Consider the following 72089-nt stretch of genomic DNA (forward strand, 5'->3'; position numbering starts at 1 on the left):
TGATTTTTAAAACGCGCAAGTAGCCATTTGTGCGCAATTACGCACAAATGCATTGAATGGAAGCCCATGTTTTATTTGTCTTTCAAAGCTGTTCTGACACTATAAGTAATGTACCTTTGCGTATCCCCTGCGTTTATGTAATCACCGATGCAATGCCACATGGCGTCGGGCACTCGGAATGCTGGGACCATTCCCATCTTCCTACTCATCAATACTGGTCTAACCCTATTGTAAAAGCTATTTGCGTAATTGGCTACTAAATCATGGACATTAAAACATTTTTAATTTTTACTGTATTTGGCACTTGATCATTATTTATTGAAAGTATCAGTAAAAATTAGGCCACTTTTTTTCTCATCCCCCCCCCCCCCCCCCCCCCTAGTAACCACGACATTGGCACCAGGTCAACTTCTGCATTATTATTAAAAAGCTACTGTTCCCTTGTAGATTTCCCTTCTAATGATCTACTAACATGTTCCCTCCATCAGCGGAGATCCAGCACTGTCTGGTGAATGCTGGGGATGTGGGCTGTGGCATGTTCGAATGCTTCAACAACAACTCGTGTGAAATCCAAGGCCTACATGACATCTGTATGACATTTCTGCACAATGCCGGCAAGTTCGACTCCCAGGTATATCCCACTTCTTCCAAACCTCCCAACTAACTTCATGGATTGTGAGTGACTCAGGAGTGTGCTTCTATCGTAGAGGGTGAAAAAGTGTCCGTATCCCAATGCCCTACTACAGCCTACATACAGTACATGCTTTATGGAACTGTATAAACATGTGTTATGCTTATTAGTTATAGCACAACACAATTTGGAAATTGCCACTTCAGATGTATAGCTGTGACGATTATGGAAATTTGGTTTATGAATATTTGTCATGAAAATTGCCACAGTTATTGTCATAATTGCTGAAAAAGTGTGAACTCATAATGCTTCTTTGAGAACGAGCTACAACATACCTAGCATTGGGCCAGTAACCAAAAGGTTGCTGGTTTGACTTATATTTGACCACTTGGATCTTTCGTAAATTAAGCTTCTCTCGACTGTGCCGTTCTGCTCGAAACTATTACGAACTTTAGCATCGCCATGTAAAATTGAGACTGCTATTGGGTGAACTATATCTACTCGAAAATGAAGTTTAATCTCCCCCGCTAAAATGCATGTAAGAGGATATGGCGATTAAAACTTTAGTTCACGGTTATTGTCAGCTATACTATTGTGCAAGCCCTAAGGTGATGTCAACTGTTATGTTGAACTCTGAAGGGGAAGTCCTTCATCAAGGATGCCCTGAAGTGCATGGCCCACGGCCTGAGGCACCGGTTCAGCTGCGTGAGCAGGAAGTGCCTGGCGGTTAACGAGATGGTGTTCCAGCTGCAGCGAGAGTGCTACGTCAAACACAACCTTTGTTCTGCTGTCAGGGAGAACGTCAACGTCATGGTGGAGATGATCCACTTCCAGGACCTCTTCCCCAAAGGGTGGGCATGAGGCCTTTTCATACTAAACCCATTTGGTGTAGTATGTTTTTAATGGTCCAGAGTCCACATGCTCTGAATTAAATTACTGTAATCTGCATTCAGAAATATAATTGTTCGTCTTTCTATGTCAGGCCTCATGTGGAGCTGGTGAACATCCTGCTGGGCTGTGGCGAGGAGGTGAGGACGGCCATAGCACGGCGAGTGAGGATGCAGTGTGAGCAGAACTGGGGGGCCCTGTGTGGCAGCCTGAGCCTGTGCTCCCTGGGCCGCTCAGATGACCCCCAACACATCACCATCCCTTCCGCCACTCTGCAGGGAGGGAGCACACTGCCCCCTGCTGGCCAGTTCTCCCTCCCCAACACCGAACAGGACCAACCAAGAACAGACCAGCAAGGAGACGAGGGGAGCCTTCACCCCTCTGAGAGTCTCGGTCATAATCCCCTGGATGACGCCACAGACCCTGGGCTCGCTGTGCCCAGTCAAGCACCCAGTACCGCCGTCCAGGGGTGAAACTGAGTGCAAGGTCCCTAGCCTGAACACAACAGATTAGCCCTTAACCTCTGACCCACATTTCCCCTCAAGCAACCCTACTACAGACTACCTCTGACCCCCTTTCCCCTCACACAACCCACTACAGATGACCTCTGTTGTAAACAAGGGAGAGTAATGACCCTGTACCATGCTTCTCCATTCCTACTCTCCTAAATGGTGCAGGTGACAGGGTATGTTTGGTAAGATGTAGATTTGAGGCCTTGTTTTTCAGTAGTTCCTTAATTGTTTTAATTATAAGTGATATTTGAAACTTATTTTAAAATAACATTGATTTCATTTGATTCCTTTTAAAAGTAAATCATGGGCATATCAAACTTACAGTATAAACAACTTATACAGATCCAGGTATCTATGAGTTCAGTAAAGATTTAAGAGTTTGTCACAGCAAGGACTCTATTGGAACTGGTGTGAAGTTGTCTTACACTTCTTCCCAAAATTGTGACTGCAATATTCTAGGTTTAGCTAGACTAACTTGTTATGACTTATAGTTTGATAAAATAGGTTTTAAAGAGACAATAGCCTTAATTAAACTCACATCTTGGTTGGCTGACTTGCTCCAGGTCCTATTTTTCTAGGTATCCAGAAGTTGAGGTAAATTATAAGTAAACGGTCTATTGTGCTTTACATTCTGTCAACTAGTTTCAATACTGCATTTGTTTGAACCAAATGCTATCGCTACCGTAAATAAACTTGTGTAGAGCAGTGTGCTTACGCAAGCTGTCAATGTTTCTGCGGAAACTATTTTATTTGCAGTACAACAGTGAACCGTACAACTCAATGTCACATCAACTCTGCAGAGAAGTCCTTTACTGGCCCATATGATGCACTGTGTGCAATTACTCATCACAAGTAACAACTTGGCTGACAAGTGGCCCTTCTACCACAATCAGGAAAGCTCAGTATAAAGAATTCTCACAACCATAAACTCAAACATGGTAATGCGCGTTCACTCAAAGGCAAACATCAGGAAACCTCAGGTCATAACAAAACAATGAGACCCATCAAAATGTATTAGTTAAATGGAATGTTGTGAGTCTTAGCCTGTTCTCACTGAGGCCTTCACTAATATGTATCAGGGTCTACTGCAATGCATTTAAACTTTTTTTCACACAGGATGACCACCATGTCTTGTCAAACATTTTCAAATCTGACACTTTGAATGTTTTTACTAGCTTTTTATCCAGCTAGCTTGTTCTTTAGTAACCTCATCAAAAGTACTCCAAGGAACCTACCTCACCTCTCACCAGTCATGTCAGCTCTAGAGATGTTTAATACTGGACACATTGAGGACATTGAACTGGTATGAACACAACAGACACTCTGCTATCTCACGCATTCATTTTTTTTTTTTACACTTTGTACAGTGTGCTTGTATGATGTGGATTTTTCTTTTGGTATGTCCAGTTGTGCATGTGTAAGATGAGCATCAACTGCCCTCTACACAACTTCTGTCAGTACTATCAGCTACATGTAATCAAGTGGATGACTGCATTCACAGACTGTACTTGAAAACAGCAACTTTATTTCTTACGAAGTTTGTTTGTACTCTGATTCAATGTCTGTATTGAACTTATTTATTTTGACTACTTTTCTTAAGCTATGCATTACCTTTGTTTATGGTTAGGCCTTGATACAAGCAAACTACCATTTTATACATCACTTTTCATTTGAGTTATTTTTGACTTTAAACATTTCGGATACTTTGCCATTTTAAATCTATGACAATGCATTGTAATCGTTGTATAAGCATAATGTTGAATAAACTAACAAATTCTACTAGTTGGCTTGTCTCAACTCAGATTTAACTATTTGTACTAATTTAAATAACTCTGTTCTGCTCACGTTAGTGTCAATCAACAAACGTAAGGATGCGCAAAAGTTGTATCGCGTCAATATTGTAAAATTTGCTCAAATCAGATGTACATAGACACATCTGTCCATAATACTGTTGCTTACTGCCATCTACTGGTAATACACAGAACACATATTGGAGGAATCCAAAATGGACGCTATTCAGATAGCGCAAGATTTACTGAGAGGGACTGATCACCCTCAAGTTGTCGTTCATTTTTTTTATATTTTTAAATGCACCCCCCCTCCCCAAAGTTAAATATTCACATGACCCTCCTATTAATTGTCTTGAACACCCTCTCAGACTTGACTCATGTTTACGACCACAAATAACCGTAGCGACCCGGTTTATGAATATCGACTTCTGTGGCACAAGTCGCTGCTGCTACGGGCCGGAAAGTTGAGGGTTTCCGATCACCACAGATGAGAACTCTCCATCCTGGAGCCTGTTTCATTACACTACGATCAGAGCCGGCTGTAGACAATGATCAGCTAGGGGTTAATCAGATTTAAAGTTAAATAAAATGGATGCAACAATTTCCAAGTTTCTCTGCACCAACCAATAAACAAAGCATACCGACTACGGACACTTCAATATCATGGTTTGCGATTTCAACACCATAATAGACATACGTTAATCTCAAACTAAATGCATCCCTCCATACCTTGTAGGCTTACCCAGTATCGAAAGCTTGGTTGACTTTTCCCAACAACTTTTTGGTGTTTTGTAACATGTCGCTTTCCGTTCAATTGGCCGCTGCAGTTTGGATTTATTTTATTTGTCAGTTAAATACATATACACTATTTTTAAACTGACTCGGATTGCATAAAATTGGTGACTTAATTCTATTGTGGTCCCTTTTGTACATTTATACTGAACATAAACCCAAATGTAACGCAACAATTTCAAAGATTTTGACTAAGTTAATACTGTAAATCAGTCAATTGAAATAAATTAGGCCCTACTATATGGATTAAACGTGACTTGGGCAGGGTTGCAGCCATGGGTGGGCCTTGGAGGGCATAGGCTGACCTACTTGGCACCCACAAAAGGGATTTATTACAAACAGAAATACCCCCCTCATATGATCCCGCTGGTGAAGAAGCATGTGCAGGTCCTGGGCTGGCTTGGTTACATGTGGTCTGCGGTTGAGACAACAGCTTTGGTAGACATTCCTACAGTTAGCATGCCAATTGCACACGCCCTCAAGGGATGTAAACAAATTTGTGCACAAAATTTGAGAGAAATAAGCTTGTGCGTATGGAACATTTCTGGGATCTTTTATTTCAGCTCATGAAACATGGGACCAACATGTTGCTTTATATTTGTGTTCAGCGTAGATAGACACATTACATAGATCATTTTTTGTCTATCAACCTCCAGAGAAGTATAAGGGGAGAGTGTAAGTAGAATTCTTACAAGCTTGTTTGGGTGGTAACATTCTTTAGACGTTTGGGGCTGCTGATGAATCATTATGTGAAGGCATATTCAAAGTGACACTGGACTAGCGAGATGCCGGAGTCTTTAGGGCGTCTATAGCTAGGGTTCCTTCCAATTGGCGACAGATTTATGTGAATATTCAAAAACCTTCATAAAAACAATATGCCATTTCAGAGTTTCCTTTAAGAAAATTTGGCACCGGACAACATGACAGGGAAGATTTTATTTTACTGGACAAATTACAAATTTAAAGGACATCCATATGCATTCAGATCCAACACAGCTAGCACCATCAATAACCAAGGGATGTTTGCCAAATGAGACATTTATATGTCCTTAAAAACAGCCTATGACAAAACCCTATTCCTTGTGTTTCGATGTGTAGCATATGCAAAACTTTATAACCTGGGGCGATTCCTAAAACAATAATTGTCCACCTCAGAGTTCAGGTCTCAGATTTGAGCACTAAATGTATCAGGGTACTGCATGCAAAGACCTACAGGCTTAGTTGTCTATTGTATGATATTCAAATTTTAATAAATATATATAGCCTATATATAAACCAAGAGAAGCTTAGGCCTAACCCCAGAGAGATGGAGATGCATTTCTTAATGTCAGATGGCTACTGCATCTGCTATACAGATAGACATACAGAAGGAGGGTAATTTGTTAATTTCTCTGAATATTTTCTATAAAGATAAGCATTATATTATAGCATTAACTCTGGTAGGTCTGAAACTTCCTCAAGTTCAACTGTTATTTTGGGCGTCAGGGCGCACGGCCTTCATATCGTAGGCCTGAGTAACTAAAGCTTAATAATAGCCACACCAAACCTTCACAAATGTTTCTAAACTTTATTAGGGTAAATATATATCTGTCCCTATGTCATGTGAAAGTGGAGAAAGATCTTTGAGCTAGTTAGCAATAATTAAAGAGACTTAAACATATTTGTTTATTCAAAATGTTGTAAAACGGTTGATTCTTTTATACAATAAGTAGTCTCTCTCACAACAATTTGCTAATTTCATGTGTTTTGGGAACACTATTCCATCAGCAATACTGATCTACAGTAACCATTTCCTTACTGTATATGGACTAAGGCCAGGGTGTACATTCCAGATATACTGTACAGTAAGAATAAGTAGGGCAATGGGATAAAAAAAAAAATGTAAGTGTCCCTGCCAGCTATGAGCCCTTAAACAAGGTCATTCCTCTGTGGTAGAGATAGATAATGCATGTCAGTCTGACACAGTTCTGCAGACAGTCTGACAGTTCTGGGCCAGTAACCGAAAGGTTGCTAGATCGAATCCCCGAGCTGACAAGGTAAAAATCTGTCGTTCTGCCCCTGAACAACGCAGTTAACCCACTGTTCCTAGTCCATCATTGTAAATAAGAATTTGTTCTTAACTTACTTGCCTAGTTAAATAAAAGGTTAAACAAAATAAAAAATAAAACAGTCTGACACAGTTCTGCAGACAGTCTGGGGAAGGTGCATAATGGAAATGCACAAGACTGTATGGCAAGAAAAACCCATTGAAAGGTTAGAAAGGCATGCCTGTAGTTATATTACAGACCTAGTTTTGGACAGAAATATCAAGGGACAAAAAAAATGTAAGAACAGGAAACTGCTCACAATTTTCTCTAAATGAATGGGAACAGCCTTTTTTTCAAAATGTACAAGACAGTTGCTAAAAACAAAGCTACTGCTAGAAAGATGAGTAGTTTGTCAGTTAATTCTCGTCTGTTATATTTTGAGATCAGTTTCCTTCCCAAATGTATGGTTCCTGTCATGGCTTTGAACTCTTCATCCGTTTCCAGGACTGTTCTTGAAGACGTAGCTACATACAGGAGAAAATGTGTACATAATGACTCATTTATCCTAGATTAGTAAGAGCGTTGCTGGCATGAATTACAATACGTGCTGGAAATGCAAAGTGTTCTAGACTAGTGGACAGAGCCTAGCACCAACAGGGACACTAGGGGCAGTATGCCAAAGGGACTAGGCAATGTGAATATTTGTGTGCTCACTTTCCAGCTATTTTAGTATTGTACTATAGTGTATTGACTTTGTGTATTTTGTATGTGAACATTATAACATACATTTTCAGATAAATGGACAATAAAGTTATATCTTATATTTGATTGGTTGTAGGTTCGATTCCCGGGACCACCCATACGTAAAAATGTATGCAAGTATGACTAAGTCGCTTTGGATAAAAACATCTGCAAAATGGCATATATTATTATAGGTCTGCAAGCCCTAAACATTGGCACCCATTTTGTGACCGTTCTCCCTTCCCGAATGAGCAGTCTCTTACCCAGAGTGCCGATGGTCTCCTCGCTCTGCGACACCGACTGAGCCATCATACGACTGATGCTCATCAGGCTCTCTGTGATATCACCGGATGTCTGGACCAAACTCTCCTTAGTTGCTTTTCTGAGAGGACACACACACTGCAATTAGTTCTAATGCAATTCCAACTTTCTGTCCCTGTCACCCTGTCAAAGGGGTATTTTTCCACTTGCACGTTAATAAGTTTCTTGAAAAAGTACAGAAGAATGAGGATTGCAGGAATAAGAAACTGGACATATAAATAGAGGGTTAATAAAGCAGCTGTGCATGAAGAGAAGAGCACCACACACCGTTGTCGCACAGTGGAGTCTCCACCATACAACAGCTCATCTTTCTCAAGGTTGTCAATGGACAGTTTACATGCCAGGTTTGCCTTCCTCCAAGCTGTCTGGTTACTGTAGAGGGAATATTTTGAAAATATTCAGTTAAGGAATTCCAAGAGGAATTGTGAGATCACTGACATTTTAAATATGAATCTGGATTCCAGTCTCATACCTCAGCATCTGTCTACGATTACTCTCTGTCTCACTCAAGATGGCTTGTTTTTCTGTTTCTCTGTCTTGTTCCTTGGCCATTTGCTCCAAATTCTGTGAATTGAATGTATAGTTCAGAAGAGTTTTATCTAGCTGATCACAATGAATGCGATGTAAAGTAAGTTAAACTACTACATTGAATTACATACCTGGATTCTCAGTCGCAGCTGATTGAATCTCTCTTTTACTTCGGAGTTGAAATCCATCAACACACTTTGTGGCCCCGGACATTCTCTAATGTCCTAAGCAAGATAAGATACATACTTTTTTAAATTTAACTGACCATTTAATATAATCCACATTTGTTTAATAGTTTATTGCATCGCTTTCTCTCCACAATTACAGTAGCTAGCTAGCCAACATTAACTAGGCTAGATTAGCTTGCCAAATGTACACTGACAAATTCTCCCCCAATCACAAATTGAAATTACACAAAATGAATAAAGAAAATATGTAAACTGTTATTAAAATATAGGTACCTGAATGAGAGCTTTAATTTCGAGATCATATTTGATTATTTCTTGTCCACAAATTCGGACGTGGACATCCTGGGAAGAGGCCATTTCTGTTGTTGTTGTTGTACGGCAAACCACAAATCCAAAAAGCGCGTGCTATTTGAAGCGCGTTTTTAAATGAAAATATTGTCTGTTCAATATAAATGGGAAATGCATTATATGCAATATCAATATAACTAATGAACACATCGTATTAAAAATATATATAGAATAAGCACCAGTGCATAGTCTATATATGAAAATGTACTTCTTTGAACAATCTTTTTTTTTTCTTGTGCATTTTGCTATTGTGCTATTTGCCTCATGACTCCTGCATGCTTTGTTGACTACAAACTTTCTTTACCCAACCGTGAGACAGACTATATTTGTTCCCACACTCGGGACTAATCCTGATAGATATCAGTCTGGTGTTTTCTGTAATGACCTTAGTGATCACTGTTTTATAGCCTGTGTTCGTAATGGCTTCTCAGTGAAACGACATGTCCTGATTTGTCATAGACACTTGCTAAAAAACTTTCATGAGCAAGCCTTCCTTCGTGAACTGGCCTCTGTAAAATGGTATAGAATCAGCTTGATCCCCTCCTTTTTTGATATTTTCAGTGTTATTGTTAACAAACACACCCCATCAAGAAAATGAGAATTAAAAACAGGTTCAGCCCCTGGTTCGAACGTGATCTTGCAGAGTTACTCCACCTTAAGAATTGCATTTGGCGAAAGGCTCGTCACGCGCATACTCAGGCTGACTGGCTCTCGTTCAGGCAAATGAGAAATAAGTGCACTCAGGCTATCCGGAAGGCCAAAGTTAGTTACTTTAAGGACCTGTTCTCTCTCTGTGGGTCTAACCCCAAGAAGTTATGGAAAACGGTTAGAGACCTGGAGAATAACCCTCCTCCTCACAGCTGCCCTTGTCCCTTAATGTTAATGATGTGGTTTTTACTGACAAGGATCACACGGCTGAGCTCTTTAATCACCACTTCATTAGGTCAGGATTCCTATTTGACTCAGCCATGCCTCCTTGCCTGTCCAACATTTCATTATCTGCCACCCCTTCTAATGCGACTATCCTCGATGCTTCTCCCTCTTTTTCCCCTGCCCCGCTACAAAATTTCTCCCTGCAGGCAGTCACCTAGTCCGAGGTGCTAAAGGAGCTCCTTAAACTTGACCCCCAAAAAACATCTGGGCCAGATGGTTTAGACCCTTTCTTCTTTAAGGTTGCTGCCCCTATCATCGCCAAGCCTATCTCCAACCTTTTTAACCTGTCTCTCCTTTCTGGAGAGGTTCCCATTGCTTGGAAGGCAGCCACAGTTCGTCCTTTATTCAAAGGGGGAGATCAATCTGATCCTAACAGTTATAGGCCTATTTCTATTTTGCTCTGTTTATCATAAGTGTTGGGAAAACTTGTCAATAATCAACTGGCTGGCTTTCTTGATGTCTATAGTATTCTCTAGGGTATGCAATCGGGTTTCTGCTCAGGTCATGGATATGTCACTGCAACCTTAAAGGTCCTAAATGATGTCACCATTGCCCTTGATTCTAAGCAATGTGCTATTTTTATTGACTTGGCCAAAACTTGTGATACGGTAGACCATTCCATTCTTGTGGGCCGGCTAAGGAGTATTGGTGTCTCTGAGGGGTCTTTGGCCTGGTTTGCTAACACCCTCTCTCAAAGAGTGCAGTGTATAAAGTCAGAAAATCTGCTGTCTCAACCACTGCCTGTCACCAAGGGAGTACCCTCAAGGCTCAATCCTAGGCCCCACGCTTTTCTCAATTTACATCAACAACATAGCTCAGGCAGTAGGAACCTGTCTCATCCATTTATATGCAGATGACACAGTCTTATATTCAGCTGGCCCCTCCCCGGATTTTGTGTTAAATGCTCTACAGCAAAGCTTTCTTCTTAAAACAAAGTTCATGTGGTTTGGTAAGAAGAATGCCCCTCTCCCCACAGGTGTGATTACTACCTCTGAGGGTTTAGAGCTTGAGGTGGTCACCTCATACAAGTACTTGGGAGCAGTGGCAGATTTAGGTATAGGCTACATGGGCAGCCGCCCAGGGCGGCGTCTTGCCGGGGTCGGCACGGGGAGCTGTGGGTCAATTAACCTTGTCGGAGTGGGCGCCCTGATTCTATTTCGTGAGCTAGGCAGGCTACTGCCTGGGAAGGTCTCCCACACAGAAGTACGAGATGGGGAGGGGGCGGGGGTAGGTTGACCTCAGGTCTCCCCACTGGAAGCCCGAGGTGGGGGGAGCGGGGGAATCTAGCAAATAGCGCACCTCTAACTTTGTACAGTACTAATGCAATTAGTAAAATCCGTCACACTGTGAAATACTACCAAATAAACCACAATTAATTCATAATACTGTGAATATATAGTTTCACAGACATATTGTTGCATTTTTTTCTGGTTTGTGTGAAATCGTTAAGAATAATATAAAACCAGTCTGCACACCACCAAGGTGAATTGGTTTAGTCTTGACTCTTGGTTGACAGTGTTGGGGGATGGGTAATGTAGTCGTGACTCTTGGTTGACAGTGTTGGGGGATGGGTAATGTAGTCTTGACTCTTGGTTGACAGTTTTGGGGGATGGGTAATGTGGTCTTGACTCTTGGTTGACAGTGTTGGGGGATGGGTAATGTAGTCTTGACTCTTGGTTGACAGTGTTTGGGGGATGGGTAATGTAGTCTTGACTCTTGGTTGACAGTGTTGGGGGATGGGTAATGTAATCTTGACTCTTGGTTGACAGTATTGGGGGAGGGGTAATGTAATCTTGACTCTTGGTTGACAGTGTTGGGGGATGGGTAATGTAATCTTGACTCTTGGTTGACAGTATTGGGGGAGGGGTAATGTAGTCTTGACTCTTGGTTGACAGTATTGGGGGATGGGTAATGTAATCTTGACACTTGGTTGACAGTGTTGGGGGATGGGTAATGTAATCTTGACTCTTGGTTGACTGTATTGGGGGATGGGTAATGTAGTCTTGACTCTTGGTTGACAGTGTTGGGGGATGGGTAATGTAATCTTGACACTTGGTTGACAGTGTTGGGGGATGGGTAATGTAATCTTGACACTTGGTTGACAGTATTGGGGGGATGGGTAATGTAGTCTTGACTCTTGGTTGACAGTGTTGGGGGATGGGTAATGTAGTCTTGACTCTTGGTTGACAGTGTTGGGGGATGGGTAATGTAGTCTTGACTCTTGGTTGACTGTATTGGGGGATGGGTAATGTAGTCTTGACTCTTGGTTGACAGTGTTGGGGGATGAGTAATGTAGTCTTGACTCTTGGTTGACAGTGTTGGGGGATGGGTAATGTAGTCTTGACTCTTGGTTGACAGTGTTGGGGGATGGGTAATGTAGTCTTGACTCTTGGTTGACTGTATTGGGGGATGGGTAATGTATTGATGCTCCAGTACCAAATCAACACAAATGGATAAGAAAAGGTCTAAGCCATCAGGTGCCCAGTTTAGGAAAAAGAGGAAAGAAGAGGAGAAAGTCGCAAAATATGAAGTTATGCAGCTAAGTCCTCTCTTTATGAGTATAATATTATGCATGTAATGAAATAGGCTAGTATAACACTTAGCCTATGTTTCTTTCTATGCTATTACACATAGAGCGACAATATTCAGTTTTCTGTCCAACTAGCTTATATAACATTGGATATAATTTCACAGTTTCATCATGATAGTGTGTGTAGCCTGCAGCAAAACGATTACCACCTAACTAGCACATTATTGATTTGGTTAACGTTCCTTGAGGTGACATAAAGGTATTCTGTGGTTGTATTGACTAGGTCCTGAGTTCAGTCAGGGGAATTTCCAATGCTGTAGGCTGACTTAAAAGACGTCTATATTATGCTGATATATTGTGATATATTGAGTCTTTTGGGGTGTCTTATGCCTAGAATTAGCCAAGGAGGTTGTATGGTTCATTTGGTTCCTATTCTGAAAGTTTGATCAATTGTGCATAATGACATGTATATTTAATTGTGCTACAAATGTATTTCGGGTGTCAGACTCAAATACTGTATTTCAATACAAATTCAGGGGCACTTCTGAAATATTTTGGAGCACCCTCTGGCACTGGCCAGGATGAGGAGCCATCCACCTCCTCAGCCACACAGGTGTCTTCACAAATGTTGTCTGAGCCTGAGGATGAAGACCCATTTGCTTCCACTTCTACCCAGCAGGATTCTTCAGGTGTGTTTGTGCGCACGCGCATGTGTGTGTGGGTACAACGTTTTAAGTTTCCATATTGTAGGTAACAATGCTAATTTTATTATTACTGGGTATGTACAGTATGTGGGATGTTCCACCGCTATAAATGCTGTGAATAACGTGTGTAAACTAATGCCCATGTGCTCTCCATTAGAAATATCTGTAGCAGCATCCCCCCCAAACCCTGCTGCTGAGGATGAACCACTGTCTACAGACCCTGCTGACTGGCCTTCTGTTCTGACTGACAGAATTTGGACACAACTAGTTTGCAGAGGACCAAGTGAGGTATCAACTAACTTTGTTTTCCCAAGGAATGAGAGTGATGGAAGTTGCCACCACCAGTATTTCAGGAAAACCTTGGTGAGTGGTAAAAAAATCTCTAGAAGTTGGTTGGTGTATTTTTTAAAGAAACAACAGCCTCTTCTGCTTCTAAGATGAAAATTAATTTATCAAACTCAGGACTGACAGACTGAAAACATGCACGTTCTTTGCTGACTTCCCACGACAGCAGTCCAGAACACCAAAACATGGAAAGAACTGGCAATGAGGATAAAAAAGGGAAACAATTGATAAGCATGAGATGGCACTTATTGGGACTGAGAGCATAAGAGAGAGGTGTTGACACGTCTGAATGCTATTGTGCAGTCTCTGGCTAATAGAAATCTGGCACTAAGGGGCCACAGAAAGACTGTACTCTCCATCAAATGGTAATTTCCTAAAAGAGGTTGCTCTGATGGCACAATTTGATCCAGTCATGAAAGATCACCTTAACCGTGTCCAAAAAGGGACCTCGAGTCACACCACCAGCTACCTTGGCCACCAAATACAAAATTAACTCATTGATTTGTTGTGATTAACAGTTGTCAATTGTGATTAGAATTGTGTCACTGAAGGAGGAGCCCCGCATAAAGGAACATTTAATGTTTTTTTGGGGGGGGGGGCAGAGGAGTCCACGTACATTTGGCATCCTTGATTCTCAAAAGATTAGAGGAGCTAAAAATTCCTTTTGAGGACTGCAGAGGACAGTCTTATGATAATGGGGCCAACATGAGAGGCAAAAGCCAAGGTGTCCAAGCCAGACTCCAGGAAATGAATCCAAGAGTACAACGGTTTAATTTGTCTAACCTTAGCAATTTCTTCTTAGCTAGCTACTTAGCCGTCTGTGTATAAAAGATAATTGCGTAATTATCGTATTCCGTCGTCTATCGTAGTCCACACTGCTATCTGCCCAGCAGCTAGCAAACGTCCACCGTCTACCGAATAGTAGTATAACTTTTCATTACATTTCATTATAGTACAACGGTCTGATTTTCATTTTCATTACAGTACAACGGTTTGGTTTGTTTGATCTTAGCTAGCTACATAGCCGTCTTTGCATCAAACATAATTGTGTAGTTATTGAGGTTCGCCAGCCAGCTATTTTCGCCCTAACGTAACGCAACGTAGCCAACACTGCTAGCTAGCCAGCTTGCCACCGAATAGCAGCATTGTAGAAACGAGTGCATTACAACGGAACGACTTGATCAGTGTAGTGTTGGCTGACTACACAGTTGTCTTTGCTATCTTTGATTTGTATTTGTTCGATCTTAGCTAGCTACTTAGCTGGCTACATAGCCGTCTTTGTATCGGTGATAATTGTGTAGTTATGAAGGTTCGCTGAGGTTCGCTAGCCAGGTATTCTCGCCCTAACGTAACGTAACGTAGTCAACCCTGCTAGCTAGCCAGCTAGCCACCGATTAGCAGCACTGTAGAAACGATTACATTACAACGGAACGACTTGACTTGTGTAGTGTTAGCTAGCTACATAGTTTTCTTTGCTATCTTTGTATCTAAGATAATTGTGTAGCTTTGAGTAATTATCGGTTAGCTAGCCAGCTATTTTTCGCCTGCCGCGCTGCCCTCCTCCTACCTAGCCAACACTGCTAGCTAACACTGCTAGCTAGCCAACTTCTACCGAATAGCAGCACTGTAGAAACTTACATTACAACGGAACGACTTGATTAGCGTAGTGTTAGCTAGTTGTCTTTGCTGTCCTTGTATCCATGATAATTGTGTAGTTTAGAGAAATTTAGTGAAATTGTCGAGGTTACCTAGCCAGCTTCACTTTCAACAACGTAGCCACTGCTAGCCAGGCTACTTCACCAGCCAGCAGTACTATATCATTTTAGTCAATAAGATCTTGTATTTTATTTTATTTTTGCAACGTAAGCTTAACTTTCTGAACATTCGAGACGTGTAGCCCACTTGTCATTCTAATCTCCTTTGCATTAGCGTAGCCTCTTCTGTAGCCTGTCAGCCTGTGTCTGTCTATCCCTGTTCTCTCCTCTCTGCACAGACCATACAAACGCTTCACACCGCGTGGCCGCGCCCACCCTAACCTGGTGGTCCCAGCCCGCACGACCCACGTGGAGTTCCAGGTCTCCGGTAGCCTCTGGAACTGCCGATCTGCGGCCAACAAGGCAGAGCTCATCTCAGCCTATGCGTCCCTCCAGTCCCTCGACTTCCTGGCACTGACGGAAACATGGCTCACCACAGATAACACTGCTACTCCTACTGCTCTCTCTTCGTCTGCCCACGTGTTCTCGCACACCCCGAGACCTTCTGGTCAGCGGGGTGGTGGCACCGGGATCCTCATCTCTCCCAAGTGGTCATTCTCTCTTTCTCCCCTTACCCATCTGTCTATCGCCTCCTTTGAATTCCATGCTGTCACAGTTACCAGCCCTTTCAAGCTTAACATCCTTATCATTTATCGCCCTCCAGGTTCCCTTGGAGAGTTCATCAATGAGCTTGATGCCTTGATAAGCTCCTTTCCTGAGGACGGCTCACCTCTCACAGTTCTGGGTGACTTTAACCTCCCCATGTCTACCTTCGACTCATTCCTCTCTGCCTCCTTCTTTCCACTCCTCTCCTCTTTTGACCTCACCCTCTCACCTTCCCCCCCTACTCACAAGGCAGGCAATACGCTTGACCTCATCTTTACTAGATGCTGTTCTTCCACTAACCTCATTGCAACTCCCCTCCAAGTCTCCGACCACTACCTTGTATCCTTTTCCCTCTCGCTCTCATCCAACACTTCCCACACTGCCCCTACTCGGATGGTATCGCGCCGTCCCAACCTCCGCTCTCTCTCCCCCGCTACTCTCTCCTCTTCCATCCTATCATCTCTTCCCTCTGCCCAAACCTTCTCCAACCTATCTCCTGATTCTGCCTCCTCAACCCTCCTCTCCTCCCTTTCTGCATCCTTTGACTCTCTATGTCCCCTATCCTCCAGGCCGGCTCGGTCCTCCCCTCCCGCTCCGTGGCTCGACGACTCATTGCGAGCTCACAGAACAGGGCTCCGGGCAGCCGAGCGGAAATGGAGGAAAACTCGCCTCCCCGCGGACCTGGCATCCTTTCACTCCCTCCTCTCTACATTTTCCTCTTCTGTATCTGCTGCTAAAGCCACTTTCTACCACTCTAAATTCCAAGCATCTGCCTCTAACCCTAGGAAGCTCTTTGCCACCTTCTCCTCCCTCCTGAATCCTCCTCCCCCTCCCCCCCCCCTCCTCCCTCTCTGCAGACGACTTCGTCAACCATTTTGAAAAGAAGGTCGACGACATCCGATCCTCGTTTGCTAAGTCAAACGACACCGCTGGTTCTGCTCACACTGCCCAACCCTGTGCTTTGACCTCTTTCTCCCCTCTCTCTCCAGATGAAATCTCGCTTCTTGTGACGGCCGGCCGCCCAACAACCTGCCCGCTTGACCCTATCCCCTCCTCTCTTCTCCAGACCATTTCCGGAGACCTTCTACCTTACCTCACCTCGCTCATCAACTCATCCTTGACCGCTGGCTACGTCCCTTCCGTCTTCAAGAGAGCGAGAGTTGCACCCCTTCTGAAAAAACCTACACTCGATCCCTCCGATGTCAACAACTACAGACCAGTATCCCTTCTTTCTTTTCTCTCCAAAACTCTTGAACGTGCCGTCCTTGGCCAGCTCTCCTGCTATCTCTCTCAGAATGACCTTCTTGATCCAAATCAGTCAGGTTTCAAGACTAGTCACTCAACTGAGACTGCTCTTCTCTGTATCACGGAGGCGCTCCGCACTGCTAAAGCTAACTCTCTCTCCTCTGCTCTCATCCTTCTAGACCTATCGGCTGCCTTCGATACTGTGAACCATCAGATCCTCCTCTCCACCCTCTCCGAGTTGGGCATCTCCGGCGCGGCCCACGCTTGGATTGCGTCCTACCTGACAGGTCGCTCCTACCAGGTGGCGTGGCGAGAATCTGTCTCCTCACCACGCGCTCTCACCACTGGTGTCCCCCAGGGCTCTGTTCTAGGCCCTCTCCTATTCTCGCTATACACCAAGTCACTTGGCTCTGTCATAACCTCACATGGTCTCTCCTATCATTGCTATGCAGACGACACACAATTAATCTTCTCCTTTCCCCCTTCTGATAACCAGGTGGCGAATCGCATCTCTGCATGTCTGGCAGACATATCAGTGTGGATGACGGATCACCACCTCAAGCTGAACCTCGGCAAGACGGAGCTGCTCTTCCTCCCGGGGAAGGACTGTCCGTTCCATGATCTCGCCATCACGGTTGACAACTCCATTGTGTCCTCCTCCCAGAGCGCTAAGAACCTTGGCGTGATCCTGGACAACACCCTGTCGTTCTCCACCAACATCAAGGCGGTGGCCCGTTCCTGTAGGTTCATGCTCTACAACATCCGCAGAGTACGACCCTGCCTCACACAGGAAGCGGCGCAGGTCCTAATCCAGGCACTTGTCATCTCCCGTCTGGATTACTGCAACTCGCTGTTGGCTGGGCTCCCTGCCTGTGCCATTAAACCCCTACAACTCATCCAGAACGCCGCAGCCCGTCTGGTGTTCAACCTTCCCAAGTTCTCTCACGTCACCCCGCTCCTCCGCTCTCTCCACTGGCTTCCAGTTGAAGCTCGCATCCGCTACAAGACCATGGTGCTTGCCTACGGAGCTGTGAGGGGAACGGCACCTCAGTACCTTCAGGCTCTGATCAGGCCCTACACCCAAACAAGGGCACTGCGTTCATCCACCTCTGGCCTGCTCGCCTCCCTACCACTGAGGAAGTACAGTTCCCGCTCAGCCCAGTCAAAACTGTTCGCTGCTCTGGCACCCCAATGGTGGAACAAACTCCCTCACGACGCCAGGACAGCGGAGTCAATCACCACCTTCCGGAGACACCTGAAACCCCACCTCTTCAAGGAATACCTAGGATAGGATAAAGCAATCCTTCTGCCCCCCCCCCCCCCCCCTTAAAAGATCTAGATGCACTATTGTAAAGTGGCTGTTCCACTGGATGTCATAAGGTGAATGCACCAATTTGTAAGTCGCTCTGGATAAGAGCGTCTGCTAAATGACTTAAATGTAAATGTAAATGTAAGCTCTATTTGTGCCATGTGGGGCTCACACATTGAACCTGGATGTGACTGATGCTGCTAAAAGTTCTGTTGATGCCTCATTGCTAATAATTATATTTTTTAGGGTTATCTAAATGTATGTATTACCATTAGTATGTTACCATAAGTATTTATATAGTCCTGCTACCAGTCATTTTTCAGCCCTGTTAACGCGTACACAGTGTACAAAACATTAGGAACACCTTTCTAATATTGCGTTGCACCCCCTTTTGCCCTCAGAACAGCCTCAATTCGTCAGGGCATGGACTCTACAAGGTATTGAAAACATTTCACAGGGATGTTAGCAGTCGTGGAAAAAGTACCCAATTCTCATACTTGAGTAAAAGTAAAGACACCTTAATAAAAAATTACTCGAGTAAAAGTGAAAGTCACCCAGTAAAATACTTTGTTTTAAATATACTTAAGTATCAAAAGTTAATGTAATTGTTAAAATATACTTATGTTTATCAAAAGTTAAAGTATAAATAATTTAAAATTCCTTTTACTAAGCAAACCAGAATGCTTCATTTAAAAAATATATATATTTACAGATAGCCAGGGGCATGTTCCAACACTCAGACATAATTTACATATGAAGCGTTTGTGTTTAGTGAGTATAAGTTTTTATCCACATGTTTGCAAATAGAACCAGATGGAAACTTCTAGTCCCAAGCTTTAGATGTCCTCATGCATCTCAACCGTTGTAAGAGCTTTCTAAACCACTTGACCATTGCTTTTGTTTGCTTCAGTTAAACATTGTCATGTCATGCCGACTCTGACCAGTAAGATCTGAGATGATACTGGCATCCACACAAGACAGATATTGAGAGGAGATTGTATTGTGATTCACACTAACACTAAGTGAAGCTGCCAGGCTATTTGAACTTGCTTTTCAGTACAGTTGGTCAGTTCATAGAACTAGAATGTGATTGAATTTCTATGATTCAGCCTCTAAACATCAATGCTTATGCAATTCAATATTATGTCATATGTCTGGACTGGATTTTAACTATGCTTTGTAGTATGGAAGACGTAGGTCATGAATGTCCTTCAAGGTGTTAATCATACAAATAAACTGATAGCCCAAATAAAACATACAAATGGTAAAAGGCAAATAGTGGTTTTCAAATGTTTTTATTTTGATATTAAAATCGACAATAGAATCATGGTTACAAGCAAAATTGGGTTGTGGCTAGATTGAGTACGGCTATGGACCAAAAGTTGCATGTTCGAGTCGCATCGGGGTCAGCTGTAGCATTTTTGCTAACCCTTACCCTTTTCCTAACCTTAACCTAATTCTCTTAACCTGCTACATTAATTCTCCTAACCTGCTACGTAAAGTCACTTCAGTCCATAGCTGTACTCCACCTAGCCACAACTGTGGTACCAACTTCTGGCTGATACAATTCTGTGAGAAAAAGTATGATAAAAAAACTAAACTAAATGAAGGAGAGGCACAATTACACAAGCAGACACATTTTTCCAATCAATCATAACTGAACCCAACCTACATCACATCTGTACATTTACAAGGATCATTATCCAATAACTGTTCTCCAACTAATTGTGCCTCAAAAAAAAAAAAAACGGAAACAAAAATAAGAGCAAGAGATCGAACGACAAAAGTATAAACCCAGCACAACATTTAAAACAACATAAATATAAACAACTGTCAAGATATTATTGAATTTGAACAGGCATATACGTGAACTACAAATATAGACATTTCTAATAGGATCAAGTCACTGTTAGTTTCAGCAGGATACAGATTTGTTTATGAGTATCACCCAAGAGATTCATTACAGAGCACTTAGCAATGAAATACAGCCTTCCTACTGTGACAAATATTTTTCACTTGGGGAGTACACACACAGTACTAACTACTTAAAGTTCCCATGCTACATTATCTATTGAAATACCATATGACATCAGAAGCATTACATCAAGGGTATGAATTGTGTAGTTTTAAGAATGGGTGAGATATCTTTAAAAATTGTCCTCATTGGGGGTTGTATGGATTTCCCAAAAAAATAATTTGGCAAGTTTGGAAGGAAAATGTAAATCATTGCAGTGTGAATATGATGTGTATTTATGGTGCTTTGAAAGAGGGTTATCTGTTTTCTCAATGTAATTGGTAAATCATTGAATTGGTTTGCATGTGTACTATGCAGGAACACATATTCAAACAATTCAGTGGAGATGAGAGATCTCTGCCCAGCAGCCCTAGTGACCCTTACCGATCTCTATGCCTTTTCCTGAAGCAAAAAAATAATAAATCCTATCAAAGCTACCAGCCAATCCACTTCAATTACATTTTAAAAAACACGGTCGTCAACCACCATTACTGAGGACAAGGCCTTACTGACACCGACACTGCAGTGGCTACAGCAGGTCTTAAAAAGCAGTCAGTCACTGTCCAAAGTCCACTGGGAACTGGTCAAGATTTGCAACACCCCTCGGGCAGCGTTCCAACACAGCAACAGGGGCCGAGTGGCAGCTCTTGAGGAAGTTCAAGTATGTCTTTGAGATTCAGCACCATGGCTGGCGAATGGTGCCTCCTATCAGCCGTTTGCATTGTCTTGTTTTAAACTCACTCTCCAATTAGTGCACCCTTCAATCTTAAGTTACAAAGAACTGTGTGGTGGCACCTTGGAGCAATCTGGCGAAATCAAGGAACCTGGATTTGTGCAGATGCCCATCACCATCGCTTTAAGCGTTATACAGGCGTTGCCCCGTTTAAAACGCCGCCTACCCCTGTGTAATTACCATCGAGGTTTCCTGGAACTCCATGGTTAACATAGATCTATGTTGAACAATGCAAACCTCAACATGTGTCATTAAGAGTTGCTGTTTCAAACCTTGTTTGTTCATTGAAGAACGGCTGCTAAAGCCCATCTGCTTCTTTATGTGACACTGCTCCGGGTAAAGTGAAACCCAGCCGCTTGTGGAACAGTAGAAAATGAGGACCAAAGAGGCACAATTATTTTGATCATTTTTGAAGGGACACAATAGGTTGGTAAATTGACAGTTTTTGCAAAGCAGATCTAGCGGTTCTATAGAAAACTCAACTAAATCAATCACCATTGGTGAATGCTCTGGGTCTGATAAATGTAATTCAGCAAGAACATATACCTCGCTGCGGTATCATGACTATCTAAAATAATTTCTATAGGTAAACTAGAGGAAATATTTCAAATGAAATATAAAATAAATAGTATGGCAAGTAGGTAAGGTCTAAGTAGAAAAGGCAAAAAAAAAATATTAAAAAATTCAAACGTGTGCAACAATTTACTGATTTTGAGCATAAATACAAAAGAAATAAAAAGGTTTACAGAAATAAGGACAACCATACAAAAAAGTTCTAATTCCTCTGATTCATGATTGCAGCACACTTTGGATAGTCTCTCTCACCCAATGTTACACTGGGAATCTGGGGTATAAACATATCCTTATATTGAATTGAATCCTTTGAAGGAAGACTACATTCCACTGATGAGAAAACTGTCTGAGGCAAAGCAGCATCAATTTTCATCTGTACATGAGATCACTGTTAAAACACCAGACAGAGTAAATGTCAGAATTCTTGGCATAGTGGGCAGAAAGATAGTAAATCTTGTATCCATACAAAACATCAAGACTTTGAAGGGTGTAGATCACATTTGGATTCAAATTTTTTTTTTAAGGCACCTGGTTTAGCAGGCATTGTATTAAAATTATGTTTGACATTTTGTAAAACCAAGTGAGTTGTGGGTATGCTTCTGTTTGTACGATTTTGTTTTCATAAAAACAGTGGGTAAGCAATGGAAAATAGTTTGATCTGAATATGTTCAAGATCCAAAACCAAATCTCTCTATGCTTGTTAAGTTCAAATACCACGTGGACATAGTCCTTGACACTTACAAAATCCTTGAACTCAGGGTGAAGATACACCCATTACTCAGTACATTTTGACCCAGTAACAAACATATCAGATGAGTGAGATTTTCATGCACAATGGTCATTCCCTACGCATATTCTCTGCATTTATTTATCCAACAATATAATACATCAAAACGGTTATACTGCATAGAGCATATAACCTTTGAGTATGGGGGGAGTTGAGCAATATGGGGGGAGTTGAGCAAGTTATAATACGAAAGAATGCGTTTGAAATGCTTCTGCAATGCTTAAAGCGGCCATCAGCAGTTGAAACAATAGCAAAGCGTCCTCCACACCATTGTTTCGAGAAAAAAAAAAAAACTGGGGGATGGGGATGGAAAAATGTTAACACTAGCGCTACGCGATTAGTGATTTTTGAGGTCAGTTCAGTTTGATTATTAACAAAATGTTTTTTGATTTCAATTATTTTTTAAACATTAAATGCATTATGAAATAATGACAATATTTTAGAGCTTTTTAATGGAAATTCCAAAGCCTAAAATTGTTAACATTCAATTGCTAAAAAATTGAAAATATTCCATTGTCTCCATCAGGTCCACATTAGGTATGACATCAAAAGAAAATGACGATGAAATAAAACATTTCAGATGTGTATATTACTTCGTTTTTATTTGATGACTTCATTATTTTTCATTGTTTAAAGTCCTATTCTCTGCTCAGGCAGTAGCAGCAAGACAACATTCGCTGTGCTTCCCATACTGTCATCCTTTTTTAGCTAGGCTAGCTTGCCTAAGCGTGCTGCAGAGCTGTCTGATGAAATAACTGTACTTGTTTTTCAAAGTAGATAAGGCATGCTTTCACGAACTGTCTATCTCTCTCGTAGTCGTGTGTTGTACATTCCTCTCTCATGTGGCCTGTGTGTATCTAACCTAACATAGCAGGTGTAAATTGTATCCATCTCGGTCCAAGATGGAAAAAACAGGCGTAATGGATTATGGTCATTGTAGTTAATTACCAAGTTATTGCGCTGAACTAGGTTGAATGTTTGCTTAATGAAAACTACAACTCCCTTCAGCCAAGTGTCCCACATAGTTCCTGACATGATTTCTCTCGTGAATGATTTGATTTATCTCAAGAAAAACAACGAGTTGGGCCACCCACCAAATAAAACAAACTAAACGGAATTCAAGTAATTGAACTGACGTCGGTCAATTAGTTGTTTAATAACAAAAAATACAAAAACTTAGGTTAATCGCTGAGCACTAGTAAGCACTCTCAAATTCAAAGAGCTATGGATGCAAGGACTGACCATCCATTATATAAAAAAATATAGTTTTATTAACCATGTTTTTAGGCTAAAAACAGTGTTTGTTTACAAACATTGGAGTAAAAAAAAAAACTATATTTTGGCTTCCGATGGGTTACGACAGTTGAACTTACCTCATGAGGCCTTTTTATAAGCTATATTCTTTAAGAAACAAAGGATACGTATCATTCATTTATAAAAGGTAGCAACTGCTGAGTGCCCGCCCCTTTAAGCATTGAAGCAGTGATATACGCAATATACAGCCCATGACAAATCAGCTATACAAGTGTTAATACTTTAAGTTCTCAATTTCTATAGATACTATGGGTGTAGGGGAAAAGATATATATATATATATATATATATATATATATATATATATATATACACACACACATATAAATAAATAAATGGCAGAATGCAGGTCCTTTGAATGACAGTTTAAAGCAAAAAACAAAGCATTCAACTGGTTAGATAAGATGGAAAGGAACATACTCATCTAGCAGTTATTAGACAGGTCTTTCTCCGTTACACATGCGTGGCTCCTCCATTGTCAGAGGAAATAGCTCCACTCATTCCCCACCTGCCTATCACCACTAGGAACACCTCCATAGGGTTATGGAGACAGGGTAAGAGTCTTTGTATAAAGTCAATGAAAATGCTCTGCTCAGACACGAGACAGCTGAAAACTAAAGCAACACACTGTCTTACTCAAAAACAAGTAAGACATGCATAGTGCACAATTTAAGAACATTGTCATCACATACACTACAAACAACTACATAACAAAGCAAGCCAAAATCATATCAGGAATTGAAAGAAAGAGGACAAATACGCTTGCCGCCTCCTCTCTAGAGTCTACTGTAGCCATTTTGGAGAATTGGAATAAATCGAGATCGGTCTCATTGTGATCCAGCGGTTTGGTAATGCTACCATTAGACATCTATCCACAAGGTCTAAGACTATAGCATAAGGTTAACTCAAATGTGATCAAAGCGTTAATAATTTGTTAAAAAGTAAAAAAGGTCTGTTAAGCATAGACATTTGTAATGTATAAAGAACTATCATCTTTTTAATACAATATAATCCATGAATAACCAACCCATAAATGAGCAGCAGCACAGTAAAACAGAGGTTGGATCAAAACTAGAAATAATTTATTTCCCTTTTGAAAAAAAAAAAAAAAAAAAAAGTTTGTACGTTTAAATTTGTTAGAGTATAAAGAAAAACTAATCTAGGTAAAATATTTATACTTACAAATCCATTGGCCTTTGTCTATTCTTATCCTGTAGAGAGCATCGCACCATTTTGTTTTACATTGAATCTCTATTAACGCACACAGAGTTATTGAACTGCAGAAATAAAAAAATCGCAACGTTAACTGGAATACATAAATATATTTTCCTTTGATTTACTATTCTATTACATATATTTCTATTAGAAGAATGGTAGTTACCCTGATTCGCTGCAGAAGAGACCATTATGGATTCAATTATCAGACGAGACTAGCACATAATTACACAATCTATTATCTGTTTATATGTTTGATGTCAATAGAGCAGAAGGAATAGTTACTGGCTTTGAATGTCAACCACTTCCTTGACTGTTAAAATGCCACAGAGTCTCCTGGTTAGAATGTAAAGTTGCACAGCTTGCGCCCATCATGTTAAATGTGAAAACCTGCGTGGACACACACACCCGATGCTGGAATCAGCCTCACAACACTATGTTCCACTAGCTTCTTACACAACATTAATTCCCCTAGCTCAACCTCACTTGCCATCAGTGATCCCAATGGAGAGGCCATCGTTGATTTGAGCATATCACCAGGTTGAAGGTCTTGATTGTAGACAGTACAATATTGGCCGAGATCGGTTGCCATAGCAACACCGCTTTGCAATTGAACCCACTATTGGCCATCTTAAGTGAATGGATGGGTGTTTGAGAAGGCAAAAAGTATCCCGGATTAAATCTCCACTGCAAATTACTTGCCATACAGTACAGTGATATAGTTTTCCTTCTGAGGTACTCACAAAAGAATGTGGGCTGTTGTGAGTACCTCAGTCTCCCCCTCCCCATTAAGTACAAGTTACAAGTACAAATTACTTTTAAAATTATAACAATATAACTCTCTGGCAAACGCCCAGAATAAATGTGTCTACACTGTACATCAACCTGAAGAAAAACCCAAAGCAGAATTTGTTTTTCCATAGGAAATCTCTACTGAAGGCAAATGAATTCATGACGTTAGAGTCATTCAGAACATAGGGGCATTGTAATCAAAGGTTGATTGCCCTCTTAAGACCTCCCCAACACACTGTCCTGGTCAGGATACAGAAGTCAAGGACTCACTGCAGCATTCAAACAAGGTCGGCTTAGCAGCAAATGGAAGGAAAAATGCTTTTCTTCATACTTTTTTTTTTTTTTTTTTTTTTTTTGAACAAAGTGCTTTCTTTTTCATACATGTAATATAGAATATACTATACAAATATAATATTTAGAAGATAAATCCATTTACAAAATGAAACACTACAAAAACAAACCATGGACGGTATATAGAGAATATTTACTACACTAACAAAGTAAGTAGAATAAGATATCTTATCAAACATATCATTCTAGTTTCAGAGAAAGTGTATTTTTTCCCTTTTTAATTCAATCAAAAATAGTTGGAGTATGGCATGCAGTGCGGAAACCTGCTTTGCAGAACAATAACACTGTTTTTCTACAGCAAACAAAAGGCATGTTCAGATATCTTCGGTACTGAAATAAGAAAATGTTTACTAGATAAAAGAAAACATTTTCAATTAAAACAGGCCCCTTCTCAGAATAAGGACAGTGTTACTTTTCCGCAGTGAGGATTTTCAGCTGTGCCGGTTTAATTGAATTCAGCCTCAAGTCTTGTTCTCTTGAAATGAGCAAACCTAGTGTTTCAAATGGACAACATTGACAAGTTACAGCAGAGACGCTAGACCTCTCCATAAGCTGCTCGTCTCATTTCCTCTGGCCTGAGATTGTAATACAGGTTAAGACTACAATTGCAAGTATTCAACTGAGACTTATCATCCATTCATTTTCTATCAATCTTCCCCATGACTCAGCGCAACAGAGGAGCTTGTGTCAAGAACTGAGGCGGAGGGCACAAAGAAACCAGAATGATATCCATGATATTCAATCCCTTACTTTCAGAACAACCCCTAAAAAACTAGAGCCTCTTCACAAAGATCACAAAAAACAGGAGGAACCCCTCCCAGTCTCCATCCAGAAACCCTACCCTATCTCATGCAGAGTCTCCATCCAGAAACCCCACCCTATCTCATGCAGAGTCTCCATCCAGAAACCCCACCCTATCTCATGCAGAGTCTCCATCCAGAAACCCCACCCTATCTCATGCAGAGTCTCCATCCAGAAACCCCACCCTATCTCATGCAGAGTCTCCATCCAGAAACCCCACCCTATCTCATGCAGAGTCTCCATCCAGAAACCCTACCCTATCTCATGCAGAGTCTCCATCCAGAAACCCCACCCTATCTCATGCAGAGTCTCCATCCAGAAACCCCACCCTATCTCATGCAGAGTCTCCATCCAGAAACCCCACCCTATCTCATGCAGTCACCACCCAGAAATGTATTTCTCTGAACATCTCTCAAATGACATACATGCGCACCAACAGAAAAAGGCAAATAGTACAAAAATGTTTGTTTTTTCATTCCATTTTTTTTTTTTTTCAAAGTTTCTCTGAATGTGAGGATAGGCCTTAGAAATGTGTCATGCTTATTAACGTATCAATTTGAAAAAAAGTGGCAATTCACAATAGATAGATATGTGTATGCATGAATGGACATTACTATAAATAGGCAACACTTAATATGACATATATGTATGTGTATTCGTCTCACCTACATAAATGATAGAAGTGATATACCTTTTGGTTATTTGTGACGTTTTGACAAACAGTCAAAATAAAATTGTATTATGCAATTGTTCTTCATCTCTTTTCTACTTCGTGCCAAAGCACAATAGAAGTGGAAGTATTACATGTAACGTCTGGAATCTATCAAATGTTTTTAAAGCAACTAATCTACTTGAGAAGCCAACTGACAAGAGACGTTTAGAAAAAGTTAATGAATGCTTCTTTCAGTACGTAATTGGACCCAAGCAAATTTCACAGTTCAATGAAAATCCCTGACCCTACCACATTTCCTACATTCAATACAGTGTCAGGTAAGCTGTGCAAAACCTTACTTTATCTGGCTAGTCGCCGTTTTCGTTGCATGTGTCTTTGGTACAAAAAGCAATCAAAATATAGTGTGCAAATATTTTTTTTAAATTCTATACGAATATCCTTTTTAACCCTCCCATTCCCCTGCCCCAAAGTCCAAGTACCGATAACCAAAGTACATTTTTGTCAGAGCCATCTTATAATACAATGCACAGACTCTGTGGCATATATCTACATGTTCCATGTTCATATGTACATTCAGAATAGCTTGAAAGAGCAGAAATACATAACAAACCTCTTGACCTTCCCTGCACCATGTTCTGCTCTCCCTCAGTGTAAAATGGTCCACTATCCTTCAACCACTTGTGTAATCATCTCACTTTAAATACAAGGCACAATGAACAGTACTGTTATTAAATACAAATATGAACACACCAAACTAAGGAACTTCAAACTATTAGCCCTCTCATCCCTACTTTGCAAGAAGCCAATGGCGTTTTCATTTGAAGACGCTTCAACCAAAGGGTATATAGAGGAAATGGTTTGTTATGATCACGTCATCTAGCTTAGTCAGATGACTAAGAATTTTCCCATGCAAAGGATGGGAATATAGTGGCCTTCTGCTCAAGTCTATTTGAAATATCTTCTCAACTGCAAAAACACAGGACAATGGAATTGAAAAATCAGGCCAAATCGCAAAACAACCTTTCACTGCATTCCTGTGTATCCCCCCCCAACTTCTACTCATTTTTAGCGTCATTCTGTCAAAGTAGACTTTCTTAATGTTAGTAGTAATTCAGGTGCGTGTGTGTTTTTGTTGCCTTGTAATGTGGTTGGCAGGTTGAGAGTATTGGGTAACATCATCTCCTCCTATGTGAATGCCACGGTGCTAGAATGGGAAAGCAGACAACAGGTATGAAGCGTTCCCTATACCTTTACAACAGTAGACACTATGGAATACCCAGTGCCTGTTTTACGTTTTTTTTTTTCTTCATCTGAGAAGCACAGTTCAGTAAAAGGTGACAAGGACATGGGATTGACAAGTTACTATTTAGGTTTCAATAGCAAATATCTCGTGCCGTCCCGTCGTCTCACTCTAACTATAACGACATCCTGTGTTGCCTTTCCCACCCAGGTACGCAGGCATGAAACGGCCCATGACAGCTACGCTACAGGAAATTGCTACAGCTAGAACTGATAATCATTCTGTTTTGCTTGATTTTTTTTTTTTCTTCCAACAAACATTTCGGGAGGTATTTTTCATATATTGGCTTTGAATTCGCAAACACTGCGGCCCTAAAGACACTAGCCACGTGCACTAGCCATGTGCACAAATGGCTAGTAACAGACTACTAGTGCAGAGATAGATACTAAGTTTCATTTCAGCGCATGCTCACAGTGTGAAGACATACATACATTTGGAGCGTGATATGTATGTCTTCCCACAGGGCATGGTGATGCGATTCCTGGATGGAATGGTCATGCAGAGGGTGAGCCGTTACAGTGTGGGACTAGAATGGCACGGATGGCTTTGAGTATGCCATCTCCAAACCTCTACATGGTCCATCTACACTCTAGACGTGGGTACGCGCAGCCCGACCAGTCCTCCAGTGGGATCCCCCTTGCCAGTGTTCTCTAGGATCTGGTTAACAAAGTCAGACGTCTGCCCGGCAACTGGTGACTTCACTGCAGAAAGAAAAAAAAAGAACACGTTTATTTAAACAGCCATTGTTTAACTTTTTAGAGATAGGGGGCAGCATTTTCACTTTGGATGAATAGCGTGCCCAAATTGAACTGCCTCCTACTCTGTCCCAGATGCTAATATATGCATATTATTATTACTATTGGATAGAAAAACTCTGAAGTTTATAAAACTGTTTGAATTATGTCTGTGAGTATAACAGAACTCATATGGCAGGCAAACTTCCAAACAGGAAGTGGAAATTCTGAGGCTGGTCGATATTCAACTCATCGCCTGTTCAAATCCCTCTAAGATATGGATCTGTTTGCACTTCCTACGCCTTCCACTACATGTCAACAGTCTGTAGAACGTTGAATGAAGCTTATGCTGTGTTGTGGGGCCGGATGAGCGGGGAATGAGTCAGTGGTCTGGCAGATTGCCAGTTCCTGGTCACGCTCTTTCCTCATGATATCGCCTTGCGTTCCATAACTTCTACAGACACGAAGGAATGCTCCGGTTGGAACGTTATTGGATATATATGATAACAACATCCTGAAGATTGATTATCTACTTAGTTTGACCAGTTTATTCGACCTGTTATATAACTTTTTGAAGTTTTCGTCCGAATTCGCCTGGACCGGCGCGAGCGTTTGGATATGTGCACTAAACGTGCTAGCAAAAGTAGCTACTTGGGCATAAATACCGGACATTCTCGAACAAAACAACACTTTATTGTGGAACTAGGATTCCTGGGAGTGCATTCTGATGAAGATGATCAAAGGTATGGGAATATTTGATGTAATTTCGTATTTCTGTTGACTCCAACATGGTGGAGAAATGTTGTTATTTCTGAGCGCCGTCTCAGATTATTGCATGGTGTGCTTTTTCCGTAAAGTTTTTTTGAAATCTGACACAGCGGTTGCATTAAGAACAAGTGTATCTTTAATTCTATGTAAAAAATGTATCTTTCAAAGTATTTGATGAGTATTTCCCGTTATTTGATGTGGCTCTCTGCAATTTTTTTCTGATATTTTGGAGGCATTTCTGAACATGGCGCCAATGTAAACTGAGATTTGTGATATAAATATGCACATTATCGAACAAAACATAAATGTATTGTGTAACATGATGTCCTATGAGTGTCATCTGATGAAGATCATCAAAGGTTAGTGATTAATGTTCTCTATTTCTGCGTTTTGTGACTCCTATCTTTGGCTGGGAAAATGGCTGTGTTTTTTGGACTTCGCGGTGATCTAACATTATCATATGTTGTGTTTTCGCTGTAAAGCATTTTTGAAATCGGACACGATGAGTAGATTAACAAGATGTTTATCTTTAATTTGCTGTATTGGACTTGTTATTGTGTGAAAGTTACATATTTCCAAAAATTATTTTTGAATTTCCCGCGCTGCCTTTTCAGCAGAATGTTGTGGGGGGGTTCCGCTAGCGGAACGTGTGTCCTATTTCTGTTGCTACTTACGAAAAATACATCATCATCTTACCAAGGGTCTCTTGGATGAGTTTGTCCAGAGTTTCAGTCATGCTAGTTCCCTTGTCGTCGCAGATATCCTGCACTCTGTTCACTATCTCTTCCTTTATGGTGTTGATGACAAACAGAAGCCGATCTGGAACAAACAATAAAACAAGGGCAATGTAATTGTTATTTATTTTTAGAGAAAGAGATTGGCAATAAAGCTATTTACAAACACAACACATAATAAACTTCCTTCCCTAAACCACTAATTATACAGAAGGACAATTGACAGTCTACCAATTGCACAATGTAGAAAACAGAAACCAAGTGGGAAATCGACTATGGGAAAAGTGTATTATTCAACATAACTGATCAACATACCGTATTCTGTGCCCAGACCCCACAGCTTGACTTTGTTGGCCTCATACTGAGCTTTCTTCTTCAGCCGACAGGCCCTGAACAGAGACACAAACAGCTTGTGTAAAGGTATACATATAACAAGAACACCCCTTATGTAGTAATAGTAGTAGAAGTAATAGCAGTAGTAGTAGCAGTGACAGTAGCAGTAGTAGTGACATTAGTAGTAATAGTAGTAGTAGCAGTAGTAGTGACATTAGTAGTAATAGTAGTAGTAGCAGTAGTAGTGACATTAGTAGTAATAGTAGTAGTGACATTAGTAGAAGTAGTAGTGACATTAGTAGTAGTGACAGTAGTAGTAGTAGTAGTAGTGACATTAGTAGTAATAGTAGCAGTAGTAGTGACAGTAGTAGTAGTAGCAATAGTAGCAGTAGTAGTGACATTAGTAGTAGTAATAGTAGCAGTAGTAGTGACATTAGTAGTAGTAATAGTAGCAGTAGTAGTGACATTAGTAGTAATAGTAGTAGTAGCAGTAGTAGTGACATTAGTAGCAGTAGTAGTGACATTAGTAGTAGTGACAGTAGTAGTAGTGACATTATTAGTAATAGTAGCAGTAGTAGTGACAGTAGTAGTAGTAGTAATAGTAGCAGTAGTAGTGACAGTAGTAGTAATAGTAGCAGTAGTAGTGACATTAGTAGCAATAGTAGCAGTAGTAGTGACATTAGTAGTAGTAATAGTAGCAGTAGTAGTGACATTAGTAGTAGTAATAGTAGCAGTAGTAGTGACAGTAGTAGTTGTAATAGTAGCAGTAGTAGTAGTGACATTAGTAGTAGTTGTAATAGTAGTAGTGACATTAGTATTAGTAGTGATAGTAGTAATAGTAGTAGTGATAGAACTAGTACTAGCAGTGTTAGTAGTAGCAGTGATAGCACTAGTAGTGATAGCAGTACTAATAGTAGTAGTGATAGCAGTACTAATAGTAGTTGTGATAGCAGTACTAGTAGTAGTGACAGTAGTACTAGTAGTAGTAGTGACAGTACTAGTAGTAGTAGTAGTAGTAGTAGTAGTAGTAGTAGTGACAGTACTACTAGTAGTAGTAGTAGTAGCATTAGTAGTAGTAATAGTAGCAGTAGTAGTGACAGTAGTAGTTGTAATAGTAGCAGTAGTAGTAGTGACATTAGTAGTAGTTGTAATAGTAGTAGTGACATTAGTATTAGTAGTGATAGTAGTAATAGTAGTAGTGATAGAACTAGTACTAGCAGTGTTAGTAGTAGCAGTGATAGCACTAGTAGTGATAGCAGTACTAATAGTAGTAGTGATAGCAGTACTAATAGTAGTTGTGATAGCAGTACTAGTAGTAGTGACAGTAGTACTAGTAGTAGTAGTGACAGTACTAGTAGTAGTAGTAGTAGTAGTAGTAGTAGTAGTAGTGACAGTACTACTAGTAGTAGTAGTAGTAGCGCGTATCAAATTTAACTGTAACAAAGCAGAAAGAGAAGGTTCTGGAGAGCAAGAGTTGAACAAGGTTTCAAGGTGAGTATCCAGTACCTGGACGCCAGTTTGTTCTTCTCCTTGCGGGAGCGTGGGCGGGCTGTGAGGGGCAGCTCGCTGACCGGAGTCAGATCACTGATCACTTTGTTGAGCTTACGCAACTCATTCCCGATCTGCAGCAGCTTGCGAGGGTTAGGGGTCAAGTCCTCCACATCTGTCCGCCGAGACTTCTTCAGAGTGTACTTCCCTGTTCACACAGCCCATCACCGAGCCAGTTAACCACTGAGACATGTCCCTTAGTCAGCAGGGACAGTCAGACACATTTGTATCTCAAATGGATTCATTAAAAACCCCAAAATGTACACTATAAATAATGGAACAACAATGTTACATTTATAACCTACATACATTATCAGGGTAGAATGTACTGTATGATGTGATCTACTGTAATCGATGAACTATGACGAGTGTGGCTTCCATCAACTGTATGTGTAAATGCGGGAATTCATACTTCTTCACATGATTGTAGTGCAATAGATATTTTGTGGCGTGTGCTTGTACATGTCACCACTTACCAGATGTGTGTGTTTATGATAAAGTGTGTCTCACCGTGGTGTGGGCCATTCCTCTGGTACATGTTGCTGGGCAGGGTCTCCCTGTCCCACTCAGAGGGCTTGAGCAAGCATTCCTGCTTGGAGGGGGTGAGCTGCTCGCTGTACTCCCAGAAATAGCGGCGCTTGCCCCTCTTCCTGGAGATCCCTGCCGTCAGCCCCTTCACGTCCTCCACCGCGTCATTGTCACATCCTGATCACAACAGGGAGGGAGGGAGAGAGCGAAAGACACAATTGAGAAAGAAGGACCAGAGAGAAAATATTAGCAAGGGAGATAAGGGTGAGGGTAGAGAGATGAAGATGGAGAGAGAGCGAGGATGAGAAAATGGCACAGGGTCAGTCGATCAGAGAGCCTTCCACATATAAAACAGCTTAAATAAACCCTTGATTATACTGTTCCATCTCAGAGCATGGCCAGGGTCACACTAACATCCACCCAAAGCAGAAACATGACCCCATTCTCAAGATCCATTTATAATCCTGACTCACTGGACCACAATGGGCCGGGCCAGGCCAGGAACTCCCAACAGGGAATAAGTTCACCAATCACATATTTCCTTTCCGTGGGACTCTGTAGCTACAAAGATATTCCCATCTAAGTGATCATTACTATTACAGGGAGCTGACATTTGTAATAAACTGCCGGTCTGAAGAGAGCACCTTCAGCGACTCCAACCTCACTTCACATGGAAAAACAAAATGGTTGCTATAAAAGTACATGCTTGGACTTTGGCCTTGGGGCCAATGTGAGTCTCAAAAAAGGTGAATGTCTACCTGATATATGGCTACCTGGCTCGGAGAAGGCGTCGCTCATGTCATCATCTTTATCCCCCTCATAATCATCGTCCTCCTCATCTTCCTCATCATCATTCTCAGAGAGTTCATGCTCACTGCCAAAACCCTCATCATGATCTTCATCGAGATCTTCATCCAGCTCCACCCCCTCAGCATCATCTTCGTCCTCCCCCACCTCCTCCTCTTCCTCCTCCTCCTCTTCCTCCTCCTCCTCTTCCTCCTCAGTGAGGGCTTTCCCGGCCAGCCTGGCTCGGGTTAGGAACAGGGAGTAGTTGTGCTCCTCCTCCTTCTTCTTGTCAGAGACTGGGTCAGTCCCACTGGCAGTCACCAGGGTCTCGCTGGCCCCAGCCCCAGCTACAGGGTAGTGTAGCATAGGGGGCACAGCTCCAGACGTGCCCACTGAGGCGGGTGGCATCTCCCGGCGAGGCAGCTCTACCGTCTTCTCATAGGCCAGGGTGCTGGCGGAGGCAGAGGCGGAGGCTGCAGTAGCAGGAGCAGCCACGGGGGCAGCACAGCCAGATGTGGTGGCCAGCTCTGGGGGCTTGCTGCTGTATGTGAAGTGGTTTTCAGCCTCAACCTGATGGGAGGCCATGGGCATGTCGACTAGGGGCCGGTGGGGCATGCTGATGCGAACCTTTGCCTTGCGCACGTAGTCATTGCAGTGGTAGCCCAGGGTGGCCATCTTGCTGGTTCCCTGGGCCTTGGACATTGTCTCTGTGCTGGAGGGGACAGGCCAGGTGGCCTTCTGGGAACCCTTGGCAAAGTCGCCCAGGGGGTTCTTGACAAGGTTGGAGCAGGAAGAGGAGGGGCCCGGGCGGGCGGCTGTCTTCTTGCTCAGGGAGAGTGGGTGGAGGGAGGTGTGCTGCTTCTGGCCCCCTATCAGCAGATCAGGGTGGTAGAGTGTGTCACACACAGGGGGCTGCGAGTCCTCGCTGTTGAGCTGAGCCAAGGTGGGGGTCCGGGCAATCACCTCCTCGTCTTGGTAAGGGCTGGAGAAGTCATCCAGGCCTGCCTCCTTGGTGCCCCAGATGTCACAGCTGGTGAAACGGGTGTACTTGGTCAGGTCCTCCCAGTACGTATCCCACTGCTCAAAGTTCGAGCTGTAGGCCGGGTCGCTGTCCACCAGCTCCATGAGGTGCTCCCCACACTCCATCTCCTTGCAGTCCCCCACCGTGAAGTGATCAACTCTAGGACTTAGGCAAGCAGTCATTTCTCTGTCCTGGGGAGGAAAAGAAAGTACAGAGATTAAAATAGTGTGATAAGTATGTAACCATCTTCAATCAACAATATTCTGTGTAAATAACGTTACATTTTTTTGTTATTGTATTGTCATAGCATGTTGTGTTCTCTACTACACCACCTGTCCTGCCTCTCTGTGTGTATTTATTATGGATCCCCATTAGCTGTTGCCAAGGCAGCAGCTACTCTTCCTGGGGTCCAAACACATTAAGGCACTTACATAACACATAAAATAAAACAGTACATCATATAACATTATTACACCACTACAATACAAAATGTATAATACCACCATACAACAATATTACAATATACGTGTGCTAGTGGGTGTGTGTAAGTATGCGTGCGTCTGTACCCGTGCGTGTGTCTCTCTTCACAGTCCCCGCTGTTCCATAAGGTGTATTTTTATCTGTTTAAAAAAATATATATCTGATTCTACTGCTTGCTTCAGTTACCTGATGTGGAATTCCACCTGATGTGGAATTCCATGTAGTCAAGTATTGTACAAGCATTTCACTACACCTGCAATAACTTCAGCTCAATATGTGTATGCAACAAATTTGATTTCTATGTGGTACTGTGCGCCTCCCGTAGTCTGTTCTGGACTTGGGGGATTGTGAAGAGACCTCTGGTGGCATGTCTTGTGCTAGTAGTTTAAACAGACAGCTCCGTGCATTCAGCTTATCGACATTTCTTACAAAAACAAGTAGTGATGAAGTCAATCTCTCCTCCACTTTGAGCCATGAGAGATTGACATGCATATGAGTCATGTTAGCTCTCTGTGTACATTAAGGGCCAGCCTTGTTGCCCTGTTCTGAGCCAATTGTAATTTTCCTAAGTCCCTCTTTGTGGCACCTGACCACACGACTGAACAGTAGTCTAGATGAGACAAAACTCGGGCATGTAGGATATGCCTTGTTGATAGTGTTGTAAAGAAGGCAGAGCAGTGCTTCATTATGGACAGACTTCTCTCTATTTTAGCTACTGTAGTATCAACATGTTTTGACCATGACAGTTTACAATCCAGGGTTACTCCTAGCAGTTTAGTCACCTCAACTAGCTCAATTTCCACATTACTCATTACAAGATTTTGTTGGGGTTTAGGGTTTAGTGAATGATTTGTCCCAAATACAATGCTTTTGAATTAAATATTTAGGACTAACATTTCTTGCCACCCATTCTGAAAATAACTACATCTCTTTATTAGGTGTTGCAGTAATTTCAGTCGCTGTAGTAGCTGACGTGTATAGTGTTGAATCCTCCGCATACATAGACACACTGGCTTTACTCAAAGCCAGTGGCATGTCGTTAGTAAAGACTGGAAATAGTAAGGGGCCTTGACAGCTGCCCTGGGGAATTCCTACTTCCATCTGGATTATGTTTAAGGCTTCCATTAAAGAACATCCCTCTGTGTTCTGTTAGGTAACTCTTTATCCACAATATAGCAGTCATTTCTATAAGTGCTGTGCTTTTGAATGTCCTCCCCTATAAGGGTGCTAAAAGTCTGTTGTCAATTTGTTTACTGTATAATAGCATTGTATCTGGTCAAACACCATTTTTTCCAAAAGTTTACTAGGGGTTGGTAACAGACTGATTGGTCGGCTATTTGAGCCAGTAAAGGGGGCAGCGGAATTCTTGGGTAGCGGAACGACTTTTGCATCCCTCCAGGCACGAGGCCACATACTTTCTAGTAGGCTTAGATTGAAAATATGGCAAATAGGAGTGGCAATATCGTCCTCTATTATCCTCAGTCATTTTCAATCCAAGTTGTCAGACCCTGGTGGCTTGTCATTGTTGATAGACAACAATATTTTTTCTCACCTCTTCCACACTCACTTTACGGAATTCAAAATGATAACAGCTCGTCTCTAATAATTTGGTCCGTTATACTTGGATGTGTAGGTTCGGCGTTTGTTGCTGGCATGTCATGCCTAAAATTTGCTGAACTTGACAATGAAAAAGTAGTTGGCAATATCAGTGGGTTTTGTAATGAATGAGCCAACACTTACCAGTTCGTACATGAAGTCTGGGTCTGTGTTACTCGCCAACAGGTCCGTGCTGGTCAGCGCCTGATCAGCAAAAGTATAATTTTGAAAGAAATCCCCAAAGGGAAGATCCATTCCACTGATGGCGGGCTAAAGGGGAATAAACATTCCAAACTATTCAACCGGTTGCAATTCCTGTTGTCCTGTTATAATACTCTGAAGAACATGTTTAAATACAGCTTTTCCATTTCAGAGTGAAGGGAGATAATTAGACTGAACAAAAAATAAAAATGCAACATGTAAAAGTGTTGGTCCCATGTTTCATGAGCTGAAATAAAAGCGTATTTCTCTCATATTTTGTGCACAAATTTGTTTACATCCCTGTTAGTGAGCATTTCTCATTTGCCAAGTTAATCCATCCACCTGACAAGTGTGGCATATCAACCTTGTGCTGGGGACAATAAAAGGCCACGCTAAAATGTGCAGTTGTCACACAACACAATGCCACAGATGTCTCAAGTTGAGGGAGCGTGCAATTGGCATGCTAACTGCAGGAATGTCCATGAGAGCTGTTGCCAGGGAATTTAGTGTTACATTTCTCTACCATAAAGCCGCCTCCAACGTCATTTTAGAGAATTTGGCAGTATGTCAAACCGGCCTCACAACCGCAGACTGTTGCCAGGGAATTGAATGTAAATCGAATGTTTACCACAACAGGCAGGACCTCTACATCTGGCTTCTTCACCTAAGGGATCGTCTGAGGGGGGAGGGTGGGGTTGCTGAGGAGTATTCCTGTCTGTAATAAAGCCCTTTTGTGGGGACAAACTAATTCTGATTGGCTGGGCCTGGCTGCGACCCTATGCCCTCCCATGGCTGCGACCCTGTCATGTGAAATCCATAGATTAGGGCCTAATTTATTTATTTCAATTGACTGATTTCCTTAAATGAACTGTAACTCAGTTAAATCTTTGAAATTGTTCCATGTTGCATTTATATTTTTGTTCAATATAGTTGTAGTTTAAAGAGGCAATCTGTTTTAAACTACGGTCATGAGGCAATTATAAGTTACATTCTGTAAGAATCAATGGGTATATATAAAATGAACTTATTTTAAAAATTATTATTTTTTAAATGTATTTATTTATTTTAATTAATGTATGCACCAACCGCAGATTGCCCCTATAACATTTAGTTAAGCATGGAGAGTAACAGTGAACAAACAACATTTGTGGGGTTGGGTCAGCATGGATAAAAAGGGGAATGTTCCCATGGACGTGGGAAATCACCATAGGCTGTCTGTCCACTGACAGCTGTATCAAAGACTTTTCTAACTAACCGGCTCATTGTTCCATCTGTGGCTATGTCATCCACAGTGTAATTGCAGGGAAACTAGACTGAGGTCTGTCAGTTTTAGGCTACAGACTGTCCATTAACTGTCCAGCAACCTAGTTGTTTTCGCTTCAGAAGTTGGTAAATTGCAAGACTATGGAAAAACAACTGCCTAAAGCTGGACCACTTCTAAAGAACTTCCCTTCCATTACCTGAGGCATCGCCGAGCACCAATCGCTGTTCCTTATTGGGAATTTTTCCTCCGAACTCGTGTCCCAGTCGTCTTCGGATGATGTCAACCGACAGTAGAAAAATCTATGAGTTAAGTAACAAAAAGAGTCTTCTTTATTGTGGAAAACTCTGTGAACTCATGGAAGTCTAGTTCTCGTCTGATGCCTGGTGTCTGGAGAGAGATGAGAACACAGGGGGAATGGAAGGGTTCAATTAGTAAGATATTACATATGTTTGCACATTTTCCCACTTCCCCGCCTACGATCTTATACGCCTCAAACACATAATACTGTCACTTAGCCTGCAAGCTGAGATTCTGTGCAGATCGTCAAACACGGCTTCTAAGAGCGACTGTCAAGACCGGCTGTTCATTTAAATCAGAACACATAGCCTACTTCTATCAACTCTAGTTTGATATATCTTAACTCATGACTGTGTTGGTTACACTCAGTGCAAAACTGGGGGGGGGGCTTCCATGTTTGTAAAAGAGACATAGTCGAAGCCGAGCAAAGTTGCCGACATTGTCCGGTTGCAGCATTTCAGATCCAGAAAATACACTGGGAGCCCTCCCTGCAGGCAGCAGATTAGTTTGATGCGAGACAAAATGAGCATTGAATAAACACTGTGTCTAGGCTATTTTTAAAACGACTCTAGCTAGCTACCATTCCCCGCTGCCAACGAAGAGTCACAAAGAGAGGGAGCAGAGTCGCTGGACCCCGTTTGCATAACAAATCATGAGAAATATGCTGGGGAGGGAGGGAGGTCACTGTGGTGGCCAGCTGTGACACAGAGCAAAACAACCCAGCTCCTCTAGTGGCGGATGACATTTTCCACCTGGTTTGCCAACTCAGTCAAATGAGCTTCTTATCACCCCTGTCTGCTTTTCACACAGCAGCTTTTGCCCGCAGAGGAAAAACACCAACAGAAAAACACCACCTCCTCTTCTCTCTGCCTGCCACAGCATCACACAGAGACACACAGACACGGCAGCATAGCCTGCAAAACAGAGCAGTAGCCCTGGCTGAAACAAGTTACGCATACCTAGTCAGTATGTTACTGGTTACGCATACCTAGTTAGTATGTTACTGGTTACGCATACCTAGTCAGTATGTTACTGGTTACGCATACCTAGTCAGTATGTTACTGGTTACACATAGCTCACCTTAAAAGCGAGATGTGTTGATGAGTCTTAAAATGCCATGCAAAGGAAAAGTAATGTGCTGTGAGTGCAGTCCTGGTCCTGAAAATACACCCACCTGTTAGAGCCACTCAGATGAGGGCGATTGTGTTTTGGGAGGCACTGTGGGGAAGCCCTTGCTGCAATGTGCTGATGCCATGCGAAACTGCCTGCCAGCCTGGCTACTGCACTCTGCCATTTTAATATATTTGTCCTCTCTACACAGAAACATCCCCCTGGACATTAAAAACACACTGCGTGATGCCTTACTGCAACAGTTTCTAAAATGCACGCTACAGAGTAGGCCTCTCTCCTACGCTTACGATTGACCACTCACTTCCTAGTCAGATTTCTCTGATGATAGGTTTCTGTTGACGGCAGAATATGGAGATGAAAGGAAGGCCGAAATAATGCTCCACACCCAGTATTGACAGCACTGTAGTCCATCTAGATTAGGGCAGGCTACATGTCTTAGCCTTGTTGGCGCAAGATTTTGAAATAGGAGATCACGACTAAAGCATAATGGGCTCTTAGGTATGCTTTGCAGACAGGTTAAGTCATTTTACCATGGGCACTGACATATGGGTCACAATCAATTATTTATATATACACTAGATGACAGACAGGGAGCACTGTTCTGAAGCCACCGCTGATCCATTTTACTACTCCCCCACCGCTGATCCATTTTACTACTCCCCCACCGCTGATCCATTTTACTACTCCCCCACCGCTGATCCATTTTACTACTCCCCCACCGCTGATCCATTTTACTACTCCCCCACCGCTGATCCATTTTACTACTCCCCCACCGCTGATCCATTTTACTACTCCCCCACCGCTGTAAAAAAACATTTTGGAAGCTATAGAAATGCATTTATTAAAGTCTACATTGTTTTTTTCCATGTTTATTCTATCACAGACACCTTAAAGCATCCTTTTTAAAATTGTGTTATGTGAGCTATACATGCAAATCAAAAATATAGCAAAGCCATTTTCCTTAAAGTAGATTTAAAAAAAAATATTAATGTTACTGTCCCCACTCAAACCTAAAAAAAAAACATAAATACATGTAAATTTGTCCTTGAAATATTTCATTGAAATACTGTGCAATTCCATTCATTCCTATGGAGGGCTGCAGCTGAGGATTACCAATATGGCCGACCGGTGGCTTCAAAGCCTCTCATTGGCCAATACATAGCATCAGCAATCTAGTTTTTGTATATATCATTGGTCACAATGGATGTCACAAGCTGCTCCTGACGGACATTAAACTTCACTATGCATTAGCTGGCTTCAAAAGGTCTCAACACAATTGGAAAGGCATTAAGCCAGAGGCATTAAGCCACAGGCCTTAGGAAACATGAGCCCACTTCACAATCTGATTGTGTGGGGAAAGAACGACAGATACAAGGGACAGTCATACTCCTGTACCAGCTTCAGGGTGGGAGGGTCTCACTCACAAGCACACAGAAAACATTGAGGCTAAACCAGCCTACCAGCAAATTGACCATTTAAAAGGGGTGGGGGGAGGGTTCTGTGTTAACTTAAACCAGATATAAAGTATGTAGAAAATAATGGACCTACATCTTTTTTATAACATACTCTTTACAACCATGGAAAGGGGGATACCTAGTCAGTTGTACAACTGAATACATTCAACTGAAATGTGTCTTCTGCATTTAACCCAAATTCTCTGATCCCTGACAACAATGAGTACAGTTCCATGCACACAATAATAGAAAATCAGGCCTTCTTGGTCAAATTGCTGCGAAGAAACCTCTACCAAAAGGACACCAATAATAATAAGAAGAGACTTTGCTTGTGCCAAGAAACACGAGCAATGGATATTAGTCTGTCCTTTGGTCTGTCTGATGAGTCCAAATTTGCGATTTTTGGTTCCAACCGCCATGTCTTTGTGAGACGCATAGTAGGTGAATGGATGATCTCCGCATGTGTGGTTCCCACCGTGAAGCATGGAGGAGGTTGTGTGGGGGTGCTTTGCTGGTGACACTGTCAGTGATTTTTTTTTTTTAATTCAAGGCCTACTTAAAGCATGGCTACCACAGCATTCTACAGTGATACCCCATTCCATCTGGTTTGCGCTAAGTGGGACTATCATTTGTTTTTCAACAGGGCAATGACCCAACACACATCCAGGCTGTGTAAGGGCTATTTGACCAAGGAGGAGAGTGATGGAGTGCTGTATCAGATGACCTGGCCTCCACAATCACCCCGACCTCAACCCAATTGAGATGTTTGGGATGAGTTGGACCGCAGTGTGAAGGAAAAGCAGCCAACAAATGTTCAGCATATGTGGGAACTCCTTCAAGGCGGTTAGAAAAGCATTCCAGGTGAAGCTGGTTGAGAGAATGCCAAGCTTGTGCAAAGCTGTCATCAAGGCAAAGGGTGTAGTAATGTTTTAGATTTGAGGAATCTAAAACATATTTTGATTTGTTTAACACTCTATTGGTTACTACATGATTCCATTTGTGTTATTTCATAGTTTTGATTGTCTTCACTATGATTCTACAATGTAGAAAATAGTAAATATAAAATAAAACCCTGGAATGAGTAGGTGCCCAAACTTTTGACTGGTATTGTATATAAATATCGTCAAAGATAATATTGTGATACTCTATTTCATCAATTGCTACCCCGTCACCAACTGATATGCTTCACAAAAAAAACATTGGTGTAAAGGCCAGCATAGGTATATTTTAGAAACACAGGAAGGGACCTCTCCTGTGCCCCTTTTGCAGCACACCAAAAAATATATCACCAGCATATCCAAGTTTCATATTATTCTACTAATATTGAAGGTAGCATCCTACAGAGAAAGCTCCGCTTCCGTGCTGAACTGAATCCTTGCCACGTGTGTTGGCTTTATAATATAATAACAGAGAGATAATCATCTCAAGTGTGATAGGCCAATTTGGTAGTGGTAGCAGGAATTATTTGTTGTCATCTCTATTCGCTAATTAATTACACAGAGAAATTGTTATGTTCTCTACAACTACAATAGAAAAGTAGGCTATAAACATGGCAAGATGAGTCCCGCAAACTTAATACTACCGGGCAACTTCTATCAATATCATGCAAGCATATTTATAGGTCTAGGGCCAATACCAAAACCAGGATTTAAATGCAGCACCAGCAACCTTATAATAATTAACTGACTACGCCTGAGAGACATACCATTAAATGTTCAGTGTACATCTACATAGCCTAGATGTTTTAAATTGCATTGATTTTGTTTGCAAGGCCTGCAACATTTGAGATACTGTACTACCAATATACAAAATGGACTGTTTCAGGATTATTGTTGTATTTCTGTAAAAAGGATGTTTAGGTCCGTTTTATTATCTCAGTTATTACCGTGTTATTATTATCACAAAGTTAACCAATACACTGAGGCAGACATCTTTCTTCCATGTACTCTGAAGGATATCCTCCTGGTCTAACCACCACAGCTGGTAATGACAACCTTGCTTTGAGGACATGTTGAGCAAAGAGTCAAGACAAGAATGTGTGTGGTATTCTCAGCATGCAGCGCACTCCACATCAAATTTGCAACATTGGTCACCCCTAAGTTTACAGGGGAAAATCGATCATGTAGGAAAGAATTACAGCAGAAATGGGCTAAAAGTCTTCAGATCTACCACCTATAAACTACGCTGAACAAAAATATAAAGGCAACATATAAAGTGTTGGTCCCATGTTTCATGAGTTGAAATAAGATCACAGAAATGTTCCATACACACAAATTTAAGCATTTCTCCTTTTCCAAGATAATCCATCCACCTGACATGTGTGGTATATAAAGAAGCAAATGAAACAGCATGATCATTACACAGGGGCACCTTGTGCTGGGGACAATAAAAGGCCACTCTAAAATGTGCAGTTGTCACAGAACACAATGCCACAGATGTCTCAAGTTGAGGGAGCCTGCAATTGCCATGCTGGCTGAGGAATGTCCACCAGAGCGGTTGCTGGAGAATTTAATATTCATTTCTCTACCATAAGCTGCCTTCATTGTCATTTTAGAGAATTTGGCAGTATGTCCAACAGGCCTCACAACCGCAGACCACGTGTAACCACGACAGCCCAGGACCTCAACATCCAGCTTCTTCTTCTGCATGGGGTGTACTGAGCAGTATTTCTATCGGAAATAAAGCCCTGTTGTGGGGGGAAAAAAACTCCTGAGTGGGCCTATGCCCTCCAAGGCCCACCCATAGCTGCACCCCTGCCCAGTCATGTGAAATCCATAGAATAGTGCCTCATTTATTTAAATTGACTGATTTCCTTATATGAACGGTAACTTAGTAAAATATTTGAAATTGCTGCATGTTGCGTGTATATTTTTGTTCAGTATTGATATAGGACTAGATGTCTAGCGTTACACGCGATGACGATGGACGATCTAACGTTAACTACTCAGCATAATACCTCTGCAATATCTGACTTTCGGAAGAGACATATGGCCAAATGTATATATTCGAGTACAGGATTGTAGTGAGCAATCAACAAAAACAAAAATACAATCACTAATCAACTGAATGAATAGTTTTAGGCTGCCTCAACATGGATCCCAACACAAACAAGTACAACGTCAAACTAACGTACTACTACTGGGCCAACACCCACGTAATCCAACAGCCCTATTGGTCAAAGCGCAGTTATAGCCCGCCTCCAGATATGTACGAATGGTCGGCTTTGCTGTCAATAGCAGGAGATTTCATTGTAGGTTGAGACTGAAAACAACAAGCAATTTAAAAGGATTGTTTTTATGGCCTAAATAGCTGACTAAATACATGCAAAATGACCCCTTGACAGGCAGAATTCGCATAGGAGATCATTTTTACTGAGGTCTATGTAATCATCTTATCATAAATTACTGAGGGAACACGCATATCTAGTTAGTCAATATTATAAACACACGACGTGGATATCTCGGTGACACTGAACAAAAGTAAGCATCGACAACCGTCCCGACTAGTTGACGCCCTTCAATCCCCGAAATGACAATTTGTCAACAAACTCGGTCAAATGCTGTCTTTATTCTTTGCTCAATTTACCTAGAATGTTCTAGATCTTTTTCTCGAGCTCTGTAGCAGCATGGTGGGGGTGGGGGGCGTGTACCCTAAGAGGATGTTGATTTTACTTGACCCAAAAAGCATTAATGGGGTAATGTCTGATTCACAGCACCTTGTTTCAACACCCGCATGATCCCCCAAAAAATAAATCACAAAATGTCAATCTTGCAAATAAAAATAATTTCGTAAACAAAAATTCAAGCTATTGAAAGGAGCTACATTGTGCATGCACATATCTACAGTTATCCTGATACAACAAAAAATGGTTTGTCAAATAAGTAAGCCGTTTTAGTTCAGCAGGATTTAACGCGAAAATAGCTCAATCTTGTTCCCTACCAACTAGCTCCAGTATGGCCTCCGTCCCGCCCCTCTCACAGCCGCACGATATAACCAGCTAACCAAGACAAGAGGTAACAAGCATACAACGAAGAAACATTATCCACAAAGTTTGGCAAATGGTTTTAAAAACGTTCAGCTCACCTTTAGAAACCCCATATGAACGTTGTGTCGTGTTTCGCTTCGTGTTTATTCCTATCTGAGCAATAACAAAGCAATTTCAATGGAGTCCACGCTGCCTTTCTCTTGCGTTTGTTTTGTTTTTCTTCTTCCTGACGGGTTCCTTGGAAAGCGCGTGACTACCTAGTCACGTGGTCCTTCACTGACCAATCGCACTGAAGCTTTAAGATTGACCCAAAACATTGCACCTAAATTACAGTATACTACTGCACACAATGCAGAGCATTGCACACACTTCAGATGCTATAATACAGTTACCCAGACATTTTTATAATAGGGAAGTAATATAAATAATTCAATAATGACACATATATTTCCAAAGGCTCTAGGTTACACTTGCTTGGTGAAAGCATGAAACTCAAGTCATTAGGGTTTACAAATATTATACTGTACAGTATAAATACCATCTTTGATTATATCTGCCATAATGCTATATGTTATGTACTGTGCTTTGACATTGTTACTATGTTGGGAAAAAATTGTCCAGGGCAAGATAAACATGGAACATACAGACAAGGTTAACTCATTTAGTCAACATTACTGCCTGTACAGGAAATGCTTGGGCACATTGTGTCCCCAAAAATGTGCATACAGTACAAAAACAAAATCACAAAGTGGATTTTGAGGCGCCTTCAAATATTAATTGTAACAGACAAGTTGGGTGAGATAAATAAACACAAGTTTTGAGAAACACAATGCTGATAGGATGAGCAAGGTAATGTGAATCCAATCATCGCTGAAGATCCTATATCCTACATTGAAAGAGCATTTAACCCGAAAATACTTAGTAACTGTGTGGTTAATAAAATAAATATAAACAAAGCCAAGGATTCCATTGGTGGGAGGGTCTGAGCTCAGGGCCTGTGGGAAAGTCTGGAGGACATAGATCTGCCTGCGCTCCCCGGCCACATGCCAGCCCCCCTCTATCAATAGAAGAGGCTATTACTCAGCAGTAAGAAATAAAACAATCACTTTCACTCAATGTGCTTGCCCCCTCATTTTCAAATTCCTATATAGATATAGCTTCCCTAGATTGCTAACTGTTTTACAGGCTAGCATGACTTCCATCTGGCAAGGTATTTCAGTATATTTATTACCATTATCTTAGGTAAACCAAGAGTCAGATATAAAGTTAAAAAAGCTAAATGGACAGGTTTATGATGCCTTTGGTCTTCCTGTGCCTTTCTCAGTCATTGAGGGCAGAGTCGAGGGCAGAGTCAGCGCCAGTGGAATTGCAGATACCAAATAGTGTCATTACTCAAAGCAGGTCCAAACAGTGGATTCAGCTGGGAGAGAATGGCTATCAACCAGCTGTGAAAGAACAGGGACGAGAAAAAAAAACATTATGATGGCCTTACAATTAGCATATTCATTATGCACTCTCCTCATCTGCTTCAAGCACTCTTATCATCTTTGTGTTGAATTTATCTTTAATTTGAACAAAGCCAGAATGTGGATTTTTTATTTATTTTTTAGATCCAATGATGTAAAAAAAAGAATGATGCAACATACAATAACAGTATGTGTGACAGGTTAAAGGGTTCAGGGGTGTAACATATGTACTGTGGAGTGATCAATGAAATACCGTTTAAATGAGAGCAAAGAAGGAGTTGTTCAGCAAACCTCTCTCCATCATGAATTCCCAACATTTTACTGAGGAGACAATGCACTGTGCTTGTTTTGTACATTTGCTTTCAATGTTGTGGCCAGCTACTGTCGTCAGCTGGTTCATTAACACAAAGGCTCAGTAACACACAGGCATAGGCTGCTCCACAAGCTCAATATTTATCAAAAAGAGTTGCCATGTAAATAGATGCAGCAGACAATCCAAGTAACTGTTTGCTGTTTGTTTTGACTGTTTCCTGGGTCCGCCTGGATGGATCTGACTGTGCTATAAATCAGGCCAGCTGTCATATTTGGCAGCAACTAATAGCCCACTCTCTGGTATTTGTTCTGAAGCACAGAGATCTTTACCTTATCCATTAAACACTGATAACTGGTAAGAGTGGTTTCATTAGGCAACATAGTTTGAAGGGAGAATCTGCAATCCTTTTTTCCCCACTTTTAAATTGATTATATAGCCATTGATTCTTGAAGAATATAACTTAGAATTTCCTCGCGTACTTTTTTGAACTTTCTAACCCAGAACCCAAATTAGCTTGTTTTCCTCTGTTGTTTAAAAACAATTTAATTGTAAACAAACAATATATAGCCTCAAAACATGATTAAAACAATACTTTTTATATCTTGTATCCATAGCTCTGTCTATTAATTTGAGAGTGGTTACATTTCTCTAGCCCCGTCCCTCAGCTGTTTACAGAAACAGTGGTGGACTGACCGCTTTGTAAATAGTTTGAACTGCAGATTCCCCCTTTAAGTGGTGTTATCTGTAAAATGTGAATACAGGCTAAATAGACAAAGTGAACAGAAGATTCGTAAATACTTGAACAGAGCCCCAATTAAAGACAGTGGGTTTGTAACAAAGACGTGGCTTATTGAGCTCCTTGCAACTTCTCCCAGTTTTTCAGGGCAAAGTTCACCAATTTGATCCTCGTGTGAATCACACTGGTTTCTCACACACTTAAATACAAAAGGCTATTCTGTTTCTTTCACATTCTTGGCAGAGCTATGGAACCAATGAATGCACACGATGCCTTGTAATTACTGCCCCCTATCGGTGGAACAATATAGCACGTATGCATGCCTGTCACAATGTTTTTACATTTTTTTATTAACAACAAATCAATACAAAAAGTACATGGGGAACAGAAGTATATATAATGAATATACAAAGGACATTTGGGATAGGGGCGGGGCTAGGGGGTACAATATCACATTCCAGCATCACAACAGCTTTTTTTAGTGTCTATGTGTCTATTTAATTGTCTTAAAATATAGTTCAATTTATTTTGCAAGGTAAGAAAATGTGGTGTTTTGTTTGTAAATTACATTTGTGAATATGAAATTTGGCCAAAAGAATAATGAAATTAATTACATAAAATTGTTTTAACTTATTTCTATCATAAGTAAAGAATACAAGCAGTACATCTCTCCATAATAGTGTAAAATCTTCATAAATGTGTACAATTATAAATCTACTGATGTATTGCCACAGATTCCTTACATGAATACAATGGCAAAAAAGATACAACATTGTTTCTGGGTGGTCATTACAAAAAGTACAATTTGAATGCATGTTTTTTTTTTTACTTCTATATATAGTGGTTGGCAGGATAATATTTATGAATAATTTTAAAAGAAACTTCCTTAAATGTTGTTAATAAGTTAATAAGTAGGTATGTGTTTGCCTGTCACTAGCTAGCTCAGAGGTCACTTGCCTGGCTGACGCGCGACCCACGTGACTACACTGCTCTGTCGAGAGAAAAAAAAGAACACAAGTTGAATGAAGCCTGTGCTATATGGCAAAGCATCTATACATTTCACAAGGGAATTAAAAAAAAAATCGTGATATTTGCTACAAGTAGCAGCAAACTGCAGTCAATACTAGCATGGTAATGACGACCCTGTGAGAAGCAGATATGGCCATAGATCCAGTAATGCAATAGAATTAACATGTTATTTTTCTAAAGTTTAAAGCCATACCATCAAAGAGTGGGCTATTACAAAAACGTAATTTGCTTATACATTTCATGAACTTTTTGTGATATAATATTGATATTATACAATAAAATCCGACAGCCAGGATTATTTTTCATTCTCATCTCTTTCACATTTCCTGCACAGTAGAAAATGAATTCTGCCCCGCAATACTCCATACTCACGCTCTGTTTGGTCCATTCGGAATAAAAGATGGTACCACCCCTCCAACAAATCCCCAAAACAATGTAACTATAACCATAGGAATGGCAAAAGCCATGTTGCGTCTTATGATTTGTTTGTTGATTTAAGAATGTTGAATTCACGAGAAGTCCATGAGAACTACAGAACTTTAGTAGCACATCGGGAAGTCAGGTCACATGAAGAAGCGTCTACGTCAAGAATCGCGACGCATAATGTAGCCCATTGTTGATACATTGTAAAGTGCGTAACAAAATTAATGCATTAACAAGTATTACGTTTGAGCTCCACGCTCTCTGTTTGCAAGTTACGGGCAAGTCCATGGACCGAATGTCCCTTCCGCTTCCGAAATTCGAATGACGCGAACAGCTGCGAAATCGTGATTTGTCCAAATAACCAGTGATGAAAAACAGAAGCACCAAACTATTTCTACTAATTATCTATCGAAGGTGCCCATAGTTTAAAGACAGATCTACCGTACCGTTTCTGTTTACGTAGCTTGCCCATTACTGGCAACCTTTCAGCAAGGTTCCATAGAAACAAGGCCGAGGCTGCATATCCGTAGGTAACCGCCGCGTACTGCCCCGGTCCCGCCCCTGGAAAGAACTGTATCATGTTCTGCACATGTGTTTATTTTAACTTTTACTTTACGCACACATTTTTTGGTGGTCACTCCCTCACACATTTCTCACTGTCAATCGTGAAAGATAATTCTTAAAGTTTTACAGGTGAAACATCCATGCAACATCTGCATGCAAACCGTTTGATCTCAATTAGTTTCATGGGAATATGCATTTAGATCTTATTTGTTATGTACAGTGTTGTTTCGAGTTATGTACAGTGAGCGAATTTCAGAGCAGATAGTGTTAACAAGCTGTAGCCTACCTGTGTTTAGTTTCAAAGCACATATTTTGCCTAGTGGCAAGCAGTGTTGAGTTGAGGCCGAGTAAAAAAATAGTAAAATGCCAGCTCTTGTATGCCATCTGTAAATATGAATAAAATTGTTAAATTATGAGCCTAGTTGGTTTAGCCACAGAAAAAGTGAGCAACCTTCCCGCTAGCCAGGATTGGCTGAGATAATAAGTGGGCTGGACATGCAGAGAGATGAGTTCGGATTGGTCTGCCATATAGCCCGCTTCTGCCTGAGCTGGTCAGTATGTATAGCTAATCCAAGTCTAACACTGCTTTTTTTAAAAATGTATCACGTAGTAGAAATGCAAACGTGTGGCTCTCCACTTTCTGGAGGACCGAGTTTTGAAAACAGGGGAATTAGAGTATGATAGCTAAGGAGATGGAGAAAACACCGGATTACATCTTCAAACTAAGGGAAACTATGGCATCCGTGACAGGGAGAAGCGTCCATCCACGATGTATACGGACGGGTAAGATAGTCTAACTAACTACATTTCAGTTATTACACGTTTTTAATTTTGACAGAAAGTCATTTTCATTTCAAGTTAGTGTACTGTTAGCTAGCTAGCTAACGTTAGCTGGCTCGCTAGCTAACGTTACGTGTATGATTTTATTATTCGTATATCAGAGCCATTTCCTTTGCTAGTTATAGCCTAATGTTATCTAGCTAATATTGAACCTGGTTGATTAGTTATATGCAGATTCATGCAGGGTAGTAACGTCATGAGTTGGGATTATGGTTCATTGTTTACCTAGCTAGCTAGTTACATGTCTTAAAAAATACTCCATAAGGCAAGTAACTATTTCAATAGAATGTCACTGCGACAACTGTTGATAGACGTAGCTGGTAAATTCGCTCTGGTTATCTACTCCGATTTCAGAGCATGAGTAAGATAGTCTAGCTAGCTAAATTTTCTGATATTACACGTTTCTAATTTTGACAGAAGGTCGTTTTCATTTCACGTTAAAGTGTACTGTTAGCTAGCTAGCTAATGTTAGCTGGCTGGCTCGCTAGCCAACGTTAAGTGTATGATCTTATTATTCGTAACTCATAACCATTTGCTTTGCTAATTATAGCCTAATGTTAGCTAGCTAACATTGAACCTTGTTGGTTAGCTACCTGTAGATTCATGCAGGGTAGTAATGTCATGAGTTGGGATTATGGTTCATTGTTTCCCTAGCTAGCTAGCTACATGTCTTAACAAAAGACTCCACAATGCAAGTCATTATTTCAATAGAATGTCACTGTGACAACTGTTGATAGACATAGCTGGTAAATTCGTTATGGCTATCTACTCTGAGCGCAAAATAACTGATTCATTTACGAACGCTCAACACCCATTGAATATGGCCGGTGTCAGTAAATGTTGGCAAAAAAGCATAAATTGTTGCCAGCAGCACAGTTGCTGTCACCAACGCTCTGGATAACATAAAAACAGCCTAACCAGCTCTGCTAGGGCAAGTTAATTGGTCAGTGAGCTGTACTCTCATTTGTGTCGGGAAGTAGCTAGCACGCTAGCCAATGTTAGCCAGTTAGCTTCGTGTGCTTGACTGTTGTTGTTGTTGTTAAGACAGAACGCTCGGATCAACCCTTAAGGAGATGGGTGGTGCTAAAGCTTAAGAAGGTGTGAACGATGCTCAATGGGTGTAAACAAAGAAGAGCTCTCCAGTAGGTACGGAAATATTCAAAGGACATTTTCTCAAAAGTGAGGTTACAAGTTTATCAACTTTTAAAGCAGAATTACTTTCCCATTGTTCAAATTTTGTGACATAAGACTTTATTAAAAGAGCACCATTCGCCAGAGTAGCCTATTCTCTACTAGTAGAGCTGAGACTGTGCGTATGTAGAGAATCCGGCACATGTGCAGAAGCTTTGGGACCTTTAGCCCCTGGGAAGAGTGGTCCAGAAAAGTCAGATCGCAGCCACTCCGTAGAAACAACCCCTGCAGCTACCCTGAGTCTGAGCCTGTGGGGGTGGGGTGTCGTAGCCCAGTCTTGATCTAGTCCATCAGATCTTTCTGGTCGACCATCTCCAGCTGCCTGCTCCAGCGGTGGTAAGCCAGCAGAGCAATGTTCTTGGCAGCACTGAGCTCATCTGGGTGGCAATAGATATTCCATAAAAAATCTGCCGTTTTCAGCTACAATAGTCGTTTACAACATTAACAATGTCTACACTGTATTTCTGATCAATTTGATGTTATTTTAATGGACAAAAATGTGCTTTTCTTTCAAAAACAAGGACATTTCTAAGTGACCCATAAACTTTCGAATGGTAGTGTATTTTAAATAGTTTAACACTTTTTTGGTTACTACATGATTCCATATGTTATTTCATAGTTTTGATGTCTTCGCTATTATTCTACAATGTAGAAAATAGTAAAAATAAAGAAAAACCCTTGAATGAGTACGTTTGTCCAAACTTTTGAATGGTACTATATATACACTACATTGCCAAAAGTATGTGGACACCTGCTCATCAAACATCTAATTTCAAAATTATAGGCCCTAATATGGAGTTGGTCCCCCCTTGCTGCTATAACAGCCTCCACTCTTCTGGGAAGACTTTCCACTAGATGTTGGAACATTGCTGAGGGGACTTGCTTCCATTTAGCCACAAGAGCATTAATGAGGTTGGGCACTGATGTTGGGCGATTAGGCCTGGCTCGCAGTTGGCGTTCCAATTCATCCCAAAGGTTGGGGTTGAGGTCAAGGCTTTGTGCAGGCCAGTCAAGTTCTTCCACACTGATCTCGACCAACCATTTCTGTATGGACCTCGCTTCGTGCACGGGGGCATTGTCATGCTGAAACGGGAAAGGGCCTTACCCAAACTGTTGCCACAATGTTGGGAGCAAAGGATCCTCTAGATTATAGAATGTCATTGTATGCTGTAGCGTTAAGATTTCCCTTCGCTGGAACCCTGAATCCATCTCACCCTCCATTGAATACAGGCAGTTGACATCAACCCCTCAGTGAATATTCAAAAAAGTATTAAAATAACAAGATGTATCCACCATTCCAAAGAGAGGAATAGGCGGGAGACTGACAGCCCGCTGTTCCACACTGTGGACAACAATAAGCTTTTTGTCATTATATCCAATCTCTGACCCTAGTTTGTTTCAGGTGGCAGCATCGTATTAGTGGAAGCATAGATTGTTCTCAGTGCAGGCCTGGTTGTAGCTAGATATGTTGCATCTGGGACAATTTTAGCTAACCCAAACCTCATTTTCCTAAGCTGCCACATGAATTATTCTAACCTGCCACGCTAATTCTTCTAAGCTGCTACGAAAAGTCACTTATTTTGCTAGTCAAAACCAGCAGACCTGCCCTGAGAGCAGTGTGAGTATATACTGATGCGATATAGCTTTCAGGTGAGAGCTTTCACATGGTCCTTTGTTTATAGGCTGTGTTGGTGCTTTGCTAGTCATTTCTGTGAGAGCAACCACTTTGTGACCATGACATTTTAAAGTATATATTGAAAAAAAAGTGTTTGTTTATTTGTATCAAAGTTTAATTAAATGATAAAGGTTATTTACTAGTAGTTGACCAATTTCCCAAAACTGTGACCCAAAAACTATTGTAAGCAAAACTACTGCATTATATACTGAAAGAACATTTTGAAGCGGGAGGGTGGAGTATTTCTCTGCAATAATGCCCTTTTGTGATTGGCTGGGCCTGGCTCCCAAGTGGATGGTCCTATGCCTTCCCAAGCCCACCCATGGCTGCGCCACTGCCCTGTCATGTGAAATCCACAGATTAAGATCTATTATTAAGGTCTAAATGAATTCAAGGTCTAAATGAATTTATTTCAATTTAATGATTTCCGTATATGAACTGTAACTCAGTAAATCCTTTGAAATTGTTGCATGTTGCATTTATATATTTGTTTCAGTTTAGAAAGAGCTGGTACTAACCTCGTGAAGGTACTAACCTCGTGAAGGTACTAACCTCGTGAAGGTACTAACCTCGTGAAAACCTCGTGAAGGTACTAACCTCGTGAAGGTACTAACCTCGTGAAGGTACTAACCTCGGGAAGGTACTAACCTCGGGAAGGTACTAACCTCGGGAAGGTACTAACCTCGTAAAAACCTTGTGAAGGTACTAACCTCGTGAAGGTACTAACCTCGGGAAAACCTTGTGAAGGTAATAACCTCGTGAAGGTACTAACCTCGTGAAAACCTCGTGAAGGTACTAACCTCGTGAAGGTACTAACCTCGTGAAGGTACTAACCTCGGGAAAACCTCGTGAAGGTACTAACCTCGGGAAAACCTTGTGAAGGTACTAACCTCGTGAAAACCTCGTGAAGGTACTAACCTCGTGAAGGTACTAACCCCGTGAAAGTACTAACCCCGTGAAAGTACTAACCCCGTGAAGGTACTAACCTCGTGAAGGTACTAACCTCGTGAAGCATTTTCAAGTTATATTCTTCAAGAATCAATGGGTATATAAATTAAAAACCAACAGTTTAATATCTAAACATTTCCAAACTCTTTTCACATGAAGTTAAATGGACAAGGAGTACCAATTATGTTTGATGTGCCTAGTACAAGTACATTCAAAATGTAGAATTGTCATGCATCCTCTTCACTTAAGTGTCTTTCTATGCCTTAGGCCAGCTAGATCTTCAGATATTTTGTGTGCGCCTCTCCTGTTTGTGTGACCTTCTGTTGTGGCTCACACCGCAAGACATGCACAAGTGCATGCAGAGATGTCATGATTCTTTCTCTGTCACACACACACACACACACACACACACACACACACACACACACACACACACACACACACACACACACACACACACACACACACACACACACACACACACACACACACACACACACACACACATCTTGATATCACAAGATAAACAAGACTCAACCTCAATGGTTTCACTGAGGGACATTCCCAGGTATTGTGCAAGGCCATTGTGCTCCATATGTTGTTGTTTTCCTGTAGAGCTGGAACAAACTGTTCATAAAGATGGATGTCCAGCTACATTTTCTCTATCATTTTGGAGGCCAGAGGTTGCTCCCTCATCCCCCTCTCTCTCTATTTGACCAGAGGTTGCTCCCTCCCTCCCTCCCTCCCTCCCTCCCTCTCACTCACACACCCACACCCACACGTAGGAAAGCAATAATTATTGTTGTCATGCTAAATGTATTTATTTGGTTTATTTTGTTGATCAAGTCTAACCTTGATCACAATTGATAAAAACAAAAGAAAGACAGCATAGTCATCAGTGAAGATTCGATCTAAATAGATGTCTTTTGGTGGTTGGTACCAGGTCACAGGATTTCCCCGTCGCAACCCACGGAGTTTACAGAGCGGAAACGCTCTATCGAATACTTAACCAACATTTCCTCCTGTTCCGGCTTCTGGCGTTTTCTCAACAGACATCGGTTGAAACCCACCATCCCTGTATGTTTACATTAACATGAAAATGGAAAAAACTAAATTGTTATTTGTCCGATGTTGCAATTTATTGACAATTATTGAAAATTATGTCTGTTTTGATATGCGCATGTACGCGTCATGAGCATTGTCATAGAGTTGTGCAACCTCTCTATGTGCAGTGGGATAATAAAAGGGACTTTCCGTGACTATATTGGAATATACGCCGATGCAAATGAGCAGTCGTCGCTTCCCTTATATACCAACTACTATGTGAGGCCCATCATGAACGCTGTGAGTTTGGAGAAGGCGGCTAATGATCTCCCAGTGCGCCTCTTTACCCAGACAGCACGGCAGGATGATTCAGCAGTGGCACGGCCGTGATGCTGACAGCACTGTTACCAAAATGACTCATCCTGATGATGAAGCCAAAGAAAGAAAAAGGAGAGAGAACCTCATGGTAAGTACAAAAAGAAAGTGACTAACTACCTAATGAAAAAACCCTAGGCTATAGGGGTAAATGAGAATGGTCTAAGCTGTCTAATTTGTATTCAAATTCATGGTAATTTTATTAAGTGTACTAGGCCTGTACTGTCTATTGGCCTCTATTTAAATAAACCGATTAATTCGTGCAGAATGCATTCAGAGGTGAGGTTACAGCATTTAAGGCTTTAGACTATTCTAACAATAGGCTGCCCATCTCCCTACAATGTTAAAGTGCAATACTTTATAGTACTCTATAATATGCATAGGCTACGATAATGTAATTAGAGGATAATCACATATATAGCGTCATTAATCCACCTGAAATAGACCCACGTCTGATAATGTTGTTGAATCATCAAAAATTATTGCTAAAATGGAGACTATAGCCTAATTAAAATTTTAAAAACGCATGGCAAGAGATTGTTAAACATTTTATATTCGATACACAATTATAACCCTAGTAATTGTAACTTATTGAAACTTTTTCTAAATATGTTTGTACAATTTTCCTAAGACAATTTAGCGACTACGAATAACTTCTGATTAAATTGTTCAATTACTAACATATCAAACAACAAACTGCTATTACAGTTTATGCCACAACTAAGGTATCCTTTTTTGATTTTAAAACCGTTTCTGAGAATTCATGTGATACATGATGGAATACCACAACACTGTGTTGTTAGATAGTAAAACCTTTAATGTAAAGTCATTTGCTTTGAAGAAAGATAGGTCTACTTCAGCTCTAAATAATCAATTAGTATTGTTGCCACAATAATAACAATAATAAACAGAAACAAAAGTAATATTCAGATAAATGCACCTATTCTTGTTATTTTATTAGCATAGTATTTTTTTATATATTTTTTTTTATTGCATATTAATTAATTATTTTAATTTATGGGCAAATATCTGCTTTGAAAATAGTCAAATAAAGAGCAATGTCCAGATTTAATTTAATTGTTCAAATCGTTGAACAGGCCTTTCATTTAATATTTTCTTAGTGAGTTCCTGTTTTTATACTGGATGTTTGGCAATTGACACTATTGTGTTTCAGTCACGTGCCCTGTGTTGAAGAATAGAAACCTACAAAAATATAAAGTTCTTTAAAAGTTAACATTTTACACTGGAAAACCTGGTATCGGTCATTAGCCTACATTAAATAGGGACATGACAGTGTTTAACTTCGGTACAGCATCATGGGAATGTAATGCACCAATTCTGCAAATATACAAGTGATCCTTGGAGGTAGCCTACAATAAAAATAAAATAAAGTCTGACATATTTCTTTTTCAAGGGATAGTCTGTTTTCTCAGTCACAGTATCATGCCATTTGTACATGAAGGTATTACAATGAGACAGAATCAATCACCGAATACTTTTCAAATTTGGGAATAGTCTACATATTTGACATTTTCTTTCATACTGATGTACCTTTTTAAAGTGAGCTATTTTTTAATTTAACTCATGTACTAAATAAACGGTATGGCTGTTTTTTTTGTTTTTGTTTGTTTGATTGCATCACTTTACAGGAAGGATGAGCTGTTCATTCATCTGTAAAGAAATGCACTGAACACACCCTGAGTTCTTAGCTTTGAGAACTGAATTCCAAGGGTTGTATTTCTGAAGTCAGCCCATGGAGCTCAGTTCTTAAGCCTGGACGCTCCCTAATCTTGCACAGACAGATATGTGACCAGAGCAACCTAAAACAGCAAGAAATAACCCAAAGTAAATACCTCCATTGCATAGTATTATTACTCAAACATCAATCTTGCAAAAAACTTTTTTTTTAATCAAACCCTGGATTTGATTATTATGCTGTACACATTTGTCTTTAACCCCCACTATTTGTGATATTTTCTTGATTTTAAAGTGTACTTATGTTGCAGATATCACCTGCCTTTTCTTATGCTGTGATGGTCTCTAACTGATGTTTAAGTGTCAGTTTGAATGTTGCTGGACTATTCTCTAAATGGGCTCTATGGCTCCTTGTTGTTAACAGGCCTGATAGAAGATATTGTAGATTCAACATAAATAGACCAGATTTTAGCCCCAAATATTGTATCTTTGGTTTACTCAGAGCTCAAGACGGTTGCTGCCGATTCTGCTGTGTCAGCCTTTTTCCATGGTGAGCTCATTTGAGAATGTACAAATTAACAATGACAATGTCGTAATATTATTATTAAATATTTTGTTTCTGTTCCACAGCTGAAGAGGACACGGATCAAAGCATGATAAACCTTCTCACCCTCCTTTATAAAACAAGTATCCATTCATTAATCACTACTCACCCAGCACAAATAAACAGCTGCACCAAGTATCGACTATATGTATTGTAAAGCGGAGCATGGTCCAATATGGGCAGCCACAATGTGTCTCCCCTCTTTTCTCTAGTTTGGCCTCAAAACTGACAGTTGGTCGATTAGTTAACTAAAACAAATGCAAGTAATTCATCATGGAGACAGGGTTTTAATGTAAACAGTATGTTGCCCCTAGAGGTTGTTTCCATGACGATGAAGGGAGGAGATGAGCTAGATGGATCTCTGCATACGATTTATGACGCCAATAAATCAGTATAAATGCATATGGTTCCACGACTGACACACACACACACACACACACACACACACACACACACACACACACACACACACACACACACACACACACACACACACAATGTCTTTTAAGAAGTTCCCAAAAATAACAATGTGTCCAGTTCATTATGTTATGTAATTGACAGAGGCAGAGGGACTGGAGGGCATGAAGTCACTTTAGCCCTTTCGTATGACGATGCTACACTTTGGAAACAGACAGATGGCTCCTGTTCTCCACACCCTGGAAACTGTTACTGATTTTGTAATATAAAAAAACCAAACAGTTATGTTAGTAGTAAAGGGGACTGGATCCACCTGTTAATTAGTAGGGAAAACTCAGTTGTCAGAGCCCAGTAGATGGATCCCCACCAGGGGGTGTGTGGGGGGTAAAGCTGCTAATGATGGCTATTAGACACCTTATTAATGTACTCCTTTGGAAACGTTTCTTCATTTTCTGTGATCCGACAATAATCTGTGTATTCTGTTCACTGTGGGCCGACCACAGTTAAAAGCGAATGCAGTTTATGATATAATGTTTGGTAAAATGACAAAAGCCTTTCAGAGAATAACAAGGACACATGTAAAGTGCCTTTTGTGTGGTCATTGTTTTTATATTGTCATTAAACAATACTGTGTCATACATTCTTATAGATGTGCGCCTGATACCTTGAATGACTCAGGAGAGAGGCAACCTGCCACACTAACGGATCGAGTGGACAGCCTGCTTGGGTAACGTCATCAGTAGCTGCCCATATGCTGTGTTTTTAGAGGAGTTCAAATACACAGCTCCGGGCCTGTTTGAACTAAATAAATTGCATCCACAGAGAAAAAAATCACAACATTTTGTCAATTTTGCTCCTATGGTGTTGTAATCGAATGGACACTTTTATCAACCAAATCACTGACAAAGATATCTGTGTAACTGCCAAAGTAATCTGTCCCATTTACATAGGTGTACGGTTGGATAGATTGAATAGAGACTAAATTAACACATCATGTCAGGTCTTAAAACCTTAGTTTGCCCCTGTACCTTTTTAATTGTTACAGCACTTGTGTTTTGTATTTGTATTGTATTTATTATGGATCCCCAGTAGTTCCTGCCAAGGCAGCAGCTACTCTTCCTAGGGTCTGGCAAAATTCAAACTTCTTCGGGATCGGTGTCCCTTCCACGGGACGGTTGAGCTAACGTAGGCTAATGCGATTAGCATGAGATTGTAAGTTACAATACATTTTTCCAGGAGATAGTCATATCTGATATTGGCAAAAAGCTTAAATTCTTGTTAATCTCACTGCACTGTCCAAATTACAGTAGCTATTACAGTGAAAGAATACAATGCTATTGTTTGAAAAGAGTGCACAATTTTGAACATTAAAAGTTATTAATAAACAAATTAGGCACATTTGGGCAGTCTTGATACAACATTTTGAACAGAAATGCAATGGTTCATTAGATTAGTCTAAAACTTTGCACGTACAGTGGGGCAAAAAAGTATTTAGTCAGCCACCAATTGTGCAAGTTCTCCCACTTAAAAAGATGAGAGAGGCCTGTAATTTTCATCATAGGTACACTTCAACTATGACAGACAAAATGAGAAGAAAAAAAATCCAGAAAATCACATTGTAGGATTTTTAATGAATTTATTTGCAAATTATGGTGGAATTTGGTCAATAACAAAAGTTTATTTCAATACTTTGTTATATACCCTTTGTTGGCAATGACAGAGGTCAAACGTTTTCTGTAAGTCTTCACAAGGTTTTCACACACTGTTGCTGGTATTTTGGCCCATTCCTCCATGCAGATCTCCTCTAGAGCAGTGATGTTTTGGGGCTGTTGCTGGGCAACACGGACTTTCAACTCCCTCCAAAGATTTTCTATGGGGTTGAGATCTGGAGACGGGCTAGGCCACTCCAGGACCTTGAAATGCTTCTTACGAAGCCACTCCTTTGTTGCCCGGGCGGTGTGTTTAGGATCATTGTCATGCTGAAAGACCCAGCCACGTTCCATCATCAATGCCCTTGCTGATGGAAGGAGGTTTTCACTCAAAATCTCACGATACATGGCCCCATTCATTCTTTCCTTTACACGGATCAGTCGTCCTGGTCCCTTTGCAGAAAAACAGCCCCAAAGCATGATGATTCCACCCCCATGCTTCACAGTAGGTATGGTGTTCTTTGGATGCAACTCAGCATTCTTTGTCCTCCAAACACGACGAGTTGAGTTTTTACAAAAAGTTCTATTTTGGTTTCATCTGACCATATGACATTCTCCCAATCTTCTTCTGGATCATCCAAATGCTCTCTAGCAAACTTCAGACGGGCCTGGACATGTACTGGCTTAAGCAGGGGGACACATCTGGCACTGCAGGATTTGAGTCCCTGGCGGCATAGTGTGTTACTGATGGTAGGCTTTGTTACTTTGGTCCCAACTCTCTGCAGGTCATTCACTAGGTCCCCCCGTGTGGTTCTGGGATTTTTACTCACTGCTCTTGTGATCATTTTGACCCCACGGGGTGAGATCTTGCGTGGAGCCCCAGATCGAGGGAGATTATCAGTGGTCTTGTATGTCTTCCATTTCCTAATAATTGCTCCCACAGCTGATTTCTTCAAACCAAGCTGCTTACCTATTGCAGATTCAGTCTTCCCAGCCTGGTGCAGGTCTACAATTTTTTTTCTGGTGTCCTTTGACAGCTCTTTGGTCTTGGCCAAAGTGGAGTTTGGAGTGTGACTGTTTGAAGTTCTGGACAGGTGTCTTTTATACTGATAACAAGTTCAAACAGGTGCCATTAATACAGGTAACGAGTGGAGGACAGAGGAGCCTCTTAAAGAAGAAGTTACAGGTCTGTGAGAGCCAGAAATCTTGCTTGTTTGTAGGTGACCAAATACTTATTTTCCACCATAATTAGCAAATAAATTCATTATAAATCCTACAATGTGATTTTCTGGATTTTTTTTATCATTTTGTCTGTCATAGTTCAAGTGTACCTATGCTGAAAATTACAGGCCCCTCATCTTTTTAAGTGGGAGAACTTGCACAATTGGTGGCTGACTAAATACTTTTTTGCCCCACTGTACACTGCTGCCATGTAGTGGCCGAAATCTAATTTGCACCTGGGCTGGAATAATATATTATGGCCTTTCGTTTGCATTTCAAAGATGATTGTACAAATACAAAGAACATTTGTTTTTTTCTTTGTATTATCTTTTACCAGATCTATTGTGTTATATTCTACTACATTCCTTTCACATTTCCACAAACTTCAAAGTGTTTCCTTTCAAATGGTACCAAGAATATGCATATCCTTGCTTCAGGGCCTGAGCTACAGGCAGTTAGATTTGGGTATGTCATTTTAGACTAAAATTGAAAAAAAGGGCGGATCCTTAATTTGAAAAACATTACAATACATTCATTACAGAATTCACAACACACTGAGTGTGCGTCTTCAGGCCCATATTTCACTGCCACATATCCACAACACAAAATCCATGTGTACGTGTATGTACACTGCTCAAAAAAATAAAGGGAACACTTAAACAACACAATGTAACTCCAAGTCAATCACACTTCTGTGAAATCAAACTGTCCACTTAGGAAGCAACACTGATTGACAATATATTTCACATGCTGTTGTGCAAATGGAATAGACAACAGGTGGAAATTATAGGCAATTAGCAAGACACCCCCAATAAAGTAGTGGTTCTGCAGGTGGTGACCACAGACCACTTCTCAGTTCCTATGCTTCCTGGCTGATGTTTTGGTCACTTTTGAATGCTGGCGGTGCTTTCACTCTAGTGGTAGCATGAGACGGAGTCTACAACCCACACAAGTGGCTCAGGTAGTGCAGTTCATCCAGGATGGCACATCAATGCGAGCTGTGGCAAGAAGGTTTGCTGTGTCTGTCAGCGTAGTGTCCAGAGCATGGAGGCGCTCCAGGAGACAGGCCAGTACATCAGGAGACGTGGAGGAGGCCGTAGGAGGGCAACAACCCAGCAGCAGGACCGCTACCTCCGCCTTTGTGCAAGGAGGAGCACTGCCAGAGCCCTGCAAAATGACCTCCAGCAGGCCACAAATGTGCAAGGCGGAGGTAGCGGTCCTGCTGCTGGGTTGTTGCCATGGCAGCGAAGCTGCCATCTCTATTGGCGCCATCTTGCTAAGCATATTGTCCATGTGAAAGTTCATAATATGGTCAAATATACTTGGATGTTTAGCGTTTTGTTGCCGGCATGTCATCCCTAAGTTTGTTTATCTTACCAATGAAAAAGTAATTCAAGTAGTTGGCGATATCAGTGGGTTTTGTGATATATGAGCCATCTGATTCAACGAAATGGGGGCCGAGTTGGCTTTTTCCCCCAAAATGTCATTTAAGGTGCTCCAAAGCTTTACATTTTTTTTTTTTTTTTTTTTTTTTTTTTTTTTTACAAATGAGGCCTATCTACACACTCGTTAGCCTACACGAGTTAAGTAAACTCAGGGACTATAATATGGTCTTGGCAGTCCTGATGCCTTGTGACACTGGTCATTGGGCTACTGCAGACTGGAGATTTCACAAGAGTTATCCAGGGATTACCAAGAGCACAGACCCAGGCACTCCATGACTTTCACATGGACAATATGCATACGTTGATAGCTGCTACCTAATAAGTGAAAGCACCATTGGCTAATTATTCTATAAACCCTTCATCATCATCATCATTAAATGACGTCATGGCTGATTAAGGAGTGATAGAAGATCTGGTTCAGATAAATAAGATATATTCTCTCTCCAAAAAGGTGCTTTGGAGACCAATAGAGACCCTCAGGCACAGTAGACAATTCTCAAGCGACCAACAGACGCAGCATGCTGCCATTGACAGACAGAGCAGGTGCTCCCATAGAGATAGATAGAGGACTCTAGAGCCCAAAAGCCCATTTTAGCATGAGCAGCACCATTAAATGTTTTAGTCAACTGGGTGGGACTTCCTGTGGGTTAAATAAGGATCTATTGAGTCCATCCAGGTCATCAGGAGGGATCAGCCAATGAATTAAACTCATGAGCAAACATTCCATAACTGCAGGTAGCAGTAAATCACAAACCTTGGCTTTACGCCTGTCCAAACACACTCTAGGTGGCAGTATGCACCCTTTCAGTAACTCATAGTAGTAGAAGAATAAAATGTACTACTTTAAAATGGAGATGGCTTCATTGGCGCTGCCCATGCTCTCACAGATGCCATAATGAGACACATACAATGGCCTAATGTCTAACATGCTGACCAGACCGCTCGCATGCACGTGTGTGCCATCGCATGCGTGTTGATTTTGTTCACCTACACCAGACGCGATCAGGACACGCAGGTTTGAATATCAAAACAAACTCTGAACCAACTATATTAATTTGGGGACAGGTCAAAAAGCATTAAACATTTATGTCAATTTATTTGCTGTTGCTAGCTAATTTGTCCTCGGATATAAATCAAATCAAATGTATTTATATAGCCCTTCTTACATCAGCTGATATCTCAAAGTGCTGTACAGAAACCCAGCCTAAAACCCCAAACAGCAAGCAATGCACGGTGGCTAGGAAAAACTCCCTAGAAAGGCCAAAACCTAGGAAGAAACTTAGAGAGGAACCAGGCTATGAGGAGTGGCCAGTCCTCTTCTGGCTGTGCCGGGTGGAGATTATAACAGAACATGGCCAAGATGTTCAAATGTTCATAAATGACCAGCATGGTCAAATAATAATAATCACAGTAGTTGTCGAGGGTGCAGCAAGTCAGCACCTCAGGAGTAAATGTCAGTTGGTTTTTCATAGCCGATCATTAAGAGTATCTCTACCGCTCCTGCTGTCTCTAGAGAGTTGAAAACAGCAGGTCTGGGACAGGTAGCACGTCCGGTGAACAGGTCAGGGTTCCATAGCCGCAGGCAGAACAGTTGAAACTGGAGCAGCAGTACGGCCAGGTGGACTGGGGACAGCAAGGAGTCATCATGCCAGGTAGTCCTGAGGCATGTTCCTAGGGCTCAGGTCCTCCGAGAGAGAAAAAGAAAGAGAGAAAGAGAGAATAGAGAGAGCATACTTAAATTCACACAGGACACCGGATAAGACAGGAGAAGCACTCCAGATATAACAAACTGACCCTAGCCCCCCGACACATAAACTACTGCAGCATAAATACTGGAGGCTGAGACAGGAGGGGTCAGGAGACACTGTGGCCCCATCCGATGATACCCCCGGACAGGGCCAAACAAGAAGGATATAACCCCACCCACTTTGCCAAAGCACAGCCCCCACACCACTAGAGGGATATCTTCAACCACCAACTTACCATCCTGAGACAAGGCCGAGTATAGCCCACAAAGATCTCTGCCACGGCACAACCCAAGGGGGAGCCCAAGGGGGAGGCCGTATAAACATTGGGTTGTTATTTTACCTGAAATGCACAAGGTCCTCTACTCTGACAATTAATCCACAGATAAAATGGTAAACCGAGTTTGTTTCTAGTAATCTCTCCTCCTTCAGGCTTTTTCTTCTTCTTTGGACTTTCTATGGCAGTTGGCAACCAACTTTAAGGTGCATTACCACTACCAACTGGACTGGAGTGTGGACCTCAGTTCATCTTTCAATCACCCACGTGGATATATGCTCCTAAAAACCAATGAGGAGATGGGAGAGGCGGGACTTGCAGCGTAGCAAGCGTCATAAATAGAACCAAGTTCTATTTTAGCGCCTGCCTACGCAGACACTCATTGACATGCGCTAGCAGCGTGGTCAGCAAGTAAGTCTATGGGTGCTACCCAGCCTCCCCTAAAATAATAACCCCGATGCTTCTGTCCTCCTTCCTCCATCAACTCCCTCCCTCCAGCGGTGGATTGGCCACCTGGCTATTCTGGAAAATGCCAGATAGTCTAGATCATTTTTTTGTTGGTTGAGCTGGTCAAAATTGGCACACACAAAAATATTTAGTTTTATATATAAGGGCCTGTTAAGTTTTACATGTTATTATAATTTTTGCGCAACTTCTCTGTTGTATTAATCTATAATTTGCCTTTGGCTGGTCAGTGGGCAACGGTCGGCCCCCCTACCAAGATGGGACGGCCCTGTTTTCTGTTGGGCTGAGTTGAGTTCACGCAAACTGACATTCAAAGTCCAATGCGGCATCAACAAAGAGACCTGTTCCCACTCTGTCTTCAGTTAGAGACAGCCAAGATCATGGATCGTAAAAGAGCACATTCTCTACTATTCTCTAACATTTCAAAATGCAATTGCGGGAAAACCACAACTTTGGAAGCTTTGTAAAGCTTGTCCCTGTCAAAGAAAATAGGGTTTCAGCTTTCTGTAGGTATAATCTTTATTTCTCAACTCTCAATTTTGAGCTCAATAGCAACTATTTTACAACCAAGATATTTGATATGGCTTGGAGATACGGAGCAGCGCAGACACGAAATGCGCACTAGCCATTGAGAGGACATAGGCCTATTTAGGTATTTAGAGTTAGCAGTCAAGTTCATGTGTTTTGAGTTTCCACTTTCTCAGGTGTTGAACCCCAAATTAATTAGCCCATGATATTAGTGCACAAAAACGTGTCATTTCATCACCAACTGTACAAGTTAGTGGCACCAGAGGAAAATGTTAGTCTGCAACCCTGTAATAGTAATGAACACTTTGGATAGGTGATGATTCAGGGAAACATGTTAGTCTGGAGCCCTGTAATAGTAATTTGGTATTTTATTAGGATCCGCATTAGCTGTTGCAAAATCCGCAGCTACTCTTCCTGGGGTCCACACAAAACATGAAACATAATACAGAATGACATAATACAGAACATCAATAGACAAGAACAGCTCAAGGACAGAACTACATACATTTTTAAAAAGGCACACGTAGCCTACATATCAATGCATAGACACAAACTATCTAGGTCAAATAGGGGAGAGGCGTTGTGCCGTGAGGTGTTGCTTAATCTGTTTTTTTAAACCAGACTTGCTGTTTATTTGAGCAATATGAGATGGAAGGAAGTTCCATGCAATAATGGCTCTATATAATATTGTATGTTTTCTTAGATTTGTTCAACTCTTAGCCAAGAGAGACTGGCATGCATAGTATTTATATCAGCCCTCTGATTACAATTAAGAGCATAACGTGCCACTCTGTTCTGGGCCAGCTGCAGCTTAACTAGGTCTTTCCGGGCAGCACTGGACCACACGACTGGACAATAATCAAGATTAGACAAAACTAGAGCCCGCAGAACAGAAAAAACAGAGCATCTCTTTATTACGGCTAGACCTCTCCTCATCTTTACAACCATTGAATCTATATGTTTTGACCATGACAGTTTACAATCTAAGGTAATGCCAAGTAATTTAGTCTCCTCAACTTGTTCAACAGCCACACCATTCAATAACAGATTCAGCTGAGGTCTATCATTTAAGGAATGATTTGTCCCAAATACAATGCTCTTAGTTTTAGAGATGTTCAGGACCAGTTTATTACTGGCCACCCATTCCAAAACAGACTGCAACTCTTTGTGAAGGGTTTCAGTGACTTCATTAGCTGTGGTTGCTGAAGCGTATATGGTTGAATCATCAGCATATATGGACACACGTCCTTAATTTAATGTCAGTGGCAGGTCATTGGTAAAAATAGAAAAGAGTAGCGGGCCTAGAGAGCTGCCCTGCGTAACACCACACTTTACATTTTTGACATTAGAGACGCTTCCATTAAAGAAAACCCTTTGAGTTCTATTAGATAGATAGCTCTGAATCCACGATATGGCAGACGTTGAAAAGCCATAGCACATACGTTTTTTCAACAACAGGTTATGATAAATAATATCAAAGGCTGCACTGAAAACGAACAGTACAGCTCCCACAATCTTCTTATTATCAATTTCTTTCAACCAATCATCAGTCATTTGTGTCAGTGTAGTACATGTTGAGTGCCCTTGACTATAAGCATGCTGAAAGTCTGTTGTTAATTTGTTTACAGAGAAATAGCATTGTATTTGGTCAAACACAATTTTTTCCAACAGTTTGCTAAGAGCTGGCAGCAAGCTTATAAACTCAGCAAAAAAAGAAACGTCCTCTCACTGTCAACTGTGTTTATTTTCAGCAATCTTAACATGTGTAAATGTTTGTATGAACATAAGATTCAAAAACTGAGACATAAACTGAACATGTTCCACAGACATGTGACTAACAGAAATTGAATAATGTGTCCCTGAACAAAGGGTGGGTGTCAAAATCAAAAGTAACAGTCAGTATCTGGTGTAGCCACCAGCTGCATTAAGTACTGCAGTGCATCTCCTCCTCATGGACTGCACCAGATTTGCCAGTTCTTGCTGTGAGATGTTACCCCACTCTTCCACCAAGGCACCTGCAAGTTCCCGGACATTTCTGTGGGGAACGGCCCTAGCCCTAGACCTCACCCTCTGATCAAACAGGTCCCAGACATGCTCAATGGGATTGAGATCCGGGCTCTTCGCTGGCCTTTCAGAACACTGACATTCCTGTCTTGCAGGAAATCACGCACAGAATGAGCAGTATGGCCGGTAGCATTGTCATGCTGGAGGGTCATGTCAGGATGAGCCTGCAGGAAGGGTACCACATGAGGGAGGAGGATGTCTTCCCTGTAACGCACAGCGTTGAGATTGCCTGCAATGACAACAAGCTCAGTCCAATGATGCTGTGACACACTGACCCCAGACCATGACGGACCCTCCACCTCCAAATCGATCCCGCTCCAGAGTACAGGACTCGGTATAACGCTCATTCCTTCGACGATAAACGCGAATCCGACCATCACCCCTGGTAAAACAAAACCGTGACTCATCAGTGAAGAGCACTTTTTGCCAGTCCTGTCTGTTCCAGCGATGGTGGGTTTGTGCCCATAGGTGACGTTGTTGCCGGTGATGTCTGGTGAGGACCTGCCTTACAACAGGCCTAGAAGCCCTCAGTTCAGCCTCTCTCAGCCTATTGCTGACAGTCTGAGCACTGATGGAGGGATTGTGCGTTCCTGGTGTAACTCGGGCAGTTGTTGTTGCCATCTTGTACCTGTCCCGCAGGTGTGATGTTCGGATGTACCGATCCTGTGCAGGTGGTGTTACACGTGGTCTGCCACTGCGAGGACGATCAGCTGTCCGTCAAGTCTCCCTATAGCTCTGTCTTAGGCGTCTCACAGTACGGACATTGCAATTTATTGCCCTGGCCACATCTGCAGTCCTCATGCCTCCTTGCAGCATGCCTAAGGCACGTTCAAGCAGATGCGCAGGGATCCTGGGCATCTTTCTTTTGGTGTTTTTCAGAGTCAGTAGAAAGGCCTCTTTAGTGTCCTAAGTTTTCATAACTGTGACCTTAATTGCCTACCGTCTGTAAGCTGTTAGTGTCTTAACGACCGTTCCACAGGTGCATGTTCATTAATTGTTCATGGTTCATTGAACAAACATGGGAAACAGTGTTTAAACCCTTTACAATGAAGATCTGTGAAGTTATTTGGATTTCTACGAATTACCTTTGAAAGACAGGGTCCAGAAAAAGCGCCATTTCTTTTTTTTAGGTCTTCTGTTAGAACCAGTAAAGGCCACTTTACCACTCTTGGGTAGTGGAATTACTTTGGCTTCCCTCCAGGCCTGAGGACAAAGACTTTCCTCTAGGCTCAGATTAAAAATATGACAGATATGAGTGGCTATAGAGTCAGCTACCATTCTCAGTAGCTTTCCATCTAAGTTGTCAATGCCAGGAGGCTTGTCATTATTGATCGATATCAATCATTTTCCCACCTCTCCTACACTAACTTTACAAAATTCCAACTTGCACTGCTTTCCTTTCATTAGGTGTTTTTTTATGCATGAATACAATTGATTATAATTGCTCACTTTTCATTGTTGGCATTTTCTGCCTAAGTTTGCCAATGAAATAATCATTAAAATAATTGGCAACATCAAATGGTTTTGTGATGAATAAGCCACCTGATTCGATGAAAGATGGAGTTGAATTAGTCTTTCCGCCCATAATCTTGGAAAATCTACACATTCTAGTTATCAGATTCACATGGAATTGTTGTGCACTTTAAATGTTTAAATATGAAACTACTTGTGAAAAGATGAAATGTATTTTTAGTTTTTAAAATGAGAGAATTGTTTTCATAAGTAAAATTTGCTCCAACAGTGGCCACGCCCACGTGAATAGGCATTGGTTGGAAATGATGAACCAACCCCTTTTCTACATTTCTATAAGAGCCCCCCTGACCCAATTCACGGCGGACTATGCCAACCTCCGCGTGAGCTCTGGTTGCAAATGGTTGAACGACTACAACCTAACGAAATTAACATTGTGTTCCGATGACGTGAGGACTGATGTCCATACGTTTAAAAGGGCAAATTTCAAAGTGGAGGTGACGATCGCCACGCTGGATGAATTTTGACTATACCAGCCAGAATATAGCAAGAGATTATAGTATGGCAACTTGGTGTGAACTTTGAACTCTTATTAACTAAAGAAGTGATACATCGTAGACGTCGAGTTATCAGCAGCTGTAAACGTGCGTGGCCTAGGAAAGGACGGAAAATCTCTTCAGAATGGCAGGGTACTACAACACATCCGTTCTACACACGACGACAGACTACAACGTTTCCGCCCTACGACTACACATATTCTTCAAAGGACAAGGGAGATCTCTGCTGGGCAACCCAGGCTTCCATCTTTGACCAATCTGTCGATGCGCAGCTCAGAGTAAATATATTTCTTGCATTTTCCTTTTCCGAATGGGTGGTTATTTAGAATGCATAAGATTCTGTATTTACTATAGCATAGCTTCACAAGGTCCAATAGAGACCCAATCCTTTTGTTCCTCAGTCTTCCCGCTCTTTCATTCAAAACCAACACCCTTTCTTTGTGTAACCAGCCGTCATATCGGTTTCGTCTGCTAGGGACGTTTTCTTTTGTGACATAATTAGTAATCAATGTATGATCCATCCTGTGTATACAGTGGGGCAAAAAAGTATTTAGTCAGCCACCAATTGTGCAAGTTCTCCCACTTAAAAAGATGAGAGAGGCCTGTAATTTTCATCATAGGTACACTTCAACTATGAGAGACAAAATGAGAAAAAAAAATCCAGAAAATCTCATTGTAGGATTTTTAATGAATTTATTTGCAAATTATGGTGGAAAATAAGTATTAGTATCGTAGTGGCCGCTGGCCGTGTTGAAGGCGGTCTTCCACTCGTCCCCCTCTCCTATCCGCACCAGGTGGTAGGCGTTCCGTAGATCCAGCTTGGAAAACACGGCGGCTCCCTGGAGCGGCTCGGAGGCCGAGGAGATGAGTGGTAGTGGGTAGCGGTTCTTCACCATTATGTCATTTAGTCCCCAGTAATCAATGCACGGGTGCAGGGTCTTGTCCTTCTTCTCCACAAAGAAGAACCATGCACCGGCGGGAGAGGATGAAGGACGTATAAATCCTGCAGCTAGGGAGTCCCCAATGTAGGTGTCCATGCCTTGGTCTCCTGTCCCGACAGCGAGTACTGTCGTCCCCGGGGCGGAGTGGTGCTAGGGAGAAGGTCAATCCCGCAGTCATATGGTCGGTGCAGTGGAAGCGGCAGGTTGCGCTGATTTCAGACACTGGGTGTGGCAGAACGGTCTCCAGCCCATGATGGCACCAGTAGACCAGTTGATGAGGGAATTATGTCGCTGGAGCCAGGATAATCCAAATACCACAGGAATCTTAGGAGACTTGATGAGCAGGAATTGAATAGTCCCGATGTGATTCCCTGATACCCATAGGTTGATGGGTGTGGTAATATGAGTGACCCAGCCTATAGAATGCCGGTCCAGCGCTCTAACATCCATGGGAGTGGAGAGGGGCTGAGTGGGGTTGTTCAGCTCGGAAGCCAGGGTAACGTCCCAAAAAACTCTCATTAGCCCCAGAGTCAATGAAGACCCGGATAGATTTAGACTGGCTTCCCCACAGCAGAATGGCATGAACAGGGGTGCGAGCAAGGGAAGCAGGAAAATTCTCCATATGTCCCACTCATATATAGGCAGTCTACATTCCAAAGCATTCAGATACACTTAAAAATACAATTGTATATGTACATAATAAAAAGGCTTGCTGAGAGCTTATAAAAAATATCTTACTCGTGGAGAACATTGACTTCAAAGGAAGAGAGCGGTCTAAGTTTACAATGTGTGAGTGGGATCCA

At 41.4% G+C, this 72089-nt stretch overlaps 3 protein-coding genes and 1 long non-coding RNA gene across 7 annotated transcripts in view; 2 read left to right on the top strand and 2 right to left on the bottom strand.

The window, feature by feature from the left end:
• Window positions 1-3813, top strand: part of LOC129868245 (stanniocalcin-2-like) — a 4762-nt gene extending 949 nt beyond the window's left edge. Inside the window, exons 2-4 of the mRNA XM_055942048.1 lie at window positions 489-631; window positions 1271-1482; window positions 1614-3813. Of these exons, the coding sequence (XP_055798023.1) occupies window positions 489-631; window positions 1271-1482; window positions 1614-1992 (734 nt within the window). The 3' untranslated portion in view covers window positions 1993-3813. The remainder of the gene's footprint in view (window positions 1-488; window positions 632-1270; window positions 1483-1613) is intronic.
• A 1717-nt stretch (window positions 3814-5530) lies between these two features.
• LOC129868246 (vesicle transport protein SEC20-like) lies at window positions 5531-8809 on the bottom strand. The gene is made up of 6 exons (XM_055942050.1): window positions 8692-8809; window positions 8362-8454; window positions 8175-8266; window positions 7970-8074; window positions 7645-7763; window positions 5531-7164 (listed from the first exon to the last, which is right to left on the bottom strand). The coding sequence occupies exons 1-6, from the start codon at window positions 8773-8775 to the stop codon at window positions 6968-6970; spliced, it is 690 nt and encodes a 229-aa protein (XP_055798025.1). The 5' UTR covers window positions 8776-8809; the 3' UTR covers window positions 5531-6967.
• Window positions 8810-19471: 10662 nt separating this feature from the next.
• LOC129868249 (CREB3 regulatory factor-like) lies at window positions 19472-50117 on the bottom strand. Of its 4 annotated transcripts, none has more exons than XM_055942053.1 (10): window positions 49521-50117; window positions 45703-47049; window positions 38934-39036; window positions 37417-37542; window positions 34148-35387; window positions 33372-33566; window positions 32820-33009; window positions 31296-31369; window positions 30943-31065; window positions 19472-29445 (listed from the first exon to the last, which is right to left on the bottom strand). In XM_055942053.1, exons 3-10 carry the CDS (start codon window positions 38940-38942, stop codon window positions 29327-29329), a joined length of 2076 nt encoding a protein of 691 aa, XP_055798028.1. In that variant the 5' UTR covers window positions 38943-39036; window positions 45703-47049; window positions 49521-50117; the 3' UTR covers window positions 19472-29326. The 4 variants fall into 4 exon arrangements, with proteins under 4 accessions (XP_055798028.1, XP_055798030.1, XP_055798029.1 ...); XM_055942055.1 differs by having other exon boundaries at window positions 37417-37476; window positions 38934-39124; XM_055942054.1 differs by having other exon boundaries at window positions 34163-35387; window positions 38934-39124.
• A 5454-nt stretch (window positions 50118-55571) lies between these two features.
• LOC129868250 (uncharacterized) lies at window positions 55572-59719 on the top strand. Its single transcript, XR_008761737.1, has 3 exons — window positions 55572-56299; window positions 58406-58453; window positions 58534-59719. It is a non-coding gene; the product is annotated as an uncharacterized LOC129868250 (long non-coding RNA).
• Window positions 59720-72089: the final 12370 nt, after the last annotated feature.

This window comes from Salvelinus fontinalis, chromosome 13 (genome assembly GCF_029448725.1).
Source record: "Salvelinus fontinalis isolate EN_2023a chromosome 13, ASM2944872v1, whole genome shotgun sequence".
Taxonomy (NCBI): Eukaryota; Metazoa; Chordata; class Actinopteri; order Salmoniformes; family Salmonidae; genus Salvelinus; species Salvelinus fontinalis.

Bases quoted from the DNA above. Each gene is read 5' to 3' on its own strand.
- LOC129868246 (XM_055942050.1), bottom strand. From the start codon at position 8,775: ATGGCCTCTTCCCAGGATGTCCACGTCCGAATTTGTGGACAAGAAATA. The intron at 8,455-8,691 runs GTACCTATATTT...TATCTTGCTTAG, and splicing joins AAATTAAAGCTCTCATTCAG to GACATTAGAGAATGTCCGGG. The intron at 8,075-8,174 runs GTATGAGACTGG...TTCCCTCTACAG, and splicing joins AATCGTAGACAGATGCTGAG to TAACCAGACAGCTTGGAGGA.
- LOC129868249 (XM_055942053.1), bottom strand. The intron at 35,388-37,416 runs GTAAGTGTTGGC...TTTCCTCCCCAG, and splicing joins CAGACTTCATGTACGAACTG to GACAGAGAAATGACTGCTTG. The intron at 31,066-31,295 runs GTATGTTGATCA...TGTTTGTTCCAG, and splicing joins GGGTCTGGGCACAGAATACG to ATCGGCTTCTGTTTGTCATC.